The sequence below is a fragment of the Hordeum vulgare genome, chromosome 6H (assembly GCF_904849725.1).
Source record: "Hordeum vulgare subsp. vulgare chromosome 6H, MorexV3_pseudomolecules_assembly, whole genome shotgun sequence".
Taxonomy (NCBI): domain Eukaryota; kingdom Viridiplantae; phylum Streptophyta; class Magnoliopsida; order Poales; family Poaceae; genus Hordeum; species Hordeum vulgare.
The window spans coordinates 11250425-11322513 of NC_058523.1; the positions used below are offsets into that span (position 1 = coordinate 11250425).

At 46.7% G+C, this 72089-nt stretch overlaps 3 protein-coding genes across 3 annotated transcripts; all 3 read left to right on the top strand.

Annotated features, from left to right (window-relative positions):
- Positions 1–16929: 16929 nt before the first annotated feature.
- Positions 16930–17601, top strand: LOC123403133 (flowering-promoting factor 1-like protein 4). Its single transcript, XM_045097097.1, has one exon. It carries the CDS (start codon positions 17035–17037, stop codon positions 17356–17358), a length of 324 nt encoding a protein of 107 aa, XP_044953032.1. The 5' UTR covers positions 16930–17034; the 3' UTR covers positions 17359–17601.
- A 16896-nt stretch (positions 17602–34497) lies between these two features.
- Positions 34498–34963, top strand: LOC123403134 (flowering-promoting factor 1-like protein 4). The gene has a single exon (XM_045097098.1). The coding sequence runs from the start codon at positions 34498–34500 to the stop codon at positions 34819–34821; it is 324 nt and encodes a 107-aa protein (XP_044953033.1). The 3' UTR covers positions 34822–34963.
- A 7157-nt stretch (positions 34964–42120) lies between these two features.
- On the top strand, positions 42121–42825 carry LOC123403135 (flowering-promoting factor 1-like protein 4). Its single transcript, XM_045097099.1, has one exon. It carries the CDS (start codon positions 42259–42261, stop codon positions 42580–42582), a length of 324 nt encoding a protein of 107 aa, XP_044953034.1. The 5' UTR covers positions 42121–42258; the 3' UTR covers positions 42583–42825.
- The last annotated feature ends 29264 nt before the right edge of the window (positions 42826–72089 follow it).

Genomic DNA, 72089 nt, shown 5'->3' on the forward strand with positions numbered 1-72089 from the left:
ATCTTTGATCAACGAGCTAGTCAACTAGAGGCTCACTAGGGACAGTGTGTTGTCTATGTATCCACACATGTATTTAAGTTTCTAATCAATATAATTCTAGCATGGATAATAAACGATTATCATGAACAAGTAAATATAATAATAACTAATTTATTATTGACTCTAGGACATATTTCCAACAGAGACGTCATCCGCCATCCCGCCGACAAAATAGGGAGGCCCCGCCGCCACCACCTCACAGGTTTCGCTCGGCTATGGGCTCCGGCGGTGATGGGGAGAAGGAGAAGGTAACGAACGCCGGTGTTTGCAGATATTAGATCGCCGCCTGTGTCACCCGCGTTAGGCGACGCGGGGGCCTTATTCCTAATCGCTTCCTTTCAGCCCCCTACCATGCTTTGTATTTGAGAAACACAAATCGACATTGCAAGGATAGAGAGCTTAGCAAATTCAATGGGTTTTGATAATGCTTAGACCCCTATGAGTGCTCCACCTTGTACAAGCAGTGCTAAGGATGTCATGTAGGTAAAAATCTAATGTGACAAGTTAATTAAGAGAAGAGAGATGAATGAAGTGACCCAGGAAAAAATAATGACAAGCGTGCGAACCTAGACAAAACACGTAAATGAAAGAAGCCCACTAGAACTTTAGTTCCAAAATCATTACATGAAGGATGCTTAGCAAGGACAAGTTAAGCGCCTATACATTGGGGACTTTAGTTGCTAAATATTTTAATGTGCTTAGCATCTAATGTAAACACGGACGCATTGGAATTGGCCTTTTGATGTTAGTTAGTAGTGTCGGTAGAAGTGCTGTCATTGGCTTATTTTGGAACAAATCAACAAATATCAATGTTATAGGGTATTCTGACTACCGTGTGGATGTTGAAGTTCGTGACCCAGGTTGGGACCCGTGGAGAATGACTGGTGTGTGGCGAAGCCCAGACCCACCTGCGTCATCAAACTTGGAATGCTATCAAGAGCATAAGCACCGCTAGTGATCTTCTGTGGCTTTGTATAGGTGATTTTCACGAAGTCTTACGTCCAAACGAACACGACGCAGTTGGACAGAGGAGCAATGCACAAATTCAAGCGCGGACGCTTACATGTTGATGGACATAGGTTTAAAAGGCAGGTCTTGGACCTTTGAAAAGAAGGTATTAAGTGGCATGGGATTTCCACGACAGCTTGAAATAAGAAATCCAGGAAGATATAAAACAGAAGCTAGCTTCGCTATCTAACTGCCTGAGGTATTGGGATAGAGACACATTTGGATCGGTCCGGAATGAAATTAAAATTTTGAAGAAAGAGCTGGACAGGTTGCAAGATGATCCAACACGCACTGGCCCAAGCTATATGGAGCAGAAAATTCATGAAAAACATCTTGAGTTGTATCCCAAGCAGGGAGTACTTTGGTGTCAGCGTTCGAGAATAGAATGGCTCACTTCCAGGGATATGAATACAAAGTTCACATGCGGGCAAGCATGAGAAGAAAGAAGTAAATCATTGCCGAGTATGTTGGGCATTACAATGGAGGAATCCTTCCGAGCTAAAAGATCTTGTCTCAAAATTTTATAAAGAATTGTATATTTCGAAGGGAGTAACAAATATGGAGGCCATACTGGAGCACGTTCCCCGCAATGTCATTCTATACTCCATATACCAGTGATGAGGTCAAAACAACTTTATTTCAGATGTTTCCTTAAAAATCACCAGGACCAGACGGTTTTCCTATACATTTTTATCATAGGTATTGGGACGTATGTGATGAAGAGGTAACAAATGCAGTGCTTCGTATTTTAAAGCAGGGAGAAAGTGTGTAATGTATTAACGACACTTTTGTGGTTTTGGTAATGAATCCAACTTTTTAAAGTCAATCCAGGCCTATAAGTTTGTGCAATGTTCTGTATAAAATTGCATCAAAGGTGGTGGCGAATAGGTTAAAAGAATTTTTTCCTGACATTATTTCTCAAAGTCAAATCAGCTTTTGTTCCTGAAAGATTTATCACGGGTAATATCATATCTGTTTATGAGCGTTTGCATTTTACGAGGAGGAACAAGGCCAAATCCAATAGTCATTGCGCATTAAAGGTCAATAAGATGAAAGCCTATGAAAGGCTAGGATGGGGCTACTTGGAGGCAATCATGAGTAAGCTTGGCTTGGTTCGAGCCTAGATAAATTAGCGATGGTATAATCAAATTAGTCTCCTTTTCAGTTTACTTAATGGAGAAAAACTAGACCAGTTTAAACCCACCAAGGGTATATGACAAGGAGATTCAATCTCCCTTTATCTTTGAGGGCCTTTCGTGTGTCTTTAAATATGGAACTCAGCCATCGCATTTCGTGGGAGTATAGGCGGCTCCGACAGCTTCGGTTGCTAACCATCTTCTCTTTGCTGATGATAACCTACTACTTTTCAAGACGAGTAATGAGGGGGTGAATGAAGTGTCAAACATGTTTACTACTTACTGTGATGCTTCTGGTCAGAGGGTAAACAATGCAAAATCCTCCATCTTTTTTAGTAAGGGATGCTCTCAATCTATTTGAGAAGGTATAAAAAATACCTTAGTGTATATAATAAGAAGTTAAGCGAGAGGTACCTGGGCCTGCTAACTGATGTCAGTCTTTCAAGGAATGGAACTTTCAAGTACCTGGGAGATAGATTATAGTTGAAAATCAAGGGGTTGATGGAGAAACTTTTGTCATATGTACGAAATGAAGTACTCATAAAAGCAGTTGCCTAAGCAATGTGTATTCTATGGCGTGTTTCAAGTCGTAGTGTGATATTTGTGAGAGTGTGAGGTCAACGATATAACAATTCTGGTGGGGCAACAAGATTAGCAAGAGGAAGCCTTGATGGGTGATGTGTGCACTAAACCAAAATCTCTGGGAGGACTGGGATTTCGAGATACTGAATTATTGAATTTTTCACTACAAGCGAGATGGGCCTAGCGACTGATTGAGGGGCCATGACATTGAGAGCAAGGATCCTTAAGGTGGCCTACTGCGTCTTTTTTTAGAATCCGACTTGGGAGCTCAACCCTTGCAGAAATGGATAGCAATTCTGGACGGATGAGAACATGTAGTTCAGAGTATCATCGAAAGGATTGTGATGGGTGGAAGTACAAGCATATGGAAGAAAAACTGGGTGCCCCAATCGGTAATGATGAGGCCGATCGCTTCCCCGGTCGTTCACCCTCCCCATCTCGTTGCAGATCTTATAGATGCTTCGCGATCACCATGGCAAGATGAGGAGTTGAGAAGACTTATCGTTCCAATTGATGTCAAATACTTTCTATAGATTCCGCTGTGTACAAAGAAGATAAACAATTTCTAGGCCTCGGGAGAGGACCAAGGTGACAAGTTCTTTGCTAGTTCAGTATATTGGGTGCTCTTCAACATGAAATGTCAGCGAGAAAATCTTTTAGATGTGACAGGTGGGACATCCTCGGTACAACATGAGATGAAGGGCCGGACGTCCCTATGGAACATCAAGGTTCCATCGAACTCAAGAACTTTATCTCGAGACTATGTACTGAATAGGTGCGGACTGCAGAGGTGCTGCATGAGTCACATGCCCACAAGCTCAGCCTGCTCATTTGGTTCAGCAGAAGATAGTAGGAAGCAAGCTTTAATAGACTGTGTCGCCGCCAGATGTGTTTGTTCTCTGTCATCTAAGGAGCTGGTGGAGGCAATGTGTGACAATATAAGTTTTAATGGAAAAAATGGGTATTCAAGATGCATGAAAGACTACCCCACGACGATTTCACTCATATGGTGGTAACATTGTGGGAAATCTAGAGAACAAGATAGAGAGCTATACATGAAGAAATGTTCGATAGCGAGTTGCAAACCTATATATTTATCACTTCATTCCCGAGGGACATCGACATTCTCTCCAAACTAATACAAGTAGAAGTACATCAATCAGGCCTTCACAGTGGATTCCACCATCTCCATAGTATGTGAACGTTAATGCTGATTCATCGGTTTTGAACGATTATTCTGGTGCGGTGGTTGTGGTTTGCTGGGACAGTAACCAATTTTTTCTGAGTGCTTCTTCTATCACTTTCAAATATATTCATAATCCTATCACACTAGTGGTTTTGGCAGTAACAGAGACGCTCGCAATTGTGGAAGATCTTTATGTACTGAAGATTCAACTGGCGTTGGACGTGGTGGATGACACAAAACATGGATCGTTAGTGGATCACACAGCTATTGTACATGAAATAAAAGAGAGATCAGTTGTTTTTTCTGCTTGTGATTTTATAAATGAGTTTAGAAACTCGAATTTCATCGCTTACAATCTCGCTAGGCATGCACTTTTATTTGGGTTTGAAGGACGTGTTTGGTGAGGGCAACCTGAATATTTGAGTTTTATTCCTATAAATGTTGTGATATTTTGAATAAAGCCTAGCGATAATGTCTCAAAAAGGGTGGATGGTTTAGTGATTGTGGGCCACCGCATGCTGGGCATGAAGAACATCTATCGAGTAATTGGCTCAAAAAAATTTAAATGGAAGATAGAATTAAGGAATTGCTCAAAACAAGAGAAGGATTAGTTGATGGATACTTGCGTGCTTGTTGCTTGCATAGTTGGAAAACTTTGCCGCAACATGCTTAACCTAGGAGACTAATATTTCAAAAAAATAAATAACTTAGCAAACTAAGAGCATCTTCAATAGATGATGCAAATTGGAAGATGTAAAAGTGGGTGTTGCATAATTTATATCACAAAAAATATATTTTACATCTTCAAAAAAGAGCCAACTCCAATAGATGATGAATTTTTATGATGTAAAACTCCAACTCCAATAGATAATGTAAAACTAGCAACTTCAACTACTACTTCATTTGAAACATAATTCAAACATAACGAATTCAACTATTACTTCATTTGAAACATAATTAAACATAGTTCTAACTAAAAAGTGAATTAAACGATAACTGCTACTAATTCAAACTACTACATCCATCAAATTGATACTACTCGAAGGACTACTACTAGTTGAAACTACACCTTGAACTAAAAACTAGATTAAACTACTCCTCATCGGATCACTTGAACTACTCTCGGAATTCGTCCTTGCTGGTGTATTCGCACTCCTCGTCGTCCTCCTCCAAGTCACCCTAGTCCCCCGACTCTGAACCGACGGGGATCACCGTCAAGGGGCCGTCCTCGTCCTCCTTCTTCACCCACTTCTTCTTTTGGCCGGCGTTGCGCTTCCCCAAGAACCTTGCAATCGTCGCCACATATCTTTCACCGGGAGCATTGCGAAAGGTTGGCTTCTTCTTCTTGTTCTTGTTAATCTCCATCATCCAAATACCCTCTGGCACGAGGAAGTTGAGATCTGTCCTCGGCCTCCTAGCACGCCCCGCAACAACATCGTAGGCATGCACGACCTAGTCGGGGATGGGGTACGCGCTGATCCAACATCGGCGGCCCTCGTTGAAGAACCGGCGACGATGGCGAATTGCGTGGCTGTGGTGCGGCGATGGATGTGGTGCATTGACGGGGCGGCGGTGGATGCGGTGCGACGACAATGGTGAATCTGCCAGCAGTGGAGAAGCAGCGGCAAACACCCGACTCGAGGCGTGGGGCAGCGGGGGTAGTGGAGTTGCCGGCTTTGGCTCGGGGCAACGGCGGCACGATGCGGTGGGCGGGCGTGCGATGGCGGCAGTGTGACGGGAGTAGGAAGGAAGAAGATTGGGGTGGGGGGGGGGGGATGAATTGAATGATAGCTGACGGTTGGCACAGGGACGGGGTTTTAAATTAGCTGGGAGGTGCAGATGCGGTTCTATTTGCAACACTTTAAGCAGGTGATATATCTTTTTTACATCTACATCATGTGTTGCATGTGTCTTTTTAGGCGCTAAAATTTGTTACTTTTACATCTACAACTTTTTGAAGATGAAGATGCTCTTAGTATAGTGGTATAGAGTCAGAAGCAACACACATACGAATGGCAAGCTAGCGACACATGCACCCACCACGGCGATACCAACTACGCATTCGGTACTCTTGTCTTGCGTGATTTCCATCAATACTAATTTCTTATTTTTGTAAGGTCGATTTCATATTATAAACGGATATTTGACTGTTCTACTTCTACCAACTTTGTTTTTGATTATTATCAGATACCTTAATTTTCCCTTAATATGTTCGTACTGATTATTGTTGGCAGAGACAGGCATTACATCACCAGACCAATGTGGACATGCCGATAGGGACCATATATACAGCATCCGTCGGCGGACCCAACGACAGGATTTCAGAAAAGGCATTGTCTTCGATTCTCATTCCATTGATAGCGTCCTCAATGACTTCATATGTAAATATTGTTCAAATTATTAAGAGCCAATATATTCTATTCTTGTCCCAAGCCTCCAAAATCTCATGACCGAGCCTGAGTTGAAGTTTTTTTTCGAAAAGGAGGCCTTGCCCCGGTCTCTGCATCGAGTGATGAGCCTGAGTGGAAGTTGACACATCAATTGGAGGAATCGTATGTGATGAGCGCGTAGCCTTTTCTCTCTCCTTACCAATCCATGGCTATTTCTTTCTCCTTTTTCTCTATCCATCCATGTACAGTCACATGGTACCACGTGAACACGGGAATTCGCCGCCCTTTCTATTCAGTTTACTTGTGTCCAATGGTATACTGTGAACCATATATATGTTATTTATAGCAGATTTATAAGGAATTAGTTTTGCCATTAGTATAACATGTAGTATATATATGAGAATCCAACATAAATTATGACCCGCTGAGAGATCTATCGGCGGTTCAAATCCAAAGTAGCATCTTGCTTTTTGTGGTCCATATACGAACCCAACATATGTGGCCATCGCACGGCCGACTGTTACTGAAACTTCCTACCATTGTTCTACTTCTATTGTTCCTCTCTTCTATGGTTGGAGGCGCCGTGATTCCCGGGGCCACGCACCATCGCATTACAAGGACAACGTCGGCCAGTTTGAAGGACCCGCCTTAGTCGATACACCCCAATGTAATTTATTTCTGAAACACGTTAAAACAGTATAGGCAACAATTACATGAAGGACCTTGTAAAATAGTAGTTCTGTGGGACATCAACCCGAACGTGGTATTTTATGCTAAATAATCTAACTGGACGCGTTTTGCAATCCAACGCAATACCCTATCCGTATAGCCATCTCGTTGTCCGACATCTTGCAAACCGGACACCAACTATGGGGAAGCCTTGTGGGCGTATGGACCACAACCATGTACGTGTCCGACACCCTGGTCCCACTCAAAAACATCTTCCACGTCAAAGTCTTTTCTTGCGCGACCGTACCTCCGCTCCCTGTGCTGCATTCATGCTAGACCAGTGCGGAAGTGACCTCACTACAGCCGGCATTGGAGTGGCACGCCACCAGAGAGCGCTACCCGTGCCACGTCCTGGTGTATGCGCCTTTTCAGTGTTGGAGAGACGTGACCGGACAGGACGGGTGGATATCCACCTCATTTAAACCGGCTGCACGTTCGGGCATCGATATTAAACAAGCGTGACAACCGGGTAACTTCAACGCCCACATTGAGACAACCTGCCGCTTGGCCTAGCCGACACCGCTATTTAAACGTGGCCACACTTGGCACGATCCTCACCGCATCACATTGACTTTTGATCCTCCTTCATGCACCACTGTGATTGCGAGCTCTACTGATGTGGGAGAGCCTCTCGACGGAAATAAACCATGAGTTTGCCATCCTTGCGGCTTGCTAGCAGGCCCATCATGCGCGTCGGATAGGGTCCGGCTTGCCAGTGGTGAGGGATGACGACCCGTATAATCCGCTGATGAATAATGTGTCTGTTTCCGTTTTGGGGATAGAGATGCCCTAAGCAAAGCAGTGTGTCCATCCTCCGACGGACGTCCTCCCATTCCATATAAGCCTTGGCCTCTATATAAGCTCTGTCCCGTCTTCCCTCCCCTTTGCACTATCCATAACCATTGCCGATGGCTAGCTAGCTAGTCAAGTAAACGTGAAACAGAAAATAGTTAGTGAACTCCATTTGAGATAGGAAATAGCTAGCATGAGTGGCATGTGGGTGTTTGAGGACGGGATGGTGAGGCGGGCGGACAGCGAGGCGCCGGGCGGGGCGGGGGCACGGCCGGGCAAGGTGCTGGTGCATGTGCCGAGCGGCGAGGTGGTGACCTCGTACGACGTTCCACGATGTCGTCGTCAAGACCCGCAACGTCTTTCAGGTCCGCGACGCCACCTAGCTTGCATGCCCGGCCGGCCTCGTGTGATCTACCTCGAAGCCGCCGGTTGCCATACATACCATCGTACCGTACATATGTGTTGCGTGTGTGTGTTATCGAATTGCGAGGGATTATAATTTATATGATGTAGTAGCGCGGTGGTACTATGTGTGCTTGCCGGTCTGTATGTGTGTACCTCAACTCAATAAGGAACAGGCAACTCCGGACTACTCGTTTGGGACTTTGGGTTGTTACATGTTCCTGAAATTGTATTTTGTGTCAGTCACTTTTTTCCTTCTTCATTTCCTGTTGGCTGGACCTTCTGAGAGAAGAAACAATCTCGCCCGAGAAGAACTAGTGCCATCATCTATCTTAAGGTAAAGCCATGAGACCTTTATCTATTTTATTATGGGAAGTCACAAGTCCATTATCTATCTTAGGCGGAAGGGGATGCAGAATACCGTCAGAGGTTTTCACATGTATTCCCGGGCTAAGAGGGATGACCGAGGCGATGGCCAGTAATGACGGTTGGAAAGGTTGAGCGGAGAGCGGGGCGGTGACACGGTGCACAGTAGAGCACCGCCAGCCACCGGGGGGGGGGGGGGGGGGGAGCAAACGGATACGGCGGAGTAGGCCAAAGCTTGATGGATCAGATTGTGGCTCAAGGAAGAATACAGTAGAGACGAAGAAGATGACCTATGAACGGTTGGATGTGTATTGCATGGTCATGATACAAAGTGACACATGAGAACTGTTTTTTCAAGCAACTGACGTTGGATGCTTCCTTAGTTTCTTTTCGTCCATCATCAGATTACACTTCAAATCGTCAAATGTTACCCCTCACCAACGGTGGCAAATGAAAGAAACGGTTCAGCGAGTTCTTTTGTTATGCCGGTTCTACCTCTCGAGCACCACCCATGGGTCAGTGGGGCGAGGCCGTTGGTGCACGGGAGGGGTTTGCCCGTCGGGAGGTTCCGACAGATGCAGACGGTGCAGATTCCGCCACAACAAGGCGACATGTACCTGCTCGCACAGTTTGGAAGTAGCGATCAATCGATTAATCGATCTATTAACTGAATTAATTAATCATCGACAATTAATTGATGGAATTAAACACAATAGGCAACAAAAATGGACATAATAGAACTTGAATGATATAAATATATACATTTCATATATGAAGAAAATGGCACTCCTTTTTTTACTCAATAGATCACGCACATGTATACAACAACAATCATCAAGAAACATTCATGTGGGCCGAAATTATTAACAAACATGTATACACAACATATTTTTTACTGATTTCCGTTGGGCTGCAACTCCGAGGTATGGCGGCCACACGACCGCGAAATATGAATGAAAGGTTTTGGCATCCATGTGGGGTGTCTAAAATACGTCGGTTGCGGGAGGTGGAAAGTCGCAAAGGAGGAGTGGAAGTAGCGGTGCGCAGAGGAAGGAGGGGAACCAACAACGTGCCAATGAGGACCTGGCCACACCATCTGCGACGGGAGGATATGAGAGGAGCGGGAGGGCAGAAGGAGTGCCAAACCCTAGCTATTTAGGAGTGGGAGGGGCTTGGGAGGTGCTACGGGTCAAATAATTGGGCCTTGTTGGCCACCAGTTAACTTAAGAGCAAGGATTAATTGGCCTAACAACCAATTAATCGGTCCACCAGGCCATTTAATCGGCCACGTTCACACAGGAAATAGGTGTTAATCAATTTGGCCACTCTACGGATAGCACTTAACTGGCCCGTTAATTGATTAATATAACAAATTCTTGAATAGTGACCGCCCATTCCAATCATTATTTTATGCAAATGTATAAGATTGACACGCTAATGACATGAGTTTGTCATGACATGGCCAATTTCAGTCAATTTTCCATACCACATGAATAGGATGACATGAGTTTGTCTATAAGATGCACGACATGAATAATTCCATAACTATACTTGTGAGGTGGGAGAGTACATGTTGTAAGAACTAAAGATAGTGGATGTGGTGCCTGGATGTAAAATAGTGCTAGTATATGCTGAATAAAGGATTTGGATGCTTAAATGAGTGAAATCCTTTCTACTGCTACATCAACCTGTGTTTGAACTGTTTTTTGAACTCCCCTGGGAACAAGATCAAATTATTGTATGATCTCTCTGAAATTAAGCAACTAATTTGTTTCTAATCCCATGTCTGCAGAATTCTTGTAAGGTGCTTCTGAAGGAAGAGTTTTTGATGATTGATCATCTAGATATTTAAAATTACCCCCCCCCCCCCCCCCCCCAGTGTGTGGAGTGTGTTGCAGTTCTCCACAAAAATGGAAACACTATTTTTTATGAGGTAGGAGACGGAGAGTTCAGTGAGCACGACCCAACATTCTGATTCCTGCAATCTCCATTGAAGAACATTCCTACATCATGGAGCCCGCCTGGGTGTGGATACAGATAAGGAAGACGAGGTCAGCAGTGCGTTAGCAAAACGCACACGGACAGAGGTCCTTATTAGATGTACTGGCGGAAAAGTGTTTGCATATGCACCAAGGTCCGTTCTAATAAATGTCATTGGTGTTTAATCGATCTTGTACGTTAATCACGTCGGTGAAATGCAGGAGGCATGCTTTCTGTCACTAGTATAATTTCCTATGGGCTGTCAAGGCTGGCGGACATGGACCAAACATTTTCCGAAAAGATGAACTCCAAACGTCAGGTTTTTGGATGTTCAGCCTGAACGCCCCGTCTATCGTTTCATCTTGACGATGTGTTTGTTGCCAGAGCGTTGTTCCACCTCCACCTCGTCTCCTCCATGCACGAATGTGTCGACGTTCGAGTGCTCGTGCCACTGCGCCTACCCGCGACGACCCGACTTGTCGGACCCGGCCGTAGGCGAGCTATCCCTATCTCCGGCCGTGGCCAAGAGCGCAGCTGAAGCAGATCAATTGAGGGGGAGAAGCCTCCAACTGCCCCGCGTCAGTCTCCATGAATTATCTACTTTTTTCTACTTGTACATACTACATAGTGGGGAATCAGCTCTGTGTTGAGAGGATATGGGGCAACAAGCGGTGGTTTTGACCCCTTTCCACTAGCTCCACACCTTCGTCGCCTCGTCGCCGGTGACTTCAGTGGCTTCCTCTTACCTTATAGTGTGCCCTCCAGTGCGTCTTGCTCCGTCACCTATGTCGTCTCGGGCACAGCCGAGCTTGGGTACTCCCTCTCGCTGTCCGGCGCTTACAGGGATGATTTATGTTTCAAACTATATGATGAAATGCTGAGTTGACGAAACACGGTGAAGCTGGTTGCGAGATGAAATTCTGAGATTCCTCTTTCCCTCCGCCCGTTCCTTTTTCCATGTGAAATTCGACTGACCGAAATTCTAAATTAAGACTTACGTATAGCTATTGTGTTTAGTATTTTGTGTGAAAACATGTATTATTGAAGTTTAGATACTTAAATGAGTGAACTCCTTTCTTCTGGAACAGCAACTTCTGTGTGAACGGATTTTGGCACCAACAAGATCAAACTATCGTATTGACTATGACCTCTCCGGAATTATGCCACTTATTTGTTTGTAATCCCATGTCTGCAGAATTCTTCTAAGGTGCATCTGAATGAAGAAGCATCGTTGTCATCAATGTTAAGACTGACTTGATGCGCGCGTGGGTAGGAATGGGATAGCTCGCTTGAAATGTTTTTTATGCTTGAACATCTAGATATTTAAAACTTGTAGATATCTCACATGACGGCTTCACAAAAACTAGACCAATGTGGACATGCCGATAGGGACGATACAACATCCGTCGATGGATCAAACGACATGATTTTTGAAAAGGCATGTCTTTGATTCTCTGTTGATAGCATCGTCATTGACTTCGTATATAAATATTGTTGAATTTATTAAGAGTCAATATATTCCATTCTCGTCCTGAGCCCCCAAAATCTCAAGACCGAGCCCGAGAGGAAAGAATTGTATGTGGTGAGCGCGTAGCCTTTTCTCTCTCCTTTCCAATCCATAACTGTTTCTTTCTTGTTTTTGTCTATGCTCCTTTTCTCTCTCCTTACCAATCCATGGCTGTTTGTTTCTCCTTTTTGTCTATCCATTCATGTACAGTCAGATGGTACCAAGTGAACACGTCAATTGGTCATCCGTTCTATTTAGTTTACATGTGTCAAATGGTACACTGTGAACCATATATATGTTATTTGTAGCAGATTTATCAGGGAATAATTTCGCTATCAGTATAATATGTAGTATGTGAGAATTCAACATAAATTATGACTCATTGAGAGATCTATGCGCGGTTCGGATCTAAAGTATCAGTAGCGTCTTGCTTTTTTGTGGCCCATATAGGAACCCAACGAATGTGGCCATCAAACGACCGACTGTCACTGAAACTTCCAACTATGTTCTACTTTTATGGTTCCTCTCTTCTATGCTTGGAGGCGCCGATATTCCCGGGGCCGCGCACAAACACCCCATGGGTAATTTATTTTTGAAATGCGTTAAGAACAGTATAGGCAACAATTACATATAGGCCTATTAACTGAATTAATCGGTCGATCATTAATCGGTGGAATTTTAAACACAATAGGCAAAAAAGTCTGGACACAATAGAACTTGAATGATATAAAATATCTACATTTCATATATGAAGAAAATGGCACTCATTTCTTTACTCAATTGATCACCAACATGTATATAACAACAATCATGAAGAAACATCCATGTGAGCCGAAATCATTAACAAACATGTATACACAACATATTTTTTTGCCGATTTCTGTGTGGGCTGCAACTCCAAGGGATGGCGGCCATACGACTGCGACACACAAATGAAAGGTCTTGGCATCCATGTGGGGTGTCTAAAATACGTCGGTTGCGAGAGGTAGAAAGTCGCAAAGGAGGAGGGGAAGTAGCAGTGCACAAAGGAAGGGGGGAGCAACAACGTGACAATGAGGACCTAGCCACACCATCTACGAAAGGAGGAGACGAAAGGAGCGGGAGGGGCGGAAGGAGGGCCAAACCCTAGCTATTTAGGAGTGGGAGGGGCTATGGATCAAATAATTGAGCCTTTTTTGCCACCAGTTAAATTAACAACAAGAATTAATCGGCCTAACAACCAATTAATCGGTCTACCAGGCCATTAATCAGCCAGGTTCACATGGCGAATAGGAGCTAATAAATTTTGCCATGCTACGAGTTGCAATCAACTGGCCCGCTAACTGATTGATAGAACAAATTCTTGAACAGTGACCGCCCATTCCAATCATTATTTTATCCACATGAATAAGATTGACACGCTAATGGCATGAGTTTGTCTAAGATGCATGACATGGTCAATTTCAGTCAATTTTCCATACCACATGAATAGGATGACATGAGTTTGTCTATAAGATGCACGAAGTGAATAATTCCATAACTAATTATAATGTGGTAAACGTGCATGACTTGTGAGGTGGGAGAGTGCATGTTGTATGAATTAAAGATGGTGGATGCTTACGTGCCACACTTGGTGAGGTTGAAATCTGCATGAACAAGATCAAAATCCTTTCTTCTGGTAAACCAACTTCTGTTTGAATGGATTTTTGCACCAACAAGATCAAACTATCGTATGACTATGACCTCTCTGGAATTATGCAACTTATTTGTTTGTAATACCATGTCTGCAGAATTCTTCTACGGTGCTTCTGAACGAAGAAGCATCGTTGTCATCAATGTTAAGACTCACTTGATGCGCGCATGGGTAGGAATAGGATAATTCGCCTGAAAAGTTTTTGATGCTTGAACATCTAGATATTTAAAACTTGTAGATATCTCACATGATGGCTCCACAAGAATCTTTTTCCTTTCTATCGGTTCCTACAAAAATATAGCCCCCATGTGTGTGGAGTGTGTTGCAGTTCTCCATAGAAATGAAAACAATATTTCTTATGAGTCGAGAGACGGAAAGTTCGGTGAGCACGAGCCAACTTCATGATTCCTGCAATATCTGTTGAAGAACATTCCTTTATCATGGAGCCCGCCGAGGGTGGGGATATGGATGCGGGCGGCGTGCCTTGCTTCGATCTACTCCTTCATCTGGAAGCGGCACTCCAGTGTTACATGGCGTAGGCAGTCTTCTTCTGCCCGGCCATGGCGAAGCCAGGCCGTGTAGGACGGGCAACTAAGTGGAAAAGAGGAGGTGGATGTGCTCGGACTGGCGGAAGGAGAGGACGAAGGTGGATTTGGCTAGGGTTGAGGGAAGCCGACCGACTTAAATAGCTGGACTTGGCCTCAAGCTGCGAGCCAAAATGTCACCACGCTTGACACCTTGACCGGAGGAGACGAACGTCGGACTGTTGAGTTTCTAGGCGATTCCATGTGGGACCCCATCATTGGTGGTCATGGCGAATGTGCCCGGGCGTGTCCGGATGTCCTTATATCCGTCCTAGATTTGGGCTGGATATGAGGAATGTCGGTCAGGTCGGTCGTTTGAGACCGTTTGACGAGCCCGTTTAGATTGTATTTTTATGATTGATACTGACCTGGCCATCCCTCTGCTCGTTTGAGACGAATGTGACACGTCCGGCTCTCGATGCTCTAAGTATAGTGGTATAGAGTCCTAAGCGGCACACATGACCAACGACATTCTCTAAAAATAACGAGGAACGCAAGAACACATGCACCCAACGCGGCGATAGCAACAACGCATTCGATACTCTTGTCTTGGCTGATTTGCACCAATACTAATTTCTTATTTGTCTTGACTCTTCTACCAACTTTCTTTTGTGATTATTTAGACACCTTTATTTTGCCTCAATATGTTCGTTTTGATTTCTGTTGCCAGAGACAAGCATTCCATCACCAGACCAACGTGGACATGCCGATAGGGACGATACAACATCCGTCGACAGACCCAACGACATGATTTCAGAAAAGGCATGCCTTTGATTCTCATTTTGCTGATAGCACCGTCAATGACTCCGTACATAACTATTGTTGAATTTATTAAGAGCCAATATATTCTATTCTTGTCCTGAGCCCCCAAAAATCTCATGACCGAGCCTGAGGGGAAGAGGACTCATCATTTGGAGGAATCGTATGTTATGAGCGCGTAGCCTTTTCTCTTTTTCCTTTTTGTCTTTCCTTTCATGTATAGTCACGTGATACCACGTGAACACGGCAATTGGTCGCCCCTTTTATTCAGTTTACTTTGTCAAATGGTACACTGTGAACCCTATATATGTTATTTATAGAAGATTTATCAGGGATTAATTTCACCATCAGTGTAACATATAGTAGTACTATCTGAGAATCCAAGATAAATTATGACCCGCTGAGAGATCTACGCACGGTACAAATCTAAAGTATCAGTAGCATCTTGCTTTTTTTGTGGCCCATATAGGAACCCAACGGATGTGGCCATCGAACGGCCGACTGTCACCGAAACTTCCAACTATGTTCTACTTCTACGATTCCTCTCTTGTATGGTTGGAGGCACCGGGATTCCCGGGGCCGCACGAGACACATTACAAGGACACCGTCGGTCAGCTGGCAGGACCCACCTTAGCCGATAGTGGGATATTTTTTTGCAGAAACATCCTAAGGGTAATTTATTTCTGAAACGCGTTAAGAACAGTATAGGCAGCAATTACATCTTGTAAATAGTGGTTCTGTGGGACATCAACTCCAAACGTGGTATTTTATGCTGAATAATCTAACTGGACGCATTTTGCGATCCAACACAATACCCCATCGGTTCGTATCGCCGTCTCGTTGTACGGCATCTTGCAAACTGGACACGAACTAAGGGAAGCCTTGTGGGCGTATGGACCACAACCATGTACGTGTCCGACACCGTGGTCCCACTTAAAAATATCTTCCATGACAGCGTGCTCTCTTGCATGACCGTACCTTTGCTCTCCGTGCTGCATTCATGCCTGACCAGAGCCGAAGCGATTTCTCACTAGAGCCGACATTGGAGTGGCGCACCCCCAGAGAGTGCTACCGGTGCCACGTCCTGGTCTATGCGCCTTTTCAATGTCGGAGAGACGCAACTGTACGGGACGGGACGGATATCCACCTCATTTAAATAGGTTGCATGTTCGGGCGTCGGATTAAACATGTGTGATAACCGGCAAACTTACTCCAACGCCCACATTGAGACAACCTGCCGCTTGGCCTAGCCGACACCGCTATTACACGTGACCACACTCGGCACGATCCGCACCACATCGCATCGACTTTTGATCCTCCTCCATGCGCCTCCGTGATTGTGAGCTCTACTGACGTGGGATAGCCTCTCAACGGAAATGAAACTCGAGTTTGCCAGCAGGCCCATCATGGGCAGCGTATAGAGTTGGGCTTGCCGGAGGTGAGCAATGTTTTAAATAGAGGGTTATGGCAAATAGCGGCAGGCCTGAAAATCAGCTATAGCGGAGCTATAACGGGCTATATCGGGCTATAGCGGCATATTCGTACGTGATACCATTTAGCGGCACACCCTACCGAAAATGCTATAACGGGGCTATAGCCGGCTATTTAAAACTATGGAGGTGAGCGACGAGGACCCGTATCATCCGCTGACGAATAATGTGTCTCTTTCCGTTTGGGAATAGAGATGCTCTAAGCAAAGCAGTGTGTCCATCCTCCGACCGGCTTCATCCCATTCCATATAAGCCTTGGCCTCTATATAAGCTCTGCCCCGTCTTCCCTCCCCTTGGCATTATAGATCACCATTGCCGATCGATATACATCTAGCTATCTAGCTACAAGCAAGAACCCAAGCTAGTCAAGTCAAGTAGAGATAGGAAGTTTGTAGCTAGGTAGCTAGGTAGGATGAGTGGCGTGTGGGTGTTTGAGGACGGGATGGTAAGGCGCGCGGACAGCGAGGCGCCGGGCGGGGCGGGGGCGCGGCCGGGCAAGGTGCTGGTGCATGTGCCGAGCGGCGAGGTGGTGACCTCGTACGACGTTCTGGAGCGGCGGCTGCGGGAGCTGGGGTGGGAGCGCTACCTCAACGACCCCTGCCTCATCCAGTTCCACCAGCGCTCCACCGTGCACCTCATCTCCGTCCCGCGCGACTTCGCCCGCCTCAAGCTCGTCCACATGCACGACGTCGTCGTCAAGACCCGCAACGTCTTCCAGGTCCGCGACGCCACCTAGCTTGCATGCCCGGCCGGCCTCGTGTGATCTACATATCTGTGTTTGGTGTGTGTGATCGAATTGCGAGGGATTATATGATGTAGTAGCACGTTGGTACTATGCGCGCGTGCGTGTGGCTTGCCGGTCTGCATGTGTGTACCTCTCCTCAATAAGGAACAGGCAACTCCGGCCTGCTCGTTTGCGACTTTGGGTTGTTTAGATCGTTTCTTCGATTTGGCTATTTTACAAGTTCCTGAAATTGTATTTTGTGTCCGTTACTTTTGTCCTTCTTCATTTCCTCTTGGCTGGACGTTGTCAGAGAAGAAACAATCTCGCCAGAGAAGAACTAGTCCCATCATCTATCTTAAGGTGAAGCCATGAGATATCTATTTTATTATGGGAAGTCACAACCCCATTATCTATCTTAGGCCGAAGGGGATGCAGAATATGGTCAGATGTTTTCACATGAGTTTCAGGGCAATGAGGGATGACCGAGGCGGTGGCCTGCAACAACGGTGGGAAAGGTTGAGCGGAGAGCGGGGCGGTGACACGGTGCACAGTAGCGTACCGCCAGCCGCGGTGGTGGAGGAAGACGGATAGGTCGGAGTAAGCCAAAATACGATGTACCAGATTGTGGCTTAAGGAAGAGGACGGTTGAGAGGAAGAAGAAGACCTATGAACGGTTGATGTGGATCATATGGTCATCAAACAAAGTGACTGATGCAAAGAGTTTTTTCCAGCACCTGACAATTGGACGCTCCCTTAGTTTCTTTTCGTCCATCATCAGATTACACTTCAAATTGTCAAATATTACCCCTCACCGATGGTGGCAAGTGAAAGGAACGGTTTATCCTTTTACTTTGTTACGCCGGTTCCACGTCTCTAGCACCACCCTGGGCCAGCGGGGCAAGGGCATTGGTGCAAGGGAAGGGGTTGCCCATCGGGAGGCTCCGGCAGATGCGACTGGTGTTATTCCGCCACGACACGGAAGAGGAGGTGATGGGTACCTGCTCGCGCGGTTTGGGTGTAGTGAGCAGTCGGTGAATCGGCCTATTAACTAAATTAATTGGTCGATCATTAATCGGTGGTATTTTAAACAGAATAGGCAAAAAAGTATGGACACAATAGAACTTGAATGATATAAAATATCTACATTTCATATAAGAAGAAAATGGCACTCATTTCTTTACTCAATTGATCACCAACATGTATATAACAACAATCATGAAGAAACATCCATGTGAGCCGAAATCATTAACAAACATGTATACACAACATATTTTTTTGCCGACTTCTGTGTGGGCTGCAACTCCAAGGGATGGCGGCCATACGACTGCGACACACAAATGAAAGGTCTTGGCATCCATGTGGGGTGTCTAAAATACGTCGGTTGCGAGAGGTGGAAAGTCGCAAAGGAGGAGGGGAAGTAGCGGTGCACAAAGGAAGAGGGAGCAACAACGTCACAATGAGGACCTAGCCACACCATCTGCGAAAGGAGGAGACGAAAGGAGGAGACGAAAGGAGCGTGAGGGGCGGAAGGAGGGCCAAACCCTAGCTATTTAGGAGTGGGAGGGGCTATGGATCAAATAATTGAGCCTTGTTTGCCACCAGTTAAATTAACAACAAGAATTAATCGGCCTAACAATCAATTAATCGGTTTACCAGGCCATTAATCAGCCAGGTTCACATGGCGAATAGGAACTAATAAATTTTGCCATGCTACGAGTTGCAATCGACTGGCCCGCTAATCGACTGGCCTCTCCTCTCCTTCTCCGACGGCTCTGTCTATCGGAGTGGGGATGTGAGAGGAGGTCGGGCTTCTGTACAGAGTAGGTCTAGTAGAGGATTTGCCTATGGACGATCGGCGCTATGCCGTTAGGACTGCGTTATCCATGGAGGTTGGCCCTAGCGCTTGCGAGCAGCGCCTGCAGCTCACCCTCTTCCTTCTCCTGCTGTTTTTCGTGGTGGATAGCAGCAGCTGGAGGAAGACTGGGTGAAATTTCCATCAATAAGCTCAACAACTTGCTAGAGTGAGTTTATCTCGCTTCCCTCACCTCGGTTTCTTGCCGTCATGGTGGTGGAGGATTAGGGGAGAGTGGATCCATGATTTTGGCTCTCAAATCTGTCGTTCTGCAGGGATTGATGCTGGCTTTGGTGCTTCTTCGTTATCTCTTGTCGCTGCCTCAACCTCCGCCGGCCGGAGCTTTAGATCCACTTGAAGATGACTCCGGCGAGCGATTTGGATGGCTTGGGTGGTTTGCTGGACTTTGAAGGATTTGCTGGCTATTTCCGAGTCCACCATGTTCAACCTCCATTTGGGAGGCCCTCTGTTCCTTGTTTATCAGCAAGGGGTTGTCCGGAGATGGTGGCAATGCATCTCCGGCGAAGTTGCTGGTGTATTCTGGACCAAAATGCGTTATTGTTCTATGGATTGGGGTCGTGAGTGCAAATTCGAGAGGACTGTCATGTAATTTCTATTTTCTTTTGAGTTCTTGGTGCAGCGTTGTAACCCTTTTGTGTTAATGAAAGCCACCTGGGACCTTCCGGTCCCTTCCCTAGTTTAAAAAAGCGTACCCTAGTCGCTAGAGTCGCTCTAGGGACTAGGGATTTTATTATTACGGCGCCCCTAGGCATATGATCTGTGTCGGTCTTCCCGCGTCATCCCTCAAGCCTCGTTTGGTTAAGAGGGATTGGGAAGGTTTTGAGAGGGAGGGATTTCAGGGGATTGGGTGAATCCCTTTGTTCCACCCAATCCTCTCAAATCCCTGGGGTTTTGCTTCCACTACTCCCCTGAGGGGGTTTTTGGAACACATGGATAGGAAGGGATTGAAGGGGAACGAAGGGGATTGGGCTAAGCAAACCCCTCCTACCAAATGGACGCCCGAGGATTTGTGGGGTTTCTGGTCCTCCCAAAGATTTTCCTCTTAAAACCTCCCCAATCCTCTTTAACCAAACGAGGCATCAGGCTGAGCAAAGGGGACAACTAGTCTGTCCGCCCGGCCATGGGATTTTGGCGGCGGGGGAGGTGACGGTGGTGTCAGATCGCATCAGATGGTGTCATCTACGTGGTGTCTTGACGCCATGTTTGATTCGAGACTGAATCTAGCGTGAGGTGTGCAAGATGGATGATTGCACAACCTCGTACCGTGACTTACACACAACCCATTGGGGCAGGTTTCATTTTTGTGGCAGCAGGGGTCGAGGCCGCGGTGGCACAATAGAACGTGGTTTTGTCCCAGCTTGGGGGTGTGGTACAGCTAAGAGCAACTCCAACCGGCCGATCCAAACGGACAGTAATTTTATTCGCTTTTTGTCCGTTTGGGTGGGCCGTCCGCTCCGCGTCCGTTTGATTTTTTTGGATCGGCCGTGTGCCCAACGCAGGCGACCCATTTATGTGAGCACATTTAAGATTAAAAAGACCTTCATGCCAACGCCCAATAGTTCATGCCGGCATCATGCCAGTGGTCGACATACGTTGCCAGCCTACAGAAAACCACCACGCAGTTCATGCTGGCACACATGTCAGCACACCAAAAGGGACAGAAATTCGAACACACCATGTCGGCATGTGGTCATGCTAGCACACTTGCCGGCATACAATAAAGGGACTGTGATCTCCATCGCAGATCACAGCTGGTCGAACTTGAGCATTTTCGCTTGCATTTTCTCGAACCATAACCTCTTCCTCGGTGACACGGTGTTCAGATCCACCTTCATGATCTCCATGCCCGTCTTCATGCTTGTGATGGCCACTTATTTCGCCTTGGTCTTGGCATTCGTGGCCTCAATCTCGAGCATCTTCCTTGCTTCGCCTCCTCCAACTCAAGCATCTTGGCTTGCCTCTCCGCGTCCATCTCGACCCTCCTCCTTTGGATTTCCGTGAAGGTGTTCATTTGCTCTTCCTTTTCTTGCCGGCGCTTCTCCTCCCTCAATTCCTTCTTGTTTATCATGCCCTCCACCTTTTCAAGCAAGGCAATCGACTCCGCGTCCCGCTTGTCCTCCTTATCCGAGTTGGTCTTCCCCTGTGGCCGGGCCTTCTCGCCGTCACCATGGTCCTCCACAACTTCTCCCCCCCATGCGCCAAGAGGGTGGCATATTGCGCCGTGAAATTATCCTCCCCCATGATGATAGACCAACAATGGGAGAGATGGATGGCCTTGCTGTCATGTTGAACCTTGAAAACCTCCAAAGCTTGGAACACCTACAATTCAAACCAAGCAAGCATATGTGTGCTAATGGACATGCAATCCATGGGAAAAATGTGTGGCACCAAAAGGAAATGAGAGGGCATGCATACCATGTATTGCATGCCGAGGCCGCTCACAGGGCGTGCTTTGATGCCCTCATATCTGGCACAAAACTTGTTGCACTCTTGTTGAATCACCCTCTAACACTCTGAAAGTGACACCCATCTACGCTTGCTTTGCATTTGGTACGGGGGAAACTTCTTGAGTTCATGGAACTCACGATGAACACGAGTCCATAAGGCTGACCCCTTTTGTTCGGTGCCGACCTTCGGGTCTTGCCCAATGTCCCTCCAACACTCACAAAGGAGCTTGTCCTAGGCCGGCGTGTATGCCTTTGTCCGCTTGCTCTTGCGTTTTGGCTTTGCCCCGATAGCAGTTTGGTTGGCGAGCTCCTCCTCGAACAAAGGCTGTCCATCGATGTCCATGTCATCATCCTCCTCCTCAAGGCCGTAATCCTTCGGGAACTCATGGTCGAGCGGGAAGCCATCTAGGCCGACCTGATCTTGCATGAAGGCGTCATGTGGATCATTGGTGGCTTGTATGAATGGCGCTCGGCCGTTTTAGCTTTGGGTCTTATCATGTTCTCGAGAAACGGTTGGCCGTGTCATCGTGGACGGCCGCCGGCATTCCGCCGAACAGATTGCGGGCGCCGGTGAGTATGTCGGCTGACATCTCGCGCTGGCGTTTCCTCATGCCTCCGGACGATGATCCGCCTACCACCAGCGTGGCGTTGGGGTCGATGGTCATCGGCGTCGGCGTGGAAGGGGCCACGATGCTCACCTCCGGCGAGCATTCCCTGGAGAAGTGGTTGCCTTGCGGGTAAACGTGAAAGCCAGGAATCGGCTGCGTGGAAGACGTGTGCGACGACTTCGACAACATCATCCGAGGATATGCTGACGAGCCCGTGCTGGCCGCGGCCGCGGCAACGGCGGTGACAAAAGCCTGTGCTGGCTAGGGTTTACCCCTAGGTACAACAAGGCCTCCTCGTTGCCGCCTTCACCCGGGGCATTGGTGTCTTCTTGCTGCGTGGTGGTGGTGATGGTGGAGACAGCAACTGCCTCGCCCCTTGCATCCTGCACGTGCCTCCGGCCCTTCCTTTTTGTCGACTCCACGGCCCGCTCCTCAGGCATCAACTCCTTCTTTTTCTGCTTGGGCGACGCGGGGGCTTGCGGGGGGCGCGGGATTTGCCTCTGGCTTCTTCGGCGGCGCTGGACAAGGCGAGGGAGGTGATGGCGGCGGCAGCCTCGAGGTCGTTGTCCATGGCGGTGGGAGCGGGCGCTGGAGCGAGCGGCATGATAGGGGAAATGGAGGGAAAAAGTGGCCGCTTTGCCGCCGACTTGCGGACCAAGGAGGGGATTAGGCGTGCGTCGCACACGTCCGTTTCATTTCCGCGCCGACGCAAATCAGTCTTAAAATTGAACCCAAAATGGGTCAGCTGGCGTACAAAAAGCGAACGTGTTTTCGTTTGGATCAACGCGTTGGATCAACTTTTTATCCGCGCGCAACCCAAACGTACGACGACGGACGAGATGGGTCGCTCCGTTGAAGTTACTCTAATGACTAATATGAAGAAGATGCTCCTGTGGACACACCCACTGATGGTGAAAAGAACGCAGGCAGTGAGAACTCGGAGAAAAAATCAGTTCACACAATCGGAGTTAGGTCAGAGAAAGGAAGTGCAGCCGGACTGAACTTTGCACCCGGGGCGTTTACAAAAATCGGTCTACGTCCACTTCCTCCGGTCTACGTCTCGCCAAGGAAGAGAACAATAAAAGGCCATCATGCTTTGGAAGGAGATGACAACATAGCAGAAACAGCCAACACAGTATCAGGAGGCTCCTGTGTGGTGCGCCGCCGGATACAATGAATCTCATCTGTTGAAATTGTTGAGGTGCAGGCAAAACCTCGACAGTTGATTTCCCCAAGAATTTTCTTCCTATCATGCTTTTTTTTTTCTTCTGAAAAAGGGTATATATTATTATCACAAACATATCCATTACACCCAACCACTGCACCAACAAGATATCGAAAAATATTAAGGATACACACCACCAAAAATAATAAAAAGAGAGAAATATGAAAATAAAGACTTGTCGGAGTGAAGAAACACTCACAACATCAACACTCTAACCACTACGAAATGCAACATCCGGACCACAGAAGAGGTTCTCCAAAACACCGTCTTCAAAAAGGAAACAATGCACAAGCGTTGTTGATACCCGACCAAGGATCTTGAGTTTCATCTTGGAGAGAGTCCGAGATCCCCAAAACAATGCCTTCGCAAGGCCATTGCCAGATACAAACAATGAAGACCAGACCTTGGGCTTTCACCCTGTAAATCACGGCTCAGTACTCAAGAAGCACCCCAAAAATGTTGTTCGCATGTGTTGCCGCCTCCTCCCGCCAAGGTTGTCGCTATAAGTTCTCAACACCCGACACACAAGAGAAACAAAACCCGTGCCACCATTCTTCAACACAAACAAAACTCCTCTCCGCCATTACATGTCTCCGATCGCAGCCACAATGACTTTATTCACCACTGTCAATGTCGTGGACGTCTATACTTAGACATCTCCGATGGCACCGGCAAGACAACGAAGCTTCGCGCCACACCCCATGAAGCCTCTCTAGCCAAAGATGAGGGCGTGCCCGACCGGATCAATTCGGATCTAGATATTCAGTAGTGCCATGCGCCAAAAAATGAGATCTCTGAGAGAAAGACCGGAACCCATCGGTGTCCAGATCAAGGAGTCCGACATGAAGGGGAGATCGAAGTTTTGGAGCTCGAAGAACAACATCCTTTGGTATTCCACAGTCTTGATTGGAGCCAAGATTGTCACTAGGATAGAGAAGACTCGTGGCTTGCATGCTTGACAAGCAGGCCTACATCACGCAGCATACCAACCAACCTTTGGCCGACTGTCGATCGTCAGGGCTTTAGATATGAAGCACAGAAAATGGCCCAGCTTGGATGCTGCCGCCTATTTGAATCGATCCGCTTTTGATCGATGTAGACTAGCTCGCGACCATTGCCTTCCAAAGATCCCACGATTGCTGCCAGCAGCCGCCGGGATCCAGCGTCCGCCGCCTCGGTACCACACGAGCCATCAACCGCCTCACGAGGAGACTGTTGAAGAACGTTGTATGGGATTTTTTTTTTCTACGCACATGCAATATCTATCCATGGTGATGATCATTTACGAAAGGGGAGAGTGAATCTACATACCCTTGTACTCCCTCCGTACCTAAATATAAGTCTTTTAAGATATTTCACTAGGTGTCTACGTACAGAGCAAAATGAATGAATCTATACTCTAAAGTATGTCTATATACATCCGTATGTAGTCCATTAGTTAAACCTCTAGAAAGACTTATATTTAGGAACGGAGGGAGTAGATCGCTAAGCGGAAGCGTATATAACGCGGTTGATGCAGTGGAACATCTTCGAGATCCAAATTGCACACCGTCCCGCGATTCCATCACGATCCATCCCGATCTAGTGCCGAACGGATGACACCTTCGTGTTTAGCACACGTACAGCTCAATGACGATCCCCGCGTTCTTGATCCATTAAGAGGGGCGGAGAGGTAGATGATTTCTCCAGCACGGCGGTATGGTGGTGGTGGTGGTGAACTAATCCAGCAGGGCTTCGCCTAAGCACCGCCGAACTAGACTATAGGAGAAACAGATCTAGAGAGAAGTAGAGGGAGAACATGAAAATTAGGGTTAGGGCTGCCCCTAATTCCTCTAGTATATATAGGATGGAGGAAGGGGGAGAGGCAGCCTTAAACCCTCAAGGTTTGGCCGAAATTTGAGGTGAAGGAGTCTTACTCCAATCCTACTAGGAGTAGGATTCCTTCTCTCCACTTGGAAACCCTTTCCTCCTCTTCTACCTTTTGATTTTTTCCTTCTCAAACCTCAAGGGTCTCAGTGGGGGATTAGGCCAGCCCACTAGGGGCTGGTTTGTCTCCTCCCACAGCCCATGAGGCCCCTCGGGGCGTGACACCCCTCCCGATGGTCATCGGTACACTACCGAAGTACCCCGAAACTTTTTCGGTGATCAAACATGACTTTCTATATATATCAATTTTTACCTCCGGACCATTCCGGAGCACCTCGTGACGTCCGGGACTCCTAACAAATTTTGGTTACCAACACACATAACTCAATAATACCGACACGTCACCGAACCTTAAGTGTGCAGACCCTGCGGGTTCGAGAACTATGTAGACATGACCTGAGACATTCTCCAGTCAATAATCAATAGCGGGACCTGGATGTCCATATTGTCTCCTACATATTCTACGAAGATCTCTATCGGTTGAACCTCTATGTCAAGGATTAAGTTAATCCCGTATGCTGTTCCCTTTGTCCATCAGTATGTTACTTGCCCGAGATATCTCCATACCTAGTTCAATCTCGTTACTGGCAAGTCTCTTTACTCGTCCCGTAATACAAGATCACGTGACTAACTACTTAGTCACATTGCTTGCAAGGCTTATTGTGATGTTGTATTACCGAATGGGCCCCGAGATACCTCTCCGTCATATGGAGTGACAAATCCCAGTCTTTATCCATGCCAACCCAACAGACACCTTTAGGAGATACCTATAGAGCACCTTTATAGTCACCCAGTAACGTTGCGACGTTTGATACACACAAGGTATTCCTCTGGTGTTCGGGAGTTGTATGATCTCATGGTCATAGGAACAGATACATTGACATGCAGAAAACAGTAGCAATAAACTGACACGATCATATGCTACGTTTATAGTTTGGGTCTTATCCATCACATCATTCTCCTAATGATTTGATCCCGTTATCAAGTGACAACACTTGTCTATGGTCAGGAAACCTTGACCATCTTTGATCAACGAGCTAGTCAACTAGAGGCTCACTAGGGACAGTGTGTTGTCTATGTATCCACACATGTATTTAAGTTTCTAATCAATATAATTCTAGCATGGATAATAAACGATTATCATGAACAAGTAAATATAATAATAACTAATTTATTATTGACTCTAGGACATATTTCCAACAGAGACGTCATCCGCCATCCCGCCGACAAAATAGGGAGGCCCCGCCGCCACCACCTCACAGGTTTCGCTCGGCTATGGGCTCCGGCGGTGATGGGGAGAAGGAGAAGGTAACGAACGCCGGTGTTTGCAGATATTAGATCGCCGCCTGTGTCACCCGCGTTAGGCGACGCGGGGGCCTTATTCCTAATCGCTTCCTTTCAGCCCCCTACCATGCTTTGTATTTGAGAAACACAAATCGACATTGCAAGGATAGAGAGCTTAGCAAATTCAATGGGTTTTGATAATGCTTAGACCCCTATGAGTGCTCCACCTTGTACAAGCAGTGCTAAGGATGTCATGTAGGTAAAAATCTAATGTGACAAGTTAATTAAGAGAAGAGAGATGAATGAAGTGACCCAGGAAAAAATAATGACAAGCGTGCGAACCTAGACAAAACACGTAAATGAAAGAAGCCCACTAGAACTTTAGTTCCAAAATCATTACATGAAGGATGCTTAGCAAGGACAAGTTAAGCGCCTATACATTGGGGACTTTAGTTGCTAAATATTTTAATGTGCTTAGCATCTAATGTAAACACGGACGCATTGGAATTGGCCTTTTGATGTTAGTTAGTAGTGTCGGTAGAAGTGCTGTCATTGGCTTATTTTGGAACAAATCAACAAATATCAATGTTATAGGGTATTCTGACTACCGTGTGGATGTTGAAGTTCGTGACCCAGGTTGGGACCCGTGGAGAATGACTGGTGTGTGGCGAAGCCCAGACCCACCTGCGTCATCAAACTTGGAATGCTATCAAGAGCATAAGCACCGCTAGTGATCTTCTGTGGCTTTGTATAGGTGATTTTCACGAAGTCTTACGTCCAAACGAACACGACGCAGTTGGACAGAGGAGCAATGCACAAATTCAAGCGCGGACGCTTACATGTTGATGGACATAGGTTTAAAAGGCAGGTCTTGGACCTTTGAAAAGAAGGTATTAAGTGGCATGGGATTTCCACGACAGCTTGAAATAAGAAATCCAGGAAGATATAAAACAGAAGCTAGCTTCGCTATCTAACTGCCTGAGGTATTGGGATAGAGACACATTTGGATCGGTCCGGAATGAAATTAAAATTTTGAAGAAAGAGCTGGACAGGTTGCAAGATGATCCAACACGCACTGGCCCAAGCTATATGGAGCAGAAAATTCATGAAAAACATCTTGAGTTGTATCCCAAGCAGGGAGTACTTTGGTGTCAGCGTTCGAGAATAGAATGGCTCACTTCCAGGGATATGAATACAAAGTTCACATGCGGGCAAGCATGAGAAGAAAGAAGTAAATCATTGCCGAGTATGTTGGGCATTACAATGGAGGAATCCTTCCGAGCTAAAAGATCTTGTCTCAAAATTTTATAAAGAATTGTATATTTCGAAGGGAGTAACAAATATGGAGGCCATACTGGAGCACGTTCCCCGCAATGTCATTCTATACTCCATATACCAGTGATGAGGTCAAAACAACTTTATTTCAGATGTTTCCTTAAAAATCACCAGGACCAGACGGTTTTCCTATACATTTTTATCATAGGTATTGGGACGTATGTGATGAAGAGGTAACAAATGCAGTGCTTCGTATTTTAAAGCAGGGAGAAAGTGTGTAATGTATTAACGACACTTTTGTGGTTTTGGTAATGAATCCAACTTTTTAAAGTCAATCCAGGCCTATAAGTTTGTGCAATGTTCTGTATAAAATTGCATCAAAGGTGGTGGCGAATAGGTTAAAAGAATTTTTTCCTGACATTATTTCTCAAAGTCAAATCAGCTTTTGTTCCTGAAAGATTTATCACGGGTAATATCATATCTGTTTATGAGCGTTTGCATTTTACGAGGAGGAACAAGGCCAAATCCAATAGTCATTGCGCATTAAAGGTCAATAAGATGAAAGCCTATGAAAGGCTAGGATGGGGCTACTTGGAGGCAATCATGAGTAAGCTTGGCTTGGTTCGAGCCTAGATAAATTAGCGATGGTATAATCAAATTAGTCTCCTTTTCAGTTTACTTAATGGAGAAAAACTAGACCAGTTTAAACCCACCAAGGGTATATGACAAGGAGATTCAATCTCCCTTTATCTTTGAGGGCCTTTCGTGTGTCTTTAAATATGGAACTCAGCCATCGCATTTCGTGGGAGTATAGGCGGCTCCGACAGCTTCGGTTGCTAACCATCTTCTCTTTGCTGATGATAACCTACTACTTTTCAAGACGAGTAATGAGGGGGTGAATGAAGTGTCAAACATGTTTACTACTTACTGTGATGCTTCTGGTCAGAGGGTAAACAATGCAAAATCCTCCATCTTTTTTAGTAAGGGATGCTCTCAATCTATTTGAGAAGGTATAAAAAATACCTTAGTGTATATAATAAGAAGTTAAGCGAGAGGTACCTGGGCCTGCTAACTGATGTCAGTCTTTCAAGGAATGGAACTTTCAAGTACCTGGGAGATAGATTATAGTTGAAAATCAAGGGGTTGATGGAGAAACTTTTGTCATATGTACGAAATGAAGTACTCATAAAAGCAGTTGCCTAAGCAATGTGTATTCTATGGCGTGTTTCAAGTCGTAGTGTGATATTTGTGAGAGTGTGAGGTCAACGATATAACAATTCTGGTGGGGCAACAAGATTAGCAAGAGGAAGCCTTGATGGGTGATGTGTGCACTAAACCAAAATCTCTGGGAGGACTGGGATTTCGAGATACTGAATTATTGAATTTTTCACTACAAGCGAGATGGGCCTAGCGACTGATTGAGGGGCCATGACATTGAGAGCAAGGATCCTTAAGGTGGCCTACTGCGTCTTTTTTTAGAATCCGACTTGGGAGCTCAACCCTTGCAGAAATGGATAGCAATTCTGGACGGATGAGAACATGTAGTTCAGAGTATCATCGAAAGGATTGTGATGGGTGGAAGTACAAGCATATGGAAGAAAAACTGGGTGCCCCAATCGGTAATGATGAGGCCGATCGCTTCCCCGGTCGTTCACCCTCCCCATCTCGTTGCAGATCTTATAGATGCTTCGCGATCACCATGGCAAGATGAGGAGTTGAGAAGACTTATCGTTCCAATTGATGTCAAATACTTTCTATAGATTCCGCTGTGTACAAAGAAGATAAACAATTTCTAGGCCTCGGGAGAGGACCAAGGTGACAAGTTCTTTGCTAGTTCAGTATATTGGGTGCTCTTCAACATGAAATGTCAGCGAGAAAATCTTTTAGATGTGACGGGTGGGACATCCTCGGTACAACATGAGATGAAGGGCCGGACGTCCCTATGGAACATCAAGGTTCCATCGAACTCAAGAACTTTATCTCGAGACTATGTACTGAATAGGTGCGGACTGCAGAGGTGCTGCATGAGTCACATGCCCACAAGCTCAGCCTGCTCATTTGGTTCAGCAGAAGATAGTAGGAAGCAAGCTTTAATAGACTGTGTCGCCGCCAGATGTGTTTGTTCTCTGTCATCTAAGGAGCTGGTGGAGGCAATGTGTGACAATATAAGTTTTAATGGAAAAAATGGGTATTCAAGATGCATGAAAGACTACCCCACGACGATTTCACTCATATGGTGGTAACATTGTGGGAAATCTAGAGAACAAGATAGAGAGCTATACATGAAGAAATGTTCGATAGCGAGTTGCAAACCTATATATTTATCACTTCATTCCCGAGGGACATCGACATTCTCTCCAAACTAATACAAGTAGAAGTACATCAATCAGGCCTTCACAGTGGATTCCACCATCTCCATAGTATGTGAACGTTAATGCTGATTCATCGGTTTTGAACGATTATTCTGGTGCGGTGGTTGTGGTTTGCTGGGACAGTAACCAATTTTTTCTGAGTGCTTCTTCTATCACTTTCAAATATATTCATAATCCTATCACACTAGTGGTTTTGGCAGTAACAGAGACGCTCGCAATTGTGGAAGATCTTTATGTACTGAAGATTCAACTGGCGTTGGACGTGGTGGATGACACAAAACATGGATCGTTAGTGGATCACACAGCTATTGTACATGAAATAAAAGAGAGATCAGTTGTTTTTTCTGCTTGTGATTTTATAAATGAGTTTAGAAACTCGAATTTCATCGCTTACAATCTCGCTAGGCATGCACTTTTATTTGGGTTTGAAGGACGTGTTTGGTGAGGGCAACCTGAATATTTGAGTTTTATTCCTATAAATGTTGTGATATTTTGAATAAAGCCTAGCGATAATGTCTCAAAAAGGGTGGATGGTTTAGTGATTGTGGGCCACCGCATGCTGGGCATGAAGAACATCTATCGAGTAATTGGCTCAAAAAAATTTAAATGGAAGATAGAATTAAGGAATTGCTCAAAACAAGAGAAGGATTAGTTGATGGATACTTGCGTGCTTGTTGCTTGCATAGTTGGAAAACTTTGCCGCAACATGCTTAACCTAGGAGACTAATATTTCAAAAAAATAAATAACTTAGCAAACTAAGAGCATCTTCAATAGATGATGCAAATTGGAAGATGTAAAAGTGGGTGTTGCATAATTTATATCACAAAAAATATATTTTACATCTTCAAAAAAGAGCCAACTCCAATAGATGATGAATTTTTATGATGTAAAACTCCAACTCCAATAGATAATGTAAAACTAGCAACTTCAACTACTACTTCATTTGAAACATAATTCAAACATAACGAATTCAACTATTACTTCATTTGAAACATAATTAAACATAGTTCTAACTAAAAAGTGAATTAAACGATAACTGCTACTAATTCAAACTACTACATCCATCAAATTGATACTACTCGAAGGACTACTACTAGTTGAAACTACACCTTGAACTAAAAACTAGATTAAACTACTCCTCATCGGATCACTTGAACTACTCTCGGAATTCGTCCTTGCTGGTGTATTCGCACTCCTCGTCGTCCTCCTCCAAGTCACCCTAGTCCCCCGACTCTGAACCGACGGGGATCACCGTCAAGGGGCCGTCCTCGTCCTCCTTCTTCACCCACTTCTTCTTTTGGCCGGCGTTGCGCTTCCCCAAGAACCTTGCAATCGTCGCCACATATCTTTCACCGGGAGCATTGCGAAAGGTTGGCTTCTTCTTCTTGTTCTTGTTAATCTCCATCATCCAAATACCCTCTGGCACGAGGAAGTTGAGATCTGTCCTCGGCCTCCTAGCACGCCCCGCAACAACATCGTAGGCATGCACGACCTAGTCGGGGATGGGGTACGCGCTGATCCAACATCGGCGGCCCTCGTTGAAGAACCGGCGACGATGGCGAATTGCGTGGCTGTGGTGCGGCGATGGATGTGGTGCATTGACGGGGCGGCGGTGGATGCGGTGCGACGACAATGGTGAATCTGCCAGCAGTGGAGAAGCAGCGGCAAACACCCGACTCGAGGCGTGGGGCAGCGGGGGTAGTGGAGTTGCCGGCTTTGGCTCGGGGCAACGGCGGCACGATGCGGTGGGCGGGCGTGCGATGGCGGCAGTGTGACGGGAGTAGGAAGGAAGAAGATTGGGGTGGGGGGGGATGAATTGAATGATAGCTGACGGTTGGCACAGGGACGGGGTTTTAAATTAGCTGGGAGGTGCAGATGCGGTTCTATTTGCAACACTTTAAGCAGGTGATATATCTTTTTTACATCTACATCATGTGTTGCATGTGTCTTTTTAGGCGCTAAAATTTGTTACTTTTACATCTACAACTTTTTGAAGATGAAGATGCTCTTAGTATAGTGGTATAGAGTCAGAAGCAACACACATACGAATGGCAAGCTAGCGACACATGCACCCACCACGGCGATACCAACTACGCATTCGGTACTCTTGTCTTGCGTGATTTCCATCAATACTAATTTCTTATTTTTGTAAGGTCGATTTCATATTATAAACGGATATTTGACTGTTCTACTTCTACCAACTTTGTTTTTGATTATTATCAGATACCTTAATTTTCCCTTAATATGTTCGTACTGATTATTGTTGGCAGAGACAGGCATTACATCACCAGACCAATGTGGACATGCCGATAGGGACCATATATACAGCATCCGTCGGCGGACCCAACGACAGGATTTCAGAAAAGGCATTGTCTTCGATTCTCATTCCATTGATAGCGTCCTCAATGACTTCATATGTAAATATTGTTCAAATTATTAAGAGCCAATATATTCTATTCTTGTCCCAAGCCTCCAAAATCTCATGACCGAGCCTGAGTTGAAGTTTTTTTTCGAAAAGGAGGCCTTGCCCCGGTCTCTGCATCGAGTGATGAGCCTGAGTGGAAGTTGACACATCAATTGGAGGAATCGTATGTGATGAGCGCGTAGCCTTTTCTCTCTCCTTACCAATCCATGGCTATTTCTTTCTCCTTTTTCTCTATCCATCCATGTACAGTCACATGGTACCACGTGAACACGGGAATTCGCCGCCCTTTCTATTCAGTTTACTTGTGTCCAATGGTATACTGTGAACCATATATATGTTATTTATAGCAGATTTATAAGGAATTAGTTTTGCCATTAGTATAACATGTAGTATATATATGAGAATCCAACATAAATTATGACCCGCTGAGAGATCTATCGGCGGTTCAAATCCAAAGTAGCATCTTGCTTTTTGTGGTCCATATACGAACCCAACATATGTGGCCATCGCACGGCCGACTGTTACTGAAACTTCCTACCATTGTTCTACTTCTATTGTTCCTCTCTTCTATGGTTGGAGGCGCCGTGATTCCCGGGGCCACGCACCATCGCATTACAAGGACAACGTCGGCCAGTTTGAAGGACCCGCCTTAGTCGATACACCCCAATGTAATTTATTTCTGAAACACGTTAAAACAGTATAGGCAACAATTACATGAAGGACCTTGTAAAATAGTAGTTCTGTGGGACATCAACCCGAACGTGGTATTTTATGCTAAATAATCTAACTGGACGCGTTTTGCAATCCAACGCAATACCCTATCCGTATAGCCATCTCGTTGTCCGACATCTTGCAAACCGGACACCAACTATGGGGAAGCCTTGTGGGCGTATGGACCACAACCATGTACGTGTCCGACACCCTGGTCCCACTCAAAAACATCTTCCACGTCAAAGTCTTTTCTTGCGCGACCGTACCTCCGCTCCCTGTGCTGCATTCATGCTAGACCAGTGCGGAAGTGACCTCACTACAGCCGGCATTGGAGTGGCACGCCACCAGAGAGCGCTACCCGTGCCACGTCCTGGTGTATGCGCCTTTTCAGTGTTGGAGAGACGTGACCGGACAGGACGGGTGGATATCCACCTCATTTAAACCGGCTGCACGTTCGGGCATCGATATTAAACAAGCGTGACAACCGGGTAACTTCAACGCCCACATTGAGACAACCTGCCGCTTGGCCTAGCCGACACCGCTATTTAAACGTGGCCACACTTGGCACGATCCTCACCGCATCACATTGACTTTTGATCCTCCTTCATGCACCACTGTGATTGCGAGCTCTACTGATGTGGGAGAGCCTCTCGACGGAAATAAACCATGAGTTTGCCATCCTTGCGGCTTGCTAGCAGGCCCATCATGCGCGTCGGATAGGGTCCGGCTTGCCAGAGGTGAGCGATGACGACCCGTATCATCCGCTGACGAATAATGTGTCTGTTTCCGTTTTGGGGATAGAGTTGCCCTAAGCAAAGCAGTGTGTCCATCCTCCGACCGACGTCCTCCCATTCCATATAAGCCTTGGCCTCTATATAAGCTCTGTCCCGTCTTCCCTCCCCTTTGCGCTATCCATCACCATTGCCGATGGCTAGCTAGCTAGTCAAGTAAACGTGAAACAGGAAATAGTTAGTGAACTCAATTTGAGATAGGAAATAGCTAGCATGAGTGGCGTGTGGGTGTTTGAGGACGGGATGGTGAGGCGGGCGGACAGCGAGGCGCCGGGCGGGGCGGGGGCACGGCCGGGCAAGGTGCTGGTGCATGTGCCCAGCGGCGAGGTGGTGACCTCATACGACGTTCTGGAGCGGCGGCTGCGGGAGCTGGGGTGGGAGCGCTACCTCAACGACCCCTGCCTCATCCAGTTCCACCAGCGCTCCACCGTGCACCTCATCTCCGTCCCGCGTGACTTCGCCCGCCTCAAGCTCGTCCACATGCACGATGTCGTTGTCAAGACCCGCAACGTCTTCCAGGTCCGCGACGCCACCTAGCTTGCATGCCCGGCCGGCCTCGTGTGATCTACCTCGAAGCCGCCGGTTGCCATACATACCATCGTACCGTACGTATGTGTTGCGTGTGTGTTTTCGAATTGCGAGGGATTATATGATGTAGTAGCGCGGTGGTACTATGTGTGCTTGCCGGTCTGTATGTGTGTACCTCAACTCAATAAAGAACAGGCAACTCCGGACTACTCGTTTGGGACTTTGGGTTGTTATACATGTTCCTCAAATTGTATTTTGTGTCAGTCACTTTTGTCCTTCTTCATTTCCTGTTGGCTGGACCTTCTGAGAGAAGAAACAATCTCGCCCGAGAAGAACCAGTGCCATCATCTATCTTAAGGTAAAGCCATGACACCTTTATCTATTTTATTATGGGAAGTCACAAGTCCATTATCTATCTTAGGCGGAAGGGGATGCAGAATACCGTCAGAGGTTTTCACATGTGTTCCCGGGCTAAGAGGGATGACCGAGGCGATGGCTAGTAACGACGGTTGGAAGGTTGAGCGGAGAGCGGGGCGGTTACACGGTGCACAGTAGAGCACCGCCAGCCGGGGGGGGGGGGGGGGAACGGATACGGCGGAGTAGGCCAAAGCTTGATGGATCAGATTGTGGCTCAAGGAAGAATACAGTACAGAGGAAGAAGATGACCTATGAACGGTTGGATGTGTATTGCATGGTCATGATACAAAGTGACTGATGAGAACTGTTTATTCAAGCAACTGACGTTGGATGCTTCCTTAGTTTCTTTTCGTCCATCATCAGATTACACTTCAAATCGTCAAATATTACCCCTCACCAGCGGTGGCAAGTGAAAGAAACGGTTCAGCGAGTTCTTTTGTTATGCCGGTTCTACCTCTCGAGCACCACCCATGGGTCAGCGGGGCGAGGCCGTTGGTGCACGGGAGGGGGTTGCCCATCGGGAGGCTCCGACAGATGCAGACGGTGCAGATTCCGCCACAACAAGGCGACATGTACCTGCTCGCACAGTTTGGAAGTAGCGATCAATCGGTGAATCGATATATTAACTGAATTAATCGTCGACAATTAATTGATGAAATTAAACACAATAGGCAATAAAAATGGACACAATAGAACTTGAATGATATAAATATATACATTTCATATATGAAGAAAATGGCACTCCTTTTTTTACGCAATGGATCACGCACATGTATACAACAACAATCATCAAGAAACATTCATGTGGGCCGAAGTCATTAACAAACATGTATACACAACATATTTTTTACTGATTTCCGTGTGGGCTGCAACTCCGAGGGATGGCGGCCACACGACCGCGAAATATGAATGAAAGGTTTTGGCATCCATGTGGGGTCTCTAAAATACGTCGGTTGCGGGAGGTGGGAGGTCGCAAAGGAGGAGTGGAAGTAGCGGTCCGTACAGGAAGGAGGGGAACCAACAACGTGCCAATGAGGACCTGGCCACACCATCTGCGACGGGAGGATATGAGAGGAGCGGGAGGGCAGAAGGAGGGCCAAACCCTACCTATTTAGGAGTGGGAGGGGCTACAGGTCAAATAATTGGGCCTTGTTGGCCACCAGTTAACTTAAGAACAAGGATTAATTGGCCTAACGACCAATTAATCGGTCCAGCAGGCCATTTAATCGGCCACGTTCACACAGAAAATAGGTGTTAATCAATTTGGCCACTCTACAGATAGCAATTAACCGGCCCGTTAATTGATTAATAGAACAAATTCTTGAACAATGACCGCCCATTCCAATCATTATTTTATGCACATGTATAAGATTGACACGCTAATGACATGAGTTTGTCATGACATGGCCAATTTCAGTCATTTTTCCATACCACATGAATAGGATGACATGCTAATGACATGAGTTTGTCTATAAGATGCACGACATAACTATACTTGTGAGGTGGGAGAGTACATGTTGTAAGAACTAAAGATAGTGGATGTGGTGCCTTGATGTAAAATAGTGCTAGTGGATGCTGATTAAAGGATTTGGATGCTTAAATGAGTGAAATCCTTTCTACCGCTGCATCAACTTGTGTTTGAACTGTTTTTTGAACTCCCCAGGGAACAAGATCAAACTATTGTATGATCTCTCTGAAATTAAGCAACCAATTTGTTTCTAATCCCATGTCTGCAGAATTCTTGTAAGGTGCTTCTGAAGGAAGAAGCATCCTTGTCATCAATGTTGAGACTCACCTGACCCGCGCGTGGGTAGGAATAGGATAGCTCGATTGAAAAGTTTTTGATGCTTGAACATCTAGATATTTAAAACTTGTAGATTTCTCATATGATGGCTCCACGAGAACCTTCTCCTTTCTATTGGTTCCTACAAAATTATACCCCCCAAGTGTGTGGAGTGTGTTGCAGTTCTCCACAAAAATGGAAACAATATTTTTTATGAGGCAGGAGACGGAAAGTTCAGTGAGCACGACCCAACATTCTGATTCCTGCATGGGTGTGGATACAGATAAGGAAGACGAGGTCAGCAGTGCGTTAGCAAAACTGTTCTAATAAATGGCATTGGTGTTTAATCAATCTTGTACGTTGATCATGTTGGTGAAATGCAGGAGGCATGCTTTCTGTCACTAGTATAGTTTCCTATGGGCTGTCAAGGCTGGCAGACATGGACCAAACATTTTCCGAAAAGATGAACTCCGAACGTCAGGTTTTTGGATGTTCGGCCTGAACGCCTCGTCTGTCGTCCGATCTTGACGATGTCTTTGTTGCCAGAGCGTTGTTCCACCTCCACCTCGTCTCCTCCATGCACGAACGTGTCGACGTTCGAGTGCTCGTGCTACTGCGCCTGCCCGCGACGACCCGACTTGTCGGACCCGGCCATAGGCGACCTATCCCTATCTCCGGCCGCGGCCAAGAGCGCAGCTGAAGCAGACCAATGGAGGGGGAGGAGGTCCTGTGATCCGCCGAGCATTCCTGCTCCGTCCTCGCAACCCAGCGCCTATTTCGCCGCCGACCGCAAGGAGGAGCTCCAGAGGGCCTCCAACTGCCCCGCGTCAGTCTCCAATGAATTATCTACTTTTTTCTACTTGTACATAGTGAGGAATCAGCTCTGTGTTGAGAGGATACAGGGCAACAATCGGTGGTTTTGACCCCTTTCCACTAGCTCCCCACCTACTCGCCGGTGACTTCAGTGGCTTCCTCTTACCTTATAGTGTGCCCTCCAGTGCGTCTAGCTCCGTCACCTATGTCGACTCAGTCACTCCCTCTCGCTGTCCGGCGGTTACAGGGATGATTTCAAACTATATGATGAAATGCTGAGTTGACGAAACACGGTGAAGCTGGTTGCCAGATGATATTTACATTCGATATTTTGCTATGTGTGCCCATGCTGCCTTTTCATGCCGATACATTTTGTTCGGTTTTCCAGAATAATCAGTGGCATCTGGTGCTTGCTGTCGGAATTAAACCCAACATCCTGTCTGTGTCCGTGTCTACTACGTATACATGGATTAGTGTTGGACATAGGTGACGGAGCTAGACGCACTAGACGTGTTAGAGTATTAGTATAGAGCTAGCTATGCCTAGTATATATACAAGGAGCTGCCCCTTGTAAACAATCGGTGAGTGCCGTGGAAAAGCAATACAAAGTTACAACAGCCTCGACACGAGAGCACGTACGTAGCCATCCAAATCTAAGTATTCGCGTACGTTGCTTGTCCAGAATCGATCAAAGTAGAGATCGATCGCATGATTGTACACACGTCCAGGAAAGATCAATCAGGGACAAGGCTAGCTTTATGCCAGCAGAAAGCTTTGTTCGGCGACGTGGACTGGGCCAACACTTGCTCATCTTTGAGACAATCTGTGCTTCCTAGGCTTACTCGAATTCCAGGTCTAATTAACCTCTTTTTCCATTATGCAAGTAGTAGTTTTGACATGGTAATGCATAGCAGCTTTGATGCTTGTGCTTATTTCTCCACATTTTCCATGAACTAAAGACCTAATTTGCCACGATTTTTTTTTTACAAAAATAGGATATGATTCCAACTTAAGATGAAATTTTCATGGCAATGTCTCTCAAACTTTTATGTAGATGTTTTTACTGTGCAAAATAAAAACCATATATTGCCATGATGGCAGCTTTTCGTAGTGTCATCGCCATATCTATTTGAAGAATGATGCCATGGTTAATACGATATCAATGCAACATAAGATGCATTTTCCCCAATGGTAATGTCTCTGTCAATTATGCCCTCCGGCGAGCTTCCTCTTTCCCTCCGTCGGTTCGTTTTTTCATGTGAAATTCGAATGACCCAAATTCTAAATTAAGACTTACGTATAGCTATTTTGTATTAGATATTGTGTTTAGTATTTTCTGTGAAGATATATATTATTGAAATTTGGATACTTAATCCTTTCTTCTGGAAAACCAACTTCTATTTGAACGGAATTTTGCACCAACAGGATCAAATTATCGTATGACTATGACCTCTCTGAAATTATGCAACTTATTTGTTTGTAATCACATGTCTGCAGAATTCTTCTACGGTGCTTCTGATCGAAGAAGCATCGTTGTCCTCAATGTTAAGACTCATTTGATGCGCGCGTGGGTAGGAATAGGATAGCTCGCCTGAAAAGTTTTTGATGCTTGAACATCTAGATATTTCAAACTTGTAGATATCTCGCATGATGGCTCCACAAGAACCTTCTCCTTTCTATCGGTTCCTACAAAAATATACCCCCCCCCTACGTGTGTGGAGTGTGTTGCAGTTTTCCATAGAAATAGAAACAATAATTCTTATGAGACGAGAGACGGAGAGTTCAGTGAGCACGACCCAACATCAAGATTCCTGCAATATCTATTTAAGACCATTCATTCATCATGGAGCCCACCGGGAGTGTGGATACGGATGCGGGCGGCGTGCCTCGCTTCAATCTGCTCCTTCATATGGATGAGGCGCTCTTGCATTACATGGCGTAGGCAGGCTTCTTTTGCCGGGCCATGGCAAAGCCAGATGGTGTAGGACGGACAACGGAGCGAAAGAGAAGAGGTGGATGCGCTCGGACTGGCGGGAGGAGAGGACGAAGGTGGATCTGGCTAGGGTTGAGGGATGCCGACCGGCTTAAATAGCCGGACTTGGCCTCAAGCGGCGAGCCAAAACGTCACCACGCTTCACACCCTGGCCGGAGGAGACGAACGTCGGACCGTCGAGTTTGCAGGCAATTCCACGTGGGCCCTCATCGTCGGTCGACGTGACAAACGCGTCCGGGCGTGTCCGAACCTCCTTATATCCATCCTAGATGTGGGCTGGATATAACCGATGTCGGCCAGATCGGTCGTTTGAGAGCCGTTTGTCGAGCCCGTTTAGATCATATTTTTATGATCGGACAGTGACCTGGTCGTCCGTCTGCTCGTTCGAGACGAATGTGACGCGTCCGGCTGTCTATGCTCTAAGTATAGTAGTATAGAGTCCTGAACGACACACATGATCACCGATATTGTCTAAAAATATAAATGAGCGGCAAGCTAATAACACATGCACCCAACGCGGCGATAGCAATGACGCATTCGACACTCTTGTCTTGGCTGATTTGCACCAATACTAATTTCTTTTTTTTCTGGATTGTTCTACCAACTTTATTTTGTGGTTATTTTTAGATACCTTAATTTTGCCTTAATATGTTCGTATTGATTACTTTTTGCGAGAGACAGGGCATTCCATCACCAGACCAACGTGGACATGCCGATAGGGACGATACAACATCCGTCGATGGATCAAACGACATGATTTCAGAAAAGGCATGTCTTTGATTCTCGTTCTGTTGATAGCATCGTCATTGACTTCGTATATAAATATTGTTGAATTTATTAAGAGTCAATATATCCTATTCTCGTCCTGAGCCTCCAAAATCTCATGACCGAGCCCGAGAGGAAGAGGAACCGTATGTGATGAGCGCGTAGCCTTTTCTCTCCCTCCTTACCAATCCATGGCTGTTTCTTTCTTCTTTGTGTCTATCCGTTCTATTTAGTTTACATGTGTCAAATGGTACACTGTGAACCATATATATGTTATTTGTAGCAGATCTATCAGGGAATAATTTCGCCATCAGTTTAATATGTAGTATGTAAGAATTCAACATAAATTATGGCTCGTTGAGAGATCTAAAGTATCAGTAGCATCTTGCTTTTTAGTGGCCCATATAGGAACCCAACGGATGTGGCCGTCGCACGACCGACTGTCACTGAAACTTCCAACTATGTTCTACTTTTATGGTTCCTCTCTTCTATGTTTGGAGGCGCTGAGATTCCCGGGGCCGCGCACCACTGCATTACAAGTACATCGTCGGTCAGCTGGCAGGACCCACCTTAGCCGATACTGGGAGTTATTTCTTTTTGCACAAACACCCCATGGGTAATTTATTTATGAAACGCGTTAAGAACAGTATAGGCAACAATTACATAAAGGACCCTGTAAAATAGTAGTTCTGTCGGGCAGCAACCACAAACGTGATATTTTGTGCTAAATAATCTATCCAATGCAAACCTCATCGGTCCATATAGCCGTCTCATTGTCCGACACCTCGCAAACCGGACATGAACAAGGGGGAGCCTTGTGGGCGTCTAGACCACAAGCTTGTACGAGTCCGACACCATGGTCCCACTAAGAAACATCTTCCATGCCAGTGCTCTCTCTGGCGCTACTGTACATCTGCTACCTGTGCTTCATTCATGCCAGACCAGAGAGGAAGCGATATCTCACAAATCCGGCATTGGAGTGGCGCGCCACCAAAGAGCGCTACCCGTGCCACGTTCTGGTGTATGCGCCTTTTCAAGTCGGAGAGACGTGACCGGACAGGACGGGACGGATATCCACCTCATTTAAACCGGCTGCATGGTCGGGCGGTATTAAACAGACGTAACAACCGGGGAAATTACTTCAACGTCCACATTGACATAACCAGCCGCTTGGCCTAGCCGACACCGCTATTACACGTGGCCACACTCGGCACGATCCGCACCGCATCACATTGACTTTTGATCCTCCTCTGTGCACCACCGTGATTGCGAGCTCTACTGATCTGGGAGAGCCTCTCGACGGAAATGAAACACGAGTTTGCCATCCTTGCGGCTTGCTAGTAGGCCCATCATGCGCGTGAATGCGGATCGGGTCCGTCTTGCCAAAGGTGAGCGATGATGACCCCTATCATCCGCTGACGAATAATGTGTCTGTTTCCGTTTTGGGGATAGAGATGCTCTAAGCAAAGCAGTATGTCCATCCTACGACCGACATCATCCGATCCCATTCCATATAAGCCCTGGCCTCTATATAAGCTCTGCCCCGTCTTCCCTCCCCTTGGCAACGTCGATCACCATTGCCGATTGACACTTCTAGCTAGCTAGCTACCAGCAAGAACCCAAGGTAGCCAGTCAAGTCAAGTCGAGATAGGAAATAGCTAGGTAGCTAGCCAGGATGAGTGGCGTATGGGTGTTTGAGGACGGGATGGTAAGGCGCGCGGACAGCGAGGCGCCAGGCGCGGCGGTGGCGCGGCCAAGCAAGGTGCTGGTGCATGTACCGAGCGGTGAGGTGGTGACCTCGTACGACGTTCTGGAGCGGCGGCTGCGGGAGCTGGGGTGGGAGCGCTACCTCAACGACCCCTGCCTCATCCAGTTCCACCAGCGCTCCACCGTGCACCTCATCTCCGTCCCGCGCGACTTCGCCCGCCTCAAGCTCGTCCACATGCACGACGTCGTCGTCAAGACCCGCAACGTCTTTCAGGTCCGCGACGCCACCTAGCTTGCATGCCCGGCCGGCCTCGTGTGATCTACATATCTGTGTTTGGTGTGTGTGATCGAATTGCGAGGGATTATATGATGTAGTAGCGCGTTGGTACTATGCGCGCGTGCGTGTGGCTTGCCGGTCTGCATGTGTGTACCTCTCCTCAATAAGGAACAGGCAACTCCGGCCTGCTCGTTTGCGACTTTGGGTTGTTTAGATCGTTTCTTCGATTTGGCTATTTTACAAGTTCCTGAAATTGTATTTTGTGTCCGTTACTTTTGTCCTTCTTCATTTCCTCTTGTCTGGACGTTGTCAGAGAAGAAACAATCTCGCCAGAGAAGAACTAGTCCCATCATCTATCTTAAGGTGAAGCCATGAGATATCTATTTTATTATGGGATGTCACAACCCCATTATCTATCTTAGGCCGAAGGGGATGCAGAATATGGTCAGATGTTTTCACATGAGTTTCAGGGCAATGAGGGATGACCGAGGCGGTGGCCTGCAACAACGGTGGGAAAGGTTGAGCGGAGAGCGGGGCGGTGACACGGTGCACAGTAGCGTACCGCCAGCCGCGGTGGTGGAGGAAGACGGATAGGTCGGAGTAAGCCAAAATACGATGTACCAGATTGTGGCTTAAGGAAGAGGACGGTTGAGAGGAAGAAGAAGACCTATGAACGGTTGATGTGGATCATATGGTCATCAAACAAAGTGACTGATGCAAAGAGTTTTTTCCAGCACCTGACAATTGGACGCTCCCTTAGTTTCTTTTCGTCCATCATCAGATTACACTTCAAATTGTCAAATATTACCCCTCACCGATGGTGGCAAGTGAAAGGAACGGTTTATCCTTTTCCTTTGTACGCCGGTTCCACGTCTCTAGCACCACCCTGGGCCAGCGGGGCAAGGGCATTGGTGCAAGGGAAGGGGTTGCCCATCGGGAGGCTCCGGCAGATGCGACCGGTGTTATTCCGCCACGACACGGAAGAGGAGGTGATGGGTACCTGCTCGCGCGGTTTGGGTGTAGTGAGCAGTCGGTGAATCGGCCTATTAACTGAATTAATCGGTCGATCATTAATCGGTGGTATTTTAAACACAATAGGCAAAAAAGTATGGACACAATAGAACTTGAATGATATAAAATATCTACATTTCATATAAGAAGAAAATGGCACTCATTTCTTTACTCAATTGATCACCAGCATGTATATAACAACAATCATGAAGAAACATCCATGTGAGCCGAAATCATTAACAAACATGTATACACAACATATTTTTTTGCCGACTTCTGTGTGGGCTGCAACTCCGAGGGATGGCGGCCATACGACTGCGACACACAAATGAAAGGTCTTGGCATCCATGTGGGGTGTCTAAAATACGTCGGTTGTGAGAGGTGGAAAGTCGCAAAGGAGGAGGGGAAGTAGCGGTGCACAAAGGAAGGGGGAGCAACAACGTCACAATGAGGACCTAGCCACACCATCTGCGAAAGGAGGAGACGAAAGGAGCGTGAGGGGCGGAAGGAGGGCCAAACCCTAGCTATTTAGGAGTGGGAGGGGCTATGGATCAAATAATTGAGCCTTGTTTGCCACCAGTTAAATTAACAACAAGAATTAATCGGCCTAACAACCAATTAATCGGTTTACCAGGCCATTAATCAGCCAGGTTCACATGGCGAATAGGAACTAATAAATTTTGCCATGCTACGAGTTGCAATCAACTGGCCCGCTAACTGATCAATAGAACAAATTCTTGAACAGTGACCGCCCATTCCAATCATTATTTTATCCACATGAATAAGATTGACACGCTAATGGCATGAGTTTGTCTAAGATGCATGACATGGTTAATTTCTGTCAATTTTCCATACCACATGAATAGGATGACATGCTAATGACATGAGTTTGTCCATAAGATGCATGACGTGAATAATTTCATAACTAATTATGATGTGGTAAACGTGCATGAATTGTGAGGTGGGAGAGTGCATGTTGTAAGAATTGAAGATGGTGGATGTGGTGCATGGATGTAAAATAGTGCTAGTGGATGCTGACGGGCCACACTTGGTGAGGTGGAAATCTGCATGTTGAGAGAATTGCTTCTAGTGGGGTTGGACCTTCTAAGAATAAATGATTTGGATACTTAAATGAGTGAAATCGTATGACCTCTCTGAAACTATGCAACTTACCTGTTTCTAATCCTATGTGTGCAGAATTCTTGTAAGGTGCTTTTGAGCGAAGAAGGCATCGTTGTCATCAATGTTAAGACTCACCTGATGCGCGCGTGGGTAGGAATAGGATAGCTCGCTTGAAAAGTTTCCGATCCTTAAAGATCTAGATATATAAAACTTGTAGATATCTCACATGATGGCTCCACAAGAACCTTCTCCTTTCTATCGGTTCCTAAAAAATATACCCCCCAAGTGTGTGGAGTGTGTTGTAGTTCTCCACAGAAATGGAAACAATAATGTTCATGATACAGGAGACGAAGGGTCCCGTGAGCACGACCCAACATTCTGATTCCTGCAGTCTCCGTTGAAGAACTTTTCTACGTCGCGGAGCCCGCCTGGGTGTGGATACGGATGAGGAAGACGAGGTCACCGGTCCTTATTAGGTGGAGAACGTGACGTACTGGTGTGTATTGATTCTGGGGCGTGGAGAAGTCCTTGCATGCACCAAGGTCTGTTGTACTAATAAATAAATAGATCATCTGCCATTATGTTACACGTTTGGGACTTTGGGTTGTCTCGTTTGGGGCTTTGAGTAGTACTTGTGCACTGGACTTACATGCATGTTACTCTGTCATCCCAGTGCATGTTCACATAGGATGTACTCCCTCAACACGTAAAATAAACATTTTTTAACCATTAAATGATGATCATGATGATGAAGTTGATTCCCCAAAGATAATTATGATGATGTGATTCTAGTCAGTTCAACCAAAAATTGAAACATTTTACTTTCCATGAAATCAAATCTAAATTCTTGTCGATTCTCTTTGATCCTTATAATCAATCTAGGAAAAAACTCAATATTCTCGTCGTCACAATATATTCGACTTTTACAGTACCAACCTACCACTCGCATCAAATTTGAACTGCCAAAAGACTTACATAGAAAAAATGACTATCCCTAACCAGGTGGTTGGGGATGCTCTCAACCACCCTAGCATGTCCCTGCAACCAAACGTATCCTTACTCTCTTATCGCAATGCATGTTCACGTAGGATTTACTAGACAGGGACTCGTGCGGTGCAAGTCATCATTGCAGTACCATCTCCTCCTACCTCAGTGTTAATATAATGCCCGGATCAAATATAATGCATGCACACGTGTCTTACCTTATGTCATCCCACTAGATATATACATTGTCTTTTTCCTCAAGTTTTCAATTGGCGATATATCAAAAAAGTATACTACTGCTCCATAGTAATTGGAAGTTGTAGGAGGAGTATCTCCAAGTTAATAGAACCAGACCGGTCCACATGCCTGATAGTTTCTTAAAGGTTGAGTGGACATGATGTTTTTGCACCTGAGATCACATGAGCTTGGGTGAACAGTAAATTCGAAAAATATTATTAAAATGTTCAAATAAATTTGAATTTTTTTTGGGTAAACTTTGACAAATGTTCTAAGTGCTCGTCAAATTTCATTATGAAATCACATTTTTGGAAGTCGTGGCGGAGAGCGACGTGTCGTTGGAACTCCAGCTGAGCACCAGTGACAAATAATCAGAGTGTGATTCCAGCACTGAAGACAAATTGAAAGTTTGGAGGAATTGTGCTTCGAGACTACCCAATCGTCCGATCAAGATAAAATCGTTCATCGAGCCAATAAGAACACCGTAAGCATCTCTTTGCTGATATGAATTACAAGCTTATGTACCTTGCATATTTCAACACATACAAATTACTAATATATATGTTCATTTTCACACACTGGAAAAAGAAGGACTCTCAGTTATGCGCGAGTACCCATATGGTCAACGACATACTTGGCCTTCTGCTTAGCGAACACTTCCTCGGCTTGGTGAAATACAAGGGGAAGAAGGATCCAGCATGGACATGGGAACATTACCTTGTAGCGGATGATACCGAGGACATAGATCATAACTTATATGGAACCGTAGACGAACGAGTGAAGACCAAGTTCCAGGTAAGTTCATCAACTTCAATACTCAACATTTATGGCTTCCAAGTTATTTAACCCACGGCTTGATCTTATTTGTTGCGGCTACATGCAGGATTTCTTTATCTGTGTGCCGGGTTTCAAGACCCATGCAAATACGCATGTTGCTAGTTCGGCTAAGTCGATTATTAAGGGTATGTTCTATGAGGCGCGCATCAAGGCCATTATCACATACTCTGCGGAGCACCACAAGAAGCATACAGCGAAGAAAGAAGAAGTCCTGAAGTTTCCACGGGCTGGCCAGTACTTGAACCCAAGTAACACCATGCCAAATTATTCACTATATATTACTAAGATTGCGTTGAGCTCATGACTTGATGCATTTAATTGTTTAGGCGCCTCCTTATTGGCGTGCCTCGGAGTTTCCATGCTGGGAGATAATCGTCCATAAGTGGGCAAGTAAAGCATGGAGGAAGGTTCACAGAGAATGCCAAGCGTGCCGAAAATTGATGGGTGGCTCATCACATCGTGAAGGCTCGGCGAACCTTATAGTTTACGAAGAAATTTAGGTGTGTATTACCGTCGGCTAATACCCATCATGTTTGTTCATGTCAATGCTCACTCCATCTCGTCCCTCCTTTTTGCAGTCAGAGAATCTCGGTAGAAAGCTCAATACCATGCAAGCGTGGACGTTGTCCAAAAGGGGACCTGACGAAAAGAGTGGATGAACCGACACATTGGCTCTAAGGTGGAAAGAGGACGTACCGGGAGGTTTTTTTGCTATGGAACGAAACATTGGTCCAGAGTTGGTTGTGGCAAGCCGAGTGGACGGGATCTCATCGGCAACACAATCCTTGATACGGCCTCCATTCCCGGTCTCTCTTTATACGAGGCGCGCATGGATAGCTATAGTGCTCCAGTACTTCCTCGCTCAAACACACTGACTGCGCTGTCGGAAATCAAGATTTTGTTCTTTCTCGTTCTGGCGCTTGACATGGCGGACTTTGTGGCTAAAAAATGGCAGAACATGACGCTATGTGGCATGCATCGCTGATGGTGCAACACGAGGCTACGACGGTTAGGTTGCTGCCCATAATGTACTCAGGTTAGTCTTAGTTTTATTACGTAACATTTGCCTTGGGGTAGAATATGTAACCTTTCCTCGTGGGTAATATATGTAACCCCGCAGGGACGGAGCTCCCTTGTAGGCAATGGCGTCAATTGGCCCCAGTAAAATTAGCAACTCCTTCACTAATTTAGCACTAATCATTACTCATTTATAAAGAATGACCCCATTATCATAGACATTGATCTCATTAAACTTTTTTTCAAGCTTCGTCACTGTAATGCCGCCACCAATCCTAGACGTTCTCACTCTAACGCCAACGACATACGGTCAAGTGAGTTATGTTTAAAACCTCTTCATGAAAGCATTATTGCCCTTTGTAGTCATTGTGTATCAAATGAACTTGTCTTAACCTGACACAGTATGCCGTTGCAGATAGTGCTTATGTCAGCTGGTTCGAATAACCCTGCAGCTGGACATTCACAACATTCACATTGTGCTAGCCATTCCGAGGCCGTTGCTAGTACCACCTCGACGTCGCCAAAAACATGACTGGTGTTTAATAACAAGTCTTCATGCAAGAGAAATACCATTTATGCTGCCACTCCATCACTTATTATCAAAATGGCTTATTTTTGCTGCCATGGCCATAATATTCATAAATGATGTCATGACCAAATTTTTTGGTGACTTTGTAACTCACCAGTCCTTATTCTTGTTTAATAGGTTTATCTCGCGGATGACTTTGATTATCATGTACAAGCTGCTGTAGAACCCTAGTCATGCCTTTCCATAGGCCTGTGTTTTGTTGAAGCGGATACACATATTGTGTTTGATGTGTCTACATTTGTCGTGAGTACATTCTGGATAATTTTTTGTCATTGTTGTTGTATGTTCTTCCACGATGTACACGTGCTGATTAAATTGCTGTGACGAACAATGTATATTGATAATCTGTGCAATGTCGATCCTGCAAAAAAAATATTTTGCTGGATCGACCTGATAGGACATTTGCCTAGTACCGAATCTCCGAAAAGGGATGAATAGGCCACGCACCGAGCTCGTTCATCGAGTTCGCAACTCGGCAAACAACCCATCTTCGCCGAGTTTCCGTCCATCAATCTCGACGTTCCCAAGTGGGATAAGCCCTTGACTCAAAAATAAAATAGGGCCACACATTTGGCGCCTATTGGTTGTAGATTTGCCGAGTTCGATACTCGACAAATTATCCACCCAGTTGGTCAGACGGTTGAACTCGGCGAAATTTGGCGGATAAGGCACCACCACGCGTCTGTCCCTTACTAGATGGAATTCTGTCGAGTTTGCAACTCGGCAAACAAGTTGCCCGGTACGGCCTATTAACCAAATCGGTAGATATGTTGCAATGGGCAAACGTGTGCTATCACGTGGATTATTCCTATTGGACCGGGTTTGTCGAGTTTGAAATTCGGCAAAGAATTGTGTCATGTGACACTTCCGTTAACGACACCTCGAGTCTGATGGTGTGATTCGCCAAGTTGTTTCCGGTCGAAAGCCGGCAAACACTGTTTACTTATTCGTCGAGTTCGCGATAGAATGCACTCGGCAATACTAATGATTGCCGAGGACCGTCGAGCCGAATGCCTTGTGCCGAGTTGGAAATCGGCGAATATTTCGCCGAGTTTAATATATGCCCCGCCGGGTTTCCTTAAAACTCAGCATTAATGGAGATTCTAGTAGTGTATCAAAACAACCAAAGCTATCTTATTTATAATCACATGAGTCTCGATGCTCACGCTATTCAGTTATTGAATCCACATTACTATGCAAGTAGCTGATCCAAACGGAGTGGATGTGAAATTTAGACATGACTAGTTGGATGCTCGTGGGTTGCAACAGAATCATCTCAAAATATTATAATTCAAAACATGTATGCCATACGGTTTATGGTGTGCTCGACAAATATTGTCTTATACTTACAAATTTGACTGAAAATGTAAAATGATGTAGGGATCTATATAGTGCTTCATTGAAAAAATGTATGCTAACAAAAACCTTGTCATTGATGAAAATCTAGCTTCACTATTTTGATCAAGGTTGCTAGATTTACGTGAGAATGATAAGGCCAAGTAGTCCCCTCCCCAGGCCAACACCGAACCCTAGCTGCCAACATGCCTTCATCCTCTCTTCAACATCTTCGACCGTGTGCTGCACCGCCACCACCACCTTGTAGATACACATCTCCTTGTGTCACCCCTACTATGACGAGCATCCAGTTGATCCATCACCCGACCATCACCAAGAGCACCCTTGCATCATGAGCACATCACTGAGCTATCACCCCAACCATCGGCAAAGTACCCTTGCTCACCATTGCCCCAAGCGGCCGGTCGTATGTGTGTTCGTGCATCTCTAACAGACCCCGTATAACGCCAACCCATAAAACGCGTTTACAGTTCACGAAACAAACGGCATTGTGGGCCGGCGTGGGCGAGGGTAGAGTGAGACCCCGCAAAACGGATCCGAAAAAAGGATATTTGCAGAAGTTGCTTTTTTATGGATCGACTACGCGGGGTGTGCTCTCACGTTTTTTTGCTTGCGCTTACTCATACACCCCCTCATCTACCTCCTCCACTTCATCTTCACCACCATGTTCATCCACGCCACCCTCCATTTCATTGTAATCGAAATCAGCGAATGGGGCTTGATCGATGACGAAGGCGTTGGGGTCCAACAATTTTACGAACTCGGTAGTGGCATTGTTCGAACCACAACTACATTGAGTGACATCTAGTCACGAGCTACAACAATGGCGAAAACCGAAGCAAGAACAATGGATCAAAGATGCATATCTTCCAGCCATTTCATCGAACACCTCGCCTGCGGTGGAAGCAGCACCGTTGAACGGCATCGTCGGGGAACATCTCGCCGGGGCGGAGGGAGTGGACGAAGGCACCGGCCTTTTTGTAGGAACCTTCTTCCGCTTCACGCCCGAAACCTTGCTCAACTTCTCCGCCGGCGGCAGGGCAGATCGCGCAGCTGCGACGACGCCCGGCACGCGTACCTTTTCGGCGGGGCCAGCCGGATTGGCGACCTGCATGACAATGTTGCCATGCCACTTTCAGGCAGGTGCTTTGGTGCCTTGGGCGACGACGGGTGCGACATGGCCGGCGACGAGATCCACCGGAGGGGATTGCGTGTGCGCGACCTCCATGGTGATGGGGGACTGTTGGGAGGCTTCCATGGCGGTAAAGAATGGCGGGGAAGATGGACCAGAACACGCGGTGGTAGGGCAATGGCAGCCGAGAAGGGGGGAGTGAGAACGACCGCGTGGAAATTTCCCTCGCGCCAAATCTCGCTGTGGATAGGGGGCGAGCTCGGAGTGGCCTCCGACCACGTGAATCTGAAGGTTGAGGGCAAACTTTTCCGCGCCCCGCAAAAAGTTTTGCGGGTCGGACGCGTTTGCAGGATCTGCTCGAGCAGAATTTTCCGCGCAGGTCTTTATTTTGACGGTTATTTTGCGAGTCGCAGCGTTACACGGGCTGCTAGAGATACTCTTAATACAGAACAACAGTAAATAGGATATATGCTGATCAAATATTCATTTTTTTCATCAACACAAGTCAAGCACACCATCTATTGTATTGTACCACGCTGGAAAGCTATGTCATGTTTCCACTACTTTAGTACTATATTATGACATTCGAGTCCCCTTTAGTTAACATATAAGAGGTTGGGGCACAACTCCTGATGCGTAAGTAATAAGACATACCAAAAGCCTCCGCATATCAACAACATACACTGTATCATTTTAGTTTTGACAATAATTAACATGCGAATTCGATCACATAAGACAGCCATGAGCTGTTGTAAATTGTCAATTGGCATACATAACTTGCATGAAATCATGTTGCACCTTGTATCTCAAACTAACTTATTTTTGGAGCAAAAATCTAAAACTAACTTGCAATTACATATTTCTCTCCTTGTTAAAACAAGACATTCTTCATAGTCCAGCTGCAAAAAACATGTGGAAATTAAGAAGGGATACAAAATATAGATAGGAAGATACTTTAAGTTCTAGACTTTATATTGGTGCTCGCATTTTTCTGAATTTATTCCATGCCTTTCGCAATGTGCGTTTAGTGGGAGGAGACGTTCCCGTCGACTACGAAGCCGTCTCTGTCGATTTCGTAAAACTCAAAATGATTTCTCGGCTCCGTATCTCAGAGGTGCTCATATGGATAGTCACCCTGGGCGTTCGGGTATTTAGGTTATTCCGGTTTGGGTAGTTCGGTTTATGGGTAATTCGGGTACTTAAAAATGGGAACAAGAATTGTTTTTTGTAAAAAAAAACCCAAATCAAAATTACCCAATTTTTTTGTTTGGGTAATTCGGGTACCCAAAAAAACAAAAATATTGGAAGCACATATCAACTTTTGGTATGAATATTTTGAGTAGTATGGGTATTTGAGATAGTATGTCTATTGTAGCTAGTATGGGTAACATGACAGTGTAATAATATGATGAATAGTTTGAGTAGTATGAATAATTCGGTTAGTATAGGTATTTCGGGTTTTCTAGACTGAAACCTGAACCCTAACCCGAAAACTGAATAGCAAAGAAATGAAAACCGAACCCTAACGCAATACCCGGATTACCAAACAATTTGGATAATTCTTTTCGGTTCAGGTTCGAGTAACGGGTTAGGGTACCCAAACGCTCAGGGTGAATGGATAGGGTGTGTGTGCGTGTGTTTATAAAGGTGAGTGTATAAGCATCTGCTTATGTAGTATGTTAAAAAATATATTAATTACTTTACAAAAGTTTGGATTGTCCTATTTTGGAAATACACACGATGGACATCACAAATGTGTGTTTTAATTACATAAGTATACTGATTATTGTATGTAAGTAAGTTAGAAAGTGTACCAAACGTGTGCTTGCAACAAGCTTTCATGGATGGAGGTAGAGCTGATCCTACATGAAGTTTACATCAACATGGACTTTACCCTCGTGAGCCATCCTCGCTGCTCAATACTTGAATAATATCCTAGTACACGCACCGGTAAATTCTGATGTCTTTTCACGAATGGGATTCAGGGGGTTGCCATGGTCGACAATGTCATTGCCCAAGCGGAACATGTTGGACCAATGCAGTTTTGGAGCATAAATGCCTTGTCCATAAGGGAATATACAATCCGATAGCTCCACGGTGGTGTGCTCTCAAATAATATATGAACAGATTGGTAACATGCTTTTGGTTTTCTCTAATATCCTAGTGAACCAAACGGAAATCGCGAGTACTTTTCTAGCCATTGAGATTGATTAATCACCTCTCCTATATAGTCTGAATCAACCGCCTGCTTGTTCTAGCATATATATAGATAGGGAGATGGATCATGCATGCTAAGCTCCTTCACATTTTTATTCTTAAGCAGGTACATATCGTCAGTGTGATCATATATGAATGATCCTGGATGTGTGGGATGCAAAGTAATGCTGAATTGACTGTTTGTAGGGTTGTGGCGGTTAGGGCCTACATCATTATCTAAAAGGTTGATATGGTCGTAGTTCCATGTGTCGTCGCGGGCATTTTTCAGAATCTCAAATAATGTATCCATGTGGGTGTCAAATCATACAAACTATTACATGAGACAAATCAAGTTCAGATTATTTGACTAGCAAGATGTTAGTGCTATCATTTTGCGCACTAAATTATCGTAACGCACAATGCAATGGTCGTATCCATGTGAGTGTCAAGTCATACAAACAACTACAGGAGCCAAATGAAAATTCAGATCATTTGACAAGCAAGATTTAATGTTATTTTTTTCCTCTAAAATTATGATAATAACATACAACTGTCTGTTTCTGATTGTTTATTACCCGAACAGGTACGACTTAACATGTTTTTTAAACCTTTAAATTCAACTGATTAGTGCTAAGTAATCATACACCATTAGTAGAAAAATGGTCTTTTGTCCCAGTTTGTAAGGGCCTTCTGTCTCGGTTTTGGAACCGGGTCTAAAAGGTCGTTACTAATGCCCTCGGTCTTTAGTCCCGGTTCTTACACCAACCGGGACAGATGGGCCTCCACGTGGCCGCTGCGGCCAGGCCAGGCAGGGGGGCCTTTATTCCCGGTTGGTGACACCAATCGGGACCAAAAGGCATCCATGTGTCAGCACCTGGCTGAAGCTGAGGTTTTTTTTAAAGGGGCTGGTTTAGCGGTTAATTTAGGTTGTTATATACACCAACCAAGGAGCATCCATGAGCAATCACAAAAAGAAATAATTTTATCTTTCATCCATGAGCATCCATGAGCATGCACAAAATTTCATCACGCACACCATCATCATACTTAAAAGTGCAGTAATAGTTCAACACTATCGTACTTAAAAGGTTTACACTATAAAGATTAAAGCTCCATCAGGTTCTTAAGATCTTCACTCCTGCTTCTTCACCTTCTCCTTCATCATCCTGATGCGCTAAGAGCGGCGAAGCCCCAGGCCAGGCTGTGGGATGTACTCCTCTACCACAATTGGCATGGCCCTGTCGCCCAGCTGTGGGATCACCATCGCGAGGCCATCGTCGCTGCTACTTTTGCTGTAGCCAAAGTCGCTGCTACTTTTGCTGTACGCAAGAGTCGCTGCTGCCGTAGACATAGCACCTGTCGCAGTACTCGCTGCTCCTGCTCCCATTGCCTTGCCAAATGCAAAATAGTTTTTTTAAAAATGGGTGTGAGACATAGCCTAATGGAGAGGAAGAAGAGACAGAGCGTACAGGCATCGTCGTCGTCCTGGTAGCGCCTCCGACACATAGTCGTGTCGAACACCTTCACGGCGAACGTGGCGTTGTCGTCGTACCTGAAGACAAGGAAGTACCCGTGCCGTAGGTCGTAGGCATGGACAAACTGCTTCCAGCCACGATCTAGATACATGCTTCCATCGGTGTCGAACACCACCTCCACGTCCCACACCTTGCGAAGCCCGTTGCCGGCCTGCCTTAGCTTCATGTTCTGTGGCCGATGGCCGTCCAACATCTTCACAAAATTGTCCGGCAGCACCTTCCTGCTGGAGGATTTCTCAAGTATAATCGTGAAGAACTCCATCTCTGAAAAGCAGCAGAAGAGACCAATTACTACCCTTTACAACATTGTCAGTACTCGCTGCTCCTGCTCCCATTGCCTTGCCAAATGCAAAAAAGTTTTTTTTAAATGTGTGTGAGACATAGCCTAATGGAGAGGAAGAAGAGACAGAGCGTACTGGCATCATCGTCGTCCTGGTAACGCCTCCGACACATAGTCGTGTCAAACACCTTCACGGCGAATGTGGCGTTGCCGTCGTACCTGAAGACAAGGAAGTACCCGTGCCATAAGTCGTAGGCACGGACGAACTGCTTCCAGCCACGATCTAGGTACATGCTTCCATCGGTGTCGAACACCACCTCCACGTCCCACAGCTTGCGAAGCCCGTTGCTGGCCTGCCTCAGCTTCATGTTCTGTGGCCGATGGCCGTCCAGCTTCTTCACAAAATTGTCCAGCAGCACCTGCCTGCTAGAGGATTTCTCAAGTATAATCGTGAAGAACTCCATCTCTGAAAAGCAGCTGAAGAGACCAATTACTACCCTTTACAACATTGTCATACAACATTTACAGCAACATGATCATCAGTATTAGGTAGGACTTTTCTGCATAGTGCTCTCCAATTTTCGCATTCAAAGTAGGAGTACTTTTCCAATTTGAGCATTCAATAAGCAAAACCAAATCGTAAAATAAAGTAGTATTCAAAGTAGCATCCATTCAATTAAAAGCAAAACTACATCATCTCTTGTCATACATATAGCATCACTAATACAGCTAGAACCGTAGCGCCCGATGGGTATCGTCGCGGGCGGTGGACACCCAAAGAGAAGGAACCATCACAGGATCATAGCTCCAGTGAGATCCCTGAAGAACCTGCCAGGTATTGTCGAACCTGCGCTCCAATGCAACCATGTAGCGACGGACGTGCTCGTCCTCCTCGCTGACACGGTGACGTACCACCTCCGCGGTGTCCGGAAGCCTCGGCACCGTCACTGGCCCACGCGACCGCCACCAAATAAGGATTGGGTCAACAACGGGCTGGCTGCTCACCAACCTACGCCCCCCGGAAGGTAGCACCTCCCAATACCAGTCGGGCGGAGCACAGTCCCGGACAAGGCCCCTCTGATCAAGCAGGTGTCCTCCGCCGAGTCGACGACGAGGATGCAGGATAGGCATCATAAAATGAACTAATAAAATAAAGTAGTTCTATTAATTTTCTTGCTAAAAATAAACTACTTCTTATATCAGCGTGCTTCTAAAAATAAATAACAAATTACCACATCACCACATTTTAAAATACGGGATAGGCTTATTATATCATCGTAAAATGAACTAAAAAAATAAACTAGTTTTATGCGGGATAGGCATATTATATAGGCATATGGTAGTAGGACTAACACATCACCACATTTTAAAATACGTGATTTTGAGACATGGACATAGTCTTTTATGATATAACCTTGGATAATCCTTCTAATATTAGCGTGCTTCTAAAAATAAATAACAAATGTATCTCAACACAAATGTAATGAATTTTTTCACAATATAGGTGATGATGCTTACGATGACTTATTGGTTAGGGTATGGCTATGAAAAGGGGTCCATAAGATTCACAAAACATATGGTTTCATTTTTGGGAGATTTTTTGATATATTTTTTAAACATATTGTGCCTTTAATACGCAATAACTATAGTCAAGAGTTCCAAGAATATGGTACATTAGCATTGCATTTCTAGTTTCCTAGAAACAAACATTGTATTGCTTGCTACTCCATTCAAGAATAATCAGTTATAGAATATATGCTTAATCTAAGAAAATAGATACACTACTAGAAAACAGTAATTTGCCATCAGCCAGTTCTTTGCCGTCTGCTGGCTGATGGCAAAGACCCTCTTTGCCGTCAGCTGACCTAAAGCGGACGGTAAAGGGCTCACTGATGGTAAAAAGAATATTTTCCATCGGCCAGGGCTTTGCCGTCTGCCTGCGGACGACAAAGAGACCTAGGGCAGACGACAAAGAGGGCAGATGGGTCTCACTAGACCTTGGGCCTGGCCAAGTCCAACGGACGGGCTCTTTGCCGTCAGCCTGGCCTTTTGTCACGCCCAAGATGCGACCCTATCCTCAATTTGGCACGAGGGCCTCGTCAGGGATAAAAGCGCATCTCGTCATGTCGCAAGAATGGATATCGTTACAAGTACATGTACTGAAAAGAAGAGATATATATAGAGTTGGCTTACACTCGCCACAAGCTACATCAGAGTCACATCAGTACATTATATATCATCATGGAGAAGAGCAGGGTCCGAATACGGACGAAAACAAACGACAAAAGAAGAACGACGTCCATCCTTGCTATCCCAGGCTGCCGGCCTGGAACCAATCCTAGATCGAGGAAGAAGAAGAAGAAGAAGCAACTCCAAATGAACAATCAACGCGCTCGCGTCAAGTAACCTTTACCTGTACCTGCAACTGGTGTTGTAGTAATCTGTGAGCCACAGGGGACTCAGCAATCTCATTTCCAAAGGTATCAAGACTAGCAAAGCTTAATGGGTGAGGTTGTTGGAATTATGCCCTAGAGGCAATAATAAATATAGTTATTATTATAATTCCTGTATCAAGATAATCTTTTATTATCCATGCTATAATTGTATTGAATGAAGACTCATTTACATGTGTGGATACATAGACAAAACACCGTCCCTAGCAAGCCTCTAGTTGGCTAGCCAGTTGATCAAAGATAGTTAGTGTCTTCTGATTATGAACAAGGTATTGTTGATTGATAACTGGATCACGTCATTAGGAGAATCACGTGATGGACTAGACCCAAACTAATAGACGTGGCATGTTGATCGTGTCATTTTGTTGCTACTGTTTTCTGCGTGTCAAGTATTTATTCCTATGACCATGAGATCATATAACTCACTGACACCGGAGGAATGCTTTGTGTGTATCAAACGTCGCAACGTAACTGGGTGACTATAAAGATGCTCTACAGGTATCTCCGAAGGTGTTAGTTGAGTTAGTATGGATCAAGACTGGGATTTGTCACTCCATGTGAACGGAGAGGTATCTCGGGGCCCACTCGGTAATACAACATCACACACAAGCCTTGCAAGCAATGTAACTTAGTGTAAGTTGCGGGATCTTGTATTACGGAACGAGTAAAGAGACTTGCCGGTAAACGAGATTGAAATAGGTATACGGATACTGACGATCGAATCTCGGGCAAGTAACATACCGAAGGACAAAGGAAATGACATACAGGATTATATGAATCCTTGGCACTGAGGTTCAAACGATAAGATCTTCGTAGAATATGTAGGATCCAATATGGGCATCCAGGTCCCGCTATTGGATATTGACCGAGGAGTCTCTCGGGTCATGTCTACATAGTTCTCGAACCCGCAGGGTCTGCACACTTAAGGTTCGACGTTGTTTTATGCGTATTAGAGTTATATGGTTGGTTACCGAATGTTGTTCGGAGTCCCGGATGAGATCACGGATGTCACGAGGGTTTCCGAAATGGTCCGGAAACGAAGATTGATATATAGGATGACCTCATTTGATTACCGGAAGGTTTTCGGAGTTACCGGGACTGTACCGGGACTGACGAATGGGTTCCGGGAGTTCACCGGGGGGGGGGGGCAACCCACCCCGGGGAAGCCCATAGGCCTTGAGGGTGGCACACCAGCCCTTAGTGGGCTGGTGGGACAGCCCAAAAGGCTCTATGCGCCAAGGAGAAGAAAATCAAGAGAGAAAGAAAAAAAAGGAGGAGGTGGGAAGGAAGGGGGACTCCCTCCCACCAAACCTAGTCCAACTCGGTTTGGGGGGGAGAGTCCTCCCTCTTGGACTCGGCCGACCCCCTTGGGGCTCCTTGAGCCCCAAGGCAAGGTCCCCTCCCTCCCACCTATATATACGGAGGTTTTAGGGCTGATTTGAGACGACTTTTCCACGGCAGCCCGACCACATACCTCCACGGTTTTTCCTCTAGATCGCGTTTCTGCGGAGCTCGGGCGGAGCCCTGCTGAGACAAGGTCATCACCAACCTCCGGAGCGCCGTCACGCTGCCGGAGAACTCTTCTACCTCTCCGTCTCTCTTGCTGGATCAAGAAGGCCGAGATCATCGTCGAGCTGTACGTGTGCTGAACGCGGAGGTGCCGTCCGTTCGGTATTAGATCGTGGGATTGATCGCGGGATTGTTCGCTGGGCGGATCGAGAGACGTGAGGACGTTCCACTACATCAACCGCGTTCTCTAACGCTTCTGCTGTACGGTCTACAAGGGTACGTAGATCACTCATCCCCTCTCGTAGATGGACATCACCATGATAGGTCTTCGTGCGCGTAGGAAAATTTTTGTTTCCCATGCGACGTTCCCCAACAGAGGTAAGGTTAAGTGGTGAGGTTGCAGCAATGGCTAAGCATATATTAGGTGGCTACACTTACGAGTACCAGAAATAAGAGGGGGAAGTTCTATGCATAACGGACGTGAACTACTCATGATCAAATGAATGATCCTGATCACCTACCTACGTCAGACATAACCCCACCGTGTCCTCGATCGGAGAAGGAACTCACGAAAGAGACAGTCACGGTTACGCACACAGTTGGCAAGTTTTAATTAAGTTAACTTCAAGTTATCTAGAACCAGTGTTAAACAAAGTTTCCACGTTGCCACATAACCGCGGGCACGGCTTTCCGAAAAGATTTAACCCTGCAGGGGTGCTCCAACTAGTCCATCACAAATTACCACAAGCCGCATAGAAATCCTCAATCACCAAGCTCGCGATATCGTCGGATTCCCTAGTGGAAAACCTCAACTATGAGATTACCCAAAGCATCACCGGAATCCCGATGCACAAGATATTCCGTCAAAGGTAAAACTAATCCAGCAAGGCCAACCGACGTGTCGACGATCCTGATAGGAGTCGCGTACCTCGTTCTCAGGACACGACGGATGAGCTAGACGTCGGGATCGCTAAACCTCCGGGTGACGAGAGGGGCGCCGGACATCGCTCAGGTGGGACCAACACTCATGAGGAGCACTGGCCCGGGGATTGATTAAAATAGTCCGCGGGTGCCGGTGGGTCCCTATGCATTATTATTAGGTTATTAGGCAAATGTAGTACCAAAGTTGGGCCTTGCCAGACCAGTCTTAATCTAAAACGAATTATCAAGGGGGTCCCCATAACAACCCCAATCGTGTTAGGAACGCTCATTTATGGAACATAACACCGGCAGTCGAAAACTAAGGGGGCAAAGGTGGAACAAAACACCAGGCTAGAAAGGCCGAGCCTTCCACCTTTTACCAAGTATAGTGGTCCATTAAATTAAATAGCATTAAGATGGTGATATAACAAGGAACCCATGCTTTCACATGGAAGCAATGCACCTGCAACTAGCAACGCTAATAACATGGTTAAGCAAGCAGTAACATAGCCAATCAGTGGTTTCCTAGGTTGAACAGGTTGAATGTTTCATGGTATTGTTGAGAGGCTGATACTTAAAGTGTGGTAGGCAACGAGACATAATGATAGAAGCGGGAAAACTAGTATGGCAATGATAGTGATGGTATCTGGGGAAATGGTCATCTTGCCTGAGATCCCGCTTGGAAGAAGAATGCCTCCGTGAAGCAGACGAACCGATGTAGTCGAACGGGTCCTCACAATCCGACACGCTGCGGAACTCTATCGAGACGAAGCAAACCGGAAACACAAATCAACACACAATATACACCACACGATGCACAAGAAAAATGATGCATGAGCAGCTGAATACATGCAAGTCACGGCATGACAAATCACACAAGCAGTCACTAGACATTAAGTGAAGTTCGTTCCATATTGACGAAACTCCACGTTAATTATTTAGTTCTATCCCGATTAAATACACGGCAATATTAAATGTGGTTAAACATAGCAAGAGGTGAAGCATAATTAAACTACCTATCTAGGCATTTTAAATGAGGTCGGAAATGTCATATAGCACTTCCGAAACGAACTCGCATGTAAATTTACAATTCTGTCCAGATCTGTACTAACACATTTAATTGGTCGTTAAACAGCAAAAAAATAGGTTCACGAGATTCTACGCGTCATTTCAAGCAATCTACACATAAAGAACATCTCCAAAGGAGCTACGGATCAAAAGATACGGACACCGCAAGATATGATGGCATGAATGCAATATGTGTGCAACGACGGTCACGAGCACTTCAAAACATACAACCAGCAAGGCAAAATGAAACTACACGAGATTCTAAGCAAGTTTCATGTAGGACACGATCAAATCGGAGCTACGGTTCAACAACTATGAGCAAAACAAGAAAACACTACTATCTGCCAAAATCAGCCACATAACATTTCCTATGCCCCACAACTACGGGCTACACAACTTTGATAAACCCAAGCAAGGCATGAAACGAAAGAGGGCAAGAAGCACTACTAGAAACAACTAACAACAACTAGCATGGCATTATGGATCACTAGGGAAAGAAGACACAAAATGGCACCCCACACACTATTTCAGACTTAGTGAAAATTACACCTCATGAAAGTGCAGTTTTCGATCTGAAGCAATATTGACAGCAGCAAAACCTATAGCTACAGGACTCCAAATGGCATACAAATTCACAGCATACTAGAGAAACACAAGGGCTACAACTAACTCCATTGCACCAACCTCAAAAGAGCTACATATCACAAGATACAAGCAAGAGAAGACAGCAACGAAATATAACAGATTTCAGACTTAGAAATATTTCAGCACCTCCAAATCAGCACTATTTCTAGCAACTTGAGAGCAAGCAAACCACACCTAAACATGCATTTCTATTGCAACTAAAAATACCAGGGGCTAGACTAAACACCCAAGAACAACTTCCTAGTTGACAACTCCTTCAAACGAAGCACGGAATAAATCCTACGAATTAAACAAAAGGGCATCACGGCAAAATATCGCGCGAACTAATTTGCTCAAAAGCTAAAACTAATTGCACAGAAAAGTCACATGGATTTTTCTACCCCGAAAACATATAAAATATGTGGGGTTGCACAACAATAGAATGCCACGCGAAAATGCGAGGAAATACCCTATACATGGGAAAATAAACTACCGGCAATCCCTACACGCAAAAATACCAAAGTCTACTCTAAAATACATGGAAAAAGTAGTTCCCAAAACATGGGCATTTCTAATACGACATTCGGACAACCCGGACACGCACGAGAAAATAACACGGGACCAAAACAATATAAACATCACACATATCTAGGCATTCGGCATGCAAAACTACATCAAACAATTATGCAAGTTTTATAATCGGATTCTACGCGCAAATCTACACAAAATACATATGCTACACGCCTCATTCCGACAAACGGTTAAAAAGATACGACCGTTCTAATATACGGGTTTTTTCTGGAATTTATATTAATTCCAAAAACCCTCTAAATTACTAACGGGCCTAATCAGTGGTGCAACATAGCAATACCGTACAGGGGCGCTGGATAGTGGTGGGAAAGGAGCTGCTCACCTCGGGCCTTGCGTGGAGATGGGCCGGCGGAGGCTGCGAGGCGGTGGGAGGCCGACGCTTGGGCCGGCTAGAGGAACTGGGTCGGTCGGAGGCCCAGCCGGCGGTTGGTTGGCGGACGGGAGCCAGGCCTCGCCTGGACAGGCCGGCCCACGGGGTGAGGGGGCAGGTAGGCGCTTGCTGGGCGTCTCCTTCCTCATTCCTGAGCCCCTGCGGCAGCGGTGGAAGAGCTGGCTCCGGCCGGCAGCGGCCGATGGCGGTGGAGGCCGAAGATTGACGGATCCACCGGATCTGAACGGGGCGAACCCCTTCCCGGAGGTGGAGAGACTCGGTGACGCAGGGATTCGGAGATCGGCGACAGCTCGAGGGCAACTCCAGCCGGGGCGAGACCAGCAGCTACGGGCGGCGGCGCATGGCTCCTGGCGCGGAGAACTGCGGCGGCCTGCGGTGAGCTGGGTAGGCGGCGGCCGGCGGCTTGCAGGAGGCGGCGCGGCGAGGGCCTCCAGCGAGGGCCTGCTCGGGCAGGGAGAGCCTTGGGTGGCGCAGGCATGGGGGAGCCCGGGAGCTCGGGGAGGCAGAACGTGGGCGGCGGCGGCTCGGGCCCGGGCGGGCCTGCGATGGGCTCCGCGGGCCCGCGGCGCTGGGGAGAGAGAGGCTGCGGATCTGGCTAGGGTTAGGGTAGGGTCGCACGGAATTCGAGGAGAGGGAGAGAGATTTCTAAGAAATGCATGGGGCCCTATTTATAGACAAAGGGGGGCTAGGTTTAGCGAAATTTCGACCCGGATCCAACCGTGCGGTCGGATTCGGACGATTCCGCATGGGGGAATGGGTACGTGGCTGTGTAGAGGGGATATCCGGAGATGAGAGGGGATACAGGCGGCGCGGCAACAATTTTAAAACACCGACAAACGTCCGACGGTAGACCGAATACGGTGCCGCTACGGTCGACCGTTCGGGTACCAGACGGACTCCGATCGCGACGAAATTCGACAGGCGGCCTAGCTATATTAAAATGACACCGCACGTCAAATCTCACCCCAATGAGAGAAAGTTTTCAACACACTTTTAAAACAGGGTTTCGACGATGCCGCGGGTGCGTGCGTGTGCGGTCGGACTCAGAACGGACAACGACGAGAACCGGCAACTACTAACGGATGCAAGTTTTGAAAACTGGCGGCAACGGGGATGCCGATGCAATGCAGATGATGCGAATGATGCGATGATGATGCGACAAAAATAAATAGACACACGACGAAAACGGAAAGAAAGGGAAATCTTCTGGAACGTCGGCATCGGGCTGTCACACCTTTGCCATCCGCCGTTGGGCCCTTTGCCGTCCGCGGGCAGACGACAAAACTGACGGCAGTTATCCCCTAGCCCCTCGCTCCACTACCCCACTCCCCGCTCTGTCTCTCTCTCTCAAACCGTCGTGCGCGCCTCCCTCCTGCACCACCGGCGGCCGGCCACCCCTGCGCCACCCCCTGCGCCGCCCCCTCACCTGCCCCCCACCGCCGCCACCAATGCCCCCCGCCGCCGCACAGCACCCCACCGCCGCCACCACTGCCCCCCACCGCCGCACTGCCCCCAGCGACGCTCCACTGCCCCGTCGCACCCGTCCTCCTCGCCGCCCCGACGCCCCAGCCGCCCCCGCCGGTGAGTCCCCCCATTTTTTTGTTTTTCCTTATTTTTATTTATGTTAAATTAGTTAGGTTAGTTTTTTAGTTTATTAGGTTAGTTAGGCTAGTTAGTTAGGTTGTTAAATTAGTTTAGTTTAGGTTCAGTTTTAGTTTAGGTTTAGTTAGGTTAGTTTCCTGTTTAGTAAAGGAGAAAAGGAGAAGAAGAAGAAGGAGAAATGAGAAGAAGAAGGAGAAAGGAGAAGAAGAAGAAGGATAAAGGAGAAGAAAAAAAATAAGAAGAAGAAAGAAAAGGAAGGGAAGGAGAAGAAATAAGAAGAAGAAGAAGAAGAAGAAGAAGAAGAAGAAGGAAAAGGAAGGCAAGGAGAAGAAGAAGAAGAATAAGAAGAAGAAGAAGAAGAAGAAGAAGAAGAAGAAGAAGAAGAAGAAGAAGAAGAAGAAGAAGAAGAAGAAGAAGAAGAAGAAGAAGAAGAAGAAGAAGAAGAAGAAGAAGGAAAAGGAAGGGAAGGAGAAGAAAGAAGAAGGAGAAGAAGAAGAAGGAGAAATAAGAAGAAGAAGAAGAAGGAGAAAGGAGAAGAAAAAAAATAAGAAGAAGAAGGAAAAGGAAAGGAAGGAGAAGAAAGAAGAAGAAGAAGAAGAAAAATCGGAGAGGAAGAGAAGAATAAGAGGAAAAAAGAAAATGATAATAATAATAATAATAAGAAGAAGAAGAAGAAGAGAAGAAGAAAACAAGAAGAAGGAGAACAAGAATAAGAGGAAAAAAGAAAAAAAGCAAATAAGAATAAGAAGAACAAGAATAAGAAGAAGAAGAAGAAGAAGAAGAAGAAGAAGAAGAAGAAGAAGAAGAAGAAGAAGAAGAAGAAGAAAAGAAGAAAATAAGAAGAAGGAGAAGAAGAATAAGAGGAAAAAAGAAAAAAGAAAATAAGAATAAGAATAAGAAGAAGAAGAAGAAGAAGAAGAAGAAGAAGAAGAAGAAAAGAAGAAGAAGAAGAAGAAGAAGGAGAAGAAGAATAAGAGGAAAAAAGAAAATAAGAATAATAATAATAAGAAGAAGAATAAGAGGGAAAAAGAAAAAAGAAAATAAGAGTTAGGTCACATATTTTTTGATTATCTTATAAAAACATCATATTTGTGTTGATCGGGTGAATTTCAATGTGCAGTTGTTCGATGACCTCCACCTGCGTTGGACGAGTTCCGCCCCTACGTTTGTTGGTGAGCACAAATGACTTCTCCTCCTACCCCCTTAATTTGCTCTGTCCCGGTCTTCGTGCCGATGAAACTTGCTATCTATATATATAGGTGATGGGGTTATAGTCCCAGGGTAGGGTCATAGGCCTGCCCTATAGGTCCTACCCAAGGACTACCCTTCATAGAGGACAAGGCCCTTAGACAGTTTCGACTGAACTAAGGACTCCCCCATCATCCAGTCGGTGACGAGCACTCGGAGCATATTTAACGTACCGACTGGATTCCACTCTATACATCGTAACCTCCCAGGAGGGCAACGGTCATACGTTTTCATACACCATTATTAACATTTAAGGCTTACGTTACCTGTAACGTAGGCATTTATTCGCCACTATTACACCTCTGTCCATCGGGCCATTATGAAGGGCAGCGCACTCTATATAAGCCGCCCTTCCCCACTAGTGCTGGGGGTTGGCTTTTGCTGTAATCCTATAATCCACTCGACACTAAGTTCCCAAGAGCACTGAGACGTAGGGCTTTTACCTCCACCATAGAGGGGCCTGAACTCATACATCCTCGCCGTAGCTAAGGCTCTGCCCATCCTTTCGGACCCTACACTTCTACTGTCAGACTTATACCCACGACAGTTGGCGCCCACCATGGGGCAGGCGTCTAAGCGACTTCCGACGAGTTTGCGATTTCATCTTTTCATCATGTCGTCCAGCGGAGATCTGTGCATGGGTCATGAGATCCTCTTCGGTGCACTCTCCTTCATCGTCGACGATTCGGCATTGCTTCAGGATGCGCCCCTCGACGTCGAGGCGCTCCCCAGTCGTGGGGCTACGCACTTCCGTGCCGGTTCCCGGGGCGTCCTTCTTCTCCAGCCATCGGCCCCGGTGTCGATCTTCGCCCCCGTCACGCGCCGCAACAAGCGATCCCGTTGTCCGCGGCTCCAGCTTTGGGTGCGACACGCCCAGGCGCGGCAAAACGCGTTCTCTCAAGTGGCGGTCCTCGAATCGGTCGTGGTCGCGCCGCCATCCCAGTGCTTTGACTCAGTTCCGACTGAGCTACCTTCCGAGTACCTGGGTCGCGGGCCTGCAGCCGAAGTTCTCATGGCCGATTCCCATGAAAGTCCCCTCCGGACTGGTCAGAACGAGCATGAGGTCGGAGAATCATCCGGCGCTCGTCGTCAACACCGTCGTTCTGCCAGTCGACGCACTCGTCAGAGCGACGTCAAGGTGTTCCGCACACCCATCCTCAACCTGGCTGCGGCTGCCAGGATAGAGATTCTCTCCAGCCGACTGATTCAGAGGCTGGCAGAGGGATCGAGCAGATCCGTGCCCTGTTGCATACGGCGCAGCAGCAAAATTCGGCGGTCTCCCAATCGCACAACAGGATCCACAACAGTTCTGTTCACGCGAACACGCATCGGTCGGTTTTCAGCCCCGACTCTCATTAGCGACGCAGAGGGGGCAGCCGTTCCAGGAATCCCGAAGACCGTCGTCATTCGGGCACCCCTCCGCGGGGTGGGCCTTACGGACCTCGGCATCACGATGATCGTCGTTTAGTCGGCGACGCGCATGATCCAAGGCCCGACGCAAGAGGGTACATTGCCCAGAAGAAGGTCGACAGGAGTCGAGCCCACCATGATGGTCACCATAGAGACCGTCCGAGTGGAAGCAGGACCATCGTCTCTGGCCCCGAGTGCTTTAGTCGAGCCATCCGTTCAGCTGGCATCCCTCCCAACTTTTGATTGGCGATGGGAATCAGCAAGTTCACAGGAGAGTCCAAGCCAGAAACGTGGTTGGACGACTACAGAGTGGCGGTCCAGATCAGTTGCGGAGATGACCAGGTCACCATGAAACATGTCCCCCTGATGCTCGATGGCTCAGCGCGAGCTTGGCTGAACCAGTTGGCTCCATCAAGCATCTACAGCTGGGCAGATCTGTCCCGAGTCTTCATCGGGACCTTCGAGGGCACGTGCAAACGCCCTGCTGGTCTCATGGAGCTCCAGCACTGCGTCCAGAAGCAGAACGAGCCCTTGCGCGATTTCATCCAGCGCTGGACGACCCTCTACCACATGGTGGAGAACGTCACGGAGCATCAAGCAGTCTGCGCCTTCAAGGCAGGCGTGCGGTACATGGATCTATACCTGAAATTCGGTCGGACATGCGACATCTCCATGAGCAAGATGATGGAGATAGCCGCGCGCTATGCAAATGGCGAAGAGGAGGACCGCATACGTAGCGGCAAGCATAAGTCAGTCGCCGATGGAGATGGGAACAACAGTCGGAAGCAGAAGCAGAAGGCTCAATCCACTCCGCGGGCAGAGGCAGCAGCCGTTACAAATGCCAAGTTCAAAGGCAAGGGGAAAGCTCAGTACACCCCCAAGAAGAGGCAGTCAGGAAATTCCATCCTGGATCAGCCGTGTCCAATCCACACGAAGATGGACGAAGAAGGCAACGCCATATTCCCGAAGCATACCACTCGGCAGTGTCGCCTCCTGATCCAAGGATTCGGTGAAGGACAGCCGAGTGAAAAGGACACCGAGCAGGATGATGAGGACACGGAGGATCCATTCCCCCAAGTCCATGCAACGCTGATGATTTTTGCTGATGTGGAAAGCAAGAGTCGACTGAAGCTGGTTAACAGGGAGGTGAACATGGCAACCCCAACTACCCCCACGTTCCTCAAATGGTCGCAGACTGCGATCACCTTTGATCAGTCAGATCATCCAGCACATGTACCCACCCCAGGGAGGCAAGCTCTGGTCGTCGACCCGGTGGTGGAAGGAGTCAGGCTGCGCAAAGTCCTCATGGACGGCGGCAGCGGCTTGAACATCATGTACGCCGACACTCTCAAGGGGATGGTTATTCCGATGTCCAAACTTAGCGAGAGCAGTATGTAGTTCCACGGGGTCATCCTAGGACGAAAGGACAAGTCACTGGCCAGATCACGTTGGATGTCGTCTTCGGCTTTGACAAGAACTTCCGGAAGGAGAAGCTGACATTCGAGGTGGTGGACTTCCAGAGTGCATACCATGCTATTCTGGGCCGCCCAGCATATGCGCGTTTCATGGCCCATCCATGTTACGTCTATTCGAAGCTGAAGATGCCAGGTCCCAAAGGTGTGATTACGGTCACAGGCAATCGGCAGCGCGCCGAGGAGTGTCTGCAGTAGGGCTCAAGGATTGCCGATCAGCAAATGGCTATTCTCGAGCTGGATGAGTACAAGAAGACCGCCGACCCCGCTGACCTGATGCGTTCAAGGAAGCCAGCTTCCGAGTCTGCATTCCAGTCGGCGGGAGACACGAAGAAGGTCAGCATCCACCCGACGGACGACGTCGCTGCCCCGACAAACATCTCCACCACCCTTGATCCAAAATAGGAAGCCGAGCTCATCCAATTCCTCCGTGAGAACTGGGACATTTTTGCATGGAACCCCGCTGACATGCCAGGTGTACACAGGGAGTTGGCTGAGCACCGACTGCATGGATCCTGCTGCTCGGCCCGTCCGAGAACGCCTGCGTCGGTCCGCCGCGCACAAGAGGAAGGCAATCGGAGAGGAGGTGGCTAAACTTTTGGCACCCAACTTCATTCGCGAGGTACACCACTCCGAGTGGCTCGCTAATGTTGTCATGGTGCCCAAGAAGGACAAGTCTCTCCGTATGTGCATCGATTTCAAGCATCTCAATAAGGTCTGTCCGAAAGATCAACTCCCGCTCCCCCGCATTGATCAAATTGTTGATTCGACTGTGGGTTGCGAGCGTTTATCCTTCCTTGATGCCTATTGGGCTATCATCAGATCCGTCTGTATGGTCCGGATGAATTAAAAACAGCCTTCATCACCCCATTCTGGTGTTTCTGTTATATCACTATGCCATTTAGTTTGAAGAATGCAGGAGCAACTTTTATGCGCATGATCCAAAAATGCCTTCTAGACCAGATTGGTCGAAATGTGGAGGCATATATGGACGATATCGTAGTCAAGTCACGCAAAGGTTCCGACCTGCTGATTGACTTGGCAGAAACATTCGCCAACCTACGTAGGTACGATATGAAGCTCAACCCAGCCAAGTGTTCATTCGGTGTTCCCAGCGGGAAGTTACTCGGTTTCTTCGTTTCCGAACGAGGGATCGATGTCAACCCCGAAATGATCGGGACCATCGTCCGAATGGAGCGGCCGGTAAGAATACATTATGTTCAAAGACTCACAGGTTGCCTAGCGGCTTTGAGGAGGTTTATCGCTCGACTCGGCGAGAAGGCGTTACCTCTGTACCGATTCATGAAAAAATCAGATACTTTCGAGTGGACAGACGAAGCCCAAATTGCATTCGACGACCTCAAAGCCCTGCTTTCCACCCAGCCGGTTCTTACTGCCCAGCTCAGTAAAGAACCCCTTCTTGTGTACATGGCGGCTACAAATCAAGTCGTCAGCACCATTCTGACAATCGAACGCGAAGAAGAAGGCAAAGCGTACAAGGTTCAGCGGCCAGTATATTATGTCTCCTAAGTCCTGACTCCTTCCAAGCAGAGGTATCCCCATTATCAGAAGCTTATTTATGGGATCTACATGACTGCAAAGAAGGTGGCTCATTATTTCCAAGACCACTCGGTGTCTATCATATCTGATGCTCCGTTGTCGGAAATCCTCCACAATCGGGACGCATCAGGCCGAGTGGCAAAGTGGGCAATGGAGATGCTATACTGTGACATCAAGTTCGAAGCCAAGAAAGCTATAAAGTCTCAAGCTCTGGCTGACTTCATAGCGGAATGGGTAGAACAACAGCAACCGACTCACATCTACTCGGCCCATTGGACCATGTTCTTCGATGGGTCCAAGATGTTGAATGGCTCCGGCGCCGGCGTAGTGATCATATCTCCAAAAGGCGATAAACTCAAGTATGTGTTGCAGATACATTTTGATTCTTCCAACAACGAAGCAGAGTACGAAGCTCTCCTTTACGGGTTGCGCATGGCCGTCACACTCGGCGTCCATCGCCTGATGGTCTATGGCGACTCAGATCTGGTGGTTAATCAAGTGATGAAGGAATGGGATATAAGGAACCCCACCATGACTGCATACTGCAACATAGTAAGGAAGCTTGAGAAGATGTTTGAAGGTCTGGAACTTCACCATGTTCCTCGACTGAAAAACCAAGAAGCAAATGAATTAGCAAAACTTGGATCCACTCAGAGACAAGTCCCGAGTGATGTCTGCCTCGAGCAGCTACACCTCCCCTCGGTGAAGGAAGATCCTTTTACAGAGGAGCCACTACAACCAAAGAGCTCAACAGATCCGACTGAAGTCGAGGTCCCCGCTGTGGTTGATTTGATCATGGAGATTCTTGTTGTCATCCCCGAGTGGACTGTGCCGTTCATTGCGTACATCATGAGGCAAGAGTTACCAGAAGACGAAGTCCAAGCTAGGCAGATCATCCGCAGGTCGAAGTCCTTCACCATCATTGATGGCCAGTTGTACAGGGAAAGTATTTCAGGCGTCCTTCAGCGGTGTATCTCCCCTAAGGAGGGACAGTTAATCTTGGAAGAAATTCATTCGGGAACCTGCGGTCATCATGCCTCCTCAAGAGCAATCATCGCCAAAGCATTCAGAGCTGGTTTCTTCTGGTTGAAGGCGAATGAAATGGCAAAAGATATGGTCGACCGATGCGAAGGCTATCAGTTCTATTCGAACAAGTCCCACAAGCCAACGTCTGCACTGAAGACAATTCCTCTTGTTTGGCCATTCGCCGTGTGGGGATTAGATACAGTCGGACCATTCAGAACAGGCCAAGGAGGATTCACTCATCTGCTGGTAGCAGTCGACAATTTTACCAAGTGGATTGAAGCCAAGCCCATCAAGAAGCTCGACGCCCTTACGACCATCAAATTTATCACAGACATCATCGCCAAATTCAGGGGGTCCGCACAGCATAATCACCGACAATGGCACAAACTTTGACTGGGACAGATTCAAAGGTTTTTGCACAGGCCAAGGTATCCGAGTGGATTTTGCATCCGTGGTGCACCCCCAAACAAGCGGGCAAGCACAGCGGGCGAATGGACTTATCCTTCAAGGGTTGAAGCCTCGACTCCTGCAAGAAGTTGGACATGCCACCGGCGCATGGGTCACCGAGCTGCCTTCAGTGCTGTGGGGCCTCCGCACAACTCCGAATAGATCTACAGGGCGATCCCCGTTCTTCCTCGTTTATGGAGCAGAGGCAGTCCTTCCGAGTGACTTGCTTGACAACTCCCCACGAGTCGAACTCTTCTCCGAAGCCGAAGCAGAGCAAGCCAGGCAAGATGGAGTGGATCTTCTAGAAGAAGAGCGCGAGATGGCACGGATTCGTTCAACAATTTATCAACAAGATCTGCGGCGATTTTACGCGCGGCACGTCAGGAGCCGCACATTCCAAGCAGGCGACCTGGTGCTCCGAGTGGATCAGCAGAGACCACACAAGTTGGCTCCTGCCTGGGAAGGACCTTTCATCATCTCTAAGGTGCTGAACAACGGAGCATATCGACTCTACAACCTCGACAGGGAAACAGACGAGCCGCGAGCATGGAATGGAGACCTCCTGAAGCGCTTCTACACATAACTGCCGACGGGGACAATGTAAATAACAAGTATCATTGAAGTAATACAAAGCAGATTGATTTCTTGCCGATTCAAATTTCTTCCGCGTTTGCCGACTCCGGTCTAAAAAACTCGCTCCGAGTGTGCACTGAAAGTCGCACTCGGGGACTTAGCTGCGACCCAGAGTCGCCTAAGTACAAACTCGCTTCGAGTGTGCACTAAAAGTTGCACTCGGAGACTTAGCTGCGAACCTAAGTCGCCTAAGTACAAACTCGCTCCGAATGTGCACTGAAAGTCGCACTCGGAGACTTAGCTGCGAACCAGAGTCGCCTAAGTGCAAACT

Bases quoted from the DNA above. Each gene is read 5' to 3' on its own strand.
- LOC123403133 (XM_045097097.1), top strand. From the start codon at position 17,035: ATGAGTGGCGTGTGGGTGTTTGAGGACGGGATGGTAAGGCGCGCGGAC.
- LOC123403134 (XM_045097098.1), top strand. From the start codon at position 34,498: ATGAGTGGCGTGTGGGTGTTTGAGGACGGGATGGTGAGGCGGGCGGAC.
- LOC123403135 (XM_045097099.1), top strand. From the start codon at position 42,259: ATGAGTGGCGTATGGGTGTTTGAGGACGGGATGGTAAGGCGCGCGGAC.